The sequence below is a fragment of the Callorhinchus milii genome, unplaced genomic scaffold (assembly GCF_018977255.1).
Source record: "Callorhinchus milii isolate IMCB2004 unplaced genomic scaffold, IMCB_Cmil_1.0 Scaffold2, whole genome shotgun sequence".
NCBI classification, from domain to species: domain Eukaryota; kingdom Metazoa; phylum Chordata; class Chondrichthyes; order Chimaeriformes; family Callorhinchidae; genus Callorhinchus; species Callorhinchus milii.
Genome location: NW_024704743.1, coordinates 82492584 through 82564672, shown reverse-complemented (window position 1 = coordinate 82564672; position 72089 = coordinate 82492584). Strand labels below are relative to the sequence as shown.

At 41.2% G+C, this 72089-nt stretch overlaps 2 protein-coding genes across 2 annotated transcripts; one reads left to right on the top strand and one right to left on the bottom strand.

The window, feature by feature from the left end:
• Window positions 1–4265: 4265 nt before the first annotated feature.
• wdyhv1 (WDYHV motif containing 1) lies at window positions 4266–12760 on the bottom strand. Its single transcript, XM_042332597.1, has 6 exons — window positions 12518–12760; window positions 9782–9881; window positions 9117–9167; window positions 8457–8605; window positions 7810–7934; window positions 4266–4900 (listed from the first exon to the last, which is right to left on the bottom strand). The coding sequence occupies exons 1-6, from the start codon at window positions 12592–12594 to the stop codon at window positions 4791–4793; spliced, it is 612 nt and encodes a 203-aa protein (XP_042188531.1). The 5' UTR covers window positions 12595–12760; the 3' UTR covers window positions 4266–4790.
• Window positions 12761–15463: 2703 nt separating this feature from the next.
• On the top strand, window positions 15464–58788 carry LOC103183211 (ATPase family AAA domain containing 2). The gene is given in 29 exon segments (XM_042331810.1): window positions 15464–15627; window positions 19963–20105; window positions 22444–22490; window positions 22616–22768; window positions 22771–22792; window positions 22933–23065; window positions 23468–23558; window positions 25601–25726; window positions 26460–26574; window positions 27425–27556; window positions 33651–33759; window positions 35449–35564; window positions 36370–36544; window positions 39259–39347; window positions 39685–39844; window positions 40856–40946; window positions 42038–42352; window positions 43100–43226; window positions 43976–44162; window positions 45187–45372; window positions 46000–46135; window positions 47485–47681; window positions 48789–48948; window positions 50150–50272; window positions 50524–50658; window positions 51925–52305; window positions 53863–53993; window positions 55755–55883; window positions 56800–58788. Coding segments are annotated over 29 exon segments (4059 nt in total). The 5' UTR covers window positions 15464–15516; the 3' UTR covers window positions 56839–58788.
• The last annotated feature ends 13301 nt before the right edge of the window (window positions 58789–72089 follow it).

The following is a 72089-nucleotide window of genomic DNA, read 5'->3' as shown; positions in this document are numbered from 1 at the left end:
AAATTAGAGAAGCATATAGCAAGGGGAATACACTAATAGTGGGTGATTTCAATCTTCATATAGACTGGGAAAACCAAATTGGCAAAAGTAAATTAGAGGATGGGTTTATGGAATATATTAGAGATAGTTTTCTAGAACAATATGCTGAGGAACCAACCAGGGAATAGGCAATCGTAGATCTTGTTTTGTGTAATGAAATAGGGCTAATCAGCAATTTGGACGTTAAGGCTTCTCTAGGGCAGAGTGACAATAACATGATGGAACTTAACATTAAGTTAGAGAGTGATATAGTTGAATCTGAAGCAAGGGTCTTAAATTAAAATAAAGCCAACTTTGCAGGTATGAGAGAAGATTTGGCTAAAATAGACTGGGAAATTAGATTTAAAAATATGACGGTAAACCAGCAATGGCAAATGTTTAAAGATATAATACATAATTCCCAGTGATCACATATTCCCTTGAAAACTAAAAATACCACGGGAAAAGTGGTTCAACCTTGGCTAATTAGAGAAGTTAGGGAAAGTATAAAATTAAAAAAAGAGGCCTATAATACTGCCAAAAAGAGCAGTAAACAACAACAAAATTACATTTATAGAGCACCTTTCATGTCGGGAGGACGTCCTAAGGCACTGGACAGTCAGGGGTCAGAACCCGAGCATGGGGGAGGGGTGGTGTAGTGGTGAGGGAAGGCAGAGAGGTGGGAGGGCGATTGAAGGCAAAATCGAAGAGGAGGGTCTTGAGACCGGCCTTGAAGGAGGCAAGAGAGAAAGCGAGGCGAAGGGACTGTGGGATGGAGTTCCAGTGTGGGGCAGAAAGGCTGAAAGCCCGGTCACCGATGGTAAGGCAGGTCGGGCGGAGACATGGAGCGTGCCGGAGCCTGCTGAACAGAGGGAGCAGGCAGGTTAGTAGGGAGTCAGCAGGTCAGAGAGGTAGGAGGGGGCAACACCATGGAAGGCCTTGAAAGTGAGGACGAGGATCTTGAATTCGATCCTCCGAGGAATGGGGAGCCAGTGGAGTCAGGCGAGGGTGGGAGTGATAGGGTCACGGAGCCTGGTGCGCAAGACTACACAAGCTGCAGAGTTTTGGATGATGTGCAGCTTGCGAAGAGAAGAGTTGGGAAGGCCGATGAGGAGGGAGTTTCCATAATCGAGCCTTGATGTGATGAATGCATGGGTGAGGGTTTCGGCAGCCTGAGGGGTGAGCAGTGGCGGAGTCTGGCAATGTTGCGGAGGTGGTGGTAGGCAATGCCGTCATTGTGCAGATGTGGGGGAGAAAGGACAGTTCAGGGTCAAACAAGATACTGACTGGCTTAGTGAGGTTGAGTGTGCAGCCGTGGAGGCTGATGCTGCCAGCACCAGAGGTGCGGAGGCGCTGGTACGAGCCAATCAGGAGGGCCTCGTTCTTGCTGACGTTCAGTTCGGAGAAAGTTGTCCCTCGTCCAGGACTTGATGTCGGACAGGCAGTCGGTCAGGCCACCAGTAGTCCTGGAGTTCAGGGTGGAGGCAGAGAGGTAGAGTTGGGTGTCATCCGCACACATGTGGAAATTTACCCCATGTTTGTGGATGATGTCACCAAGGGGGAGCATGTAGAGGGTGAAGAGGAGGGAACCGAGGACAGAGCCCTGAGGAATGCCGCACGACATGGTGCGGGGGCTGAAGGAGAAGCCGTTTGCTGAGAAACCTGAGGATTGGGAGGGCTTTAGAGAACAGCAAAGGAAAACCAAAACTGATTCAGAGGGAGAAATGGAATATGAGGGTAAACTAGCTAGGAACATAAAGACGGATTGTAAGAGTTTTTACAAGTACATAAAGAGGAAGAGACTATCAAAAATGAATGTGGGTCCATTGCAGGCAGAGACAGGAGAATAATAGGGAATAAGGAAATAGCATTAAACACATATTTTGCTTCTGTCTTCACGTTAGAGGACACTGAAAACTTACCGAAAAGAGAGGGGAACCTGGAGGCTAATGTTAGTGAGGAACTTAAAGAAATGAACATCAGTAAAGCAATAGTACTAGAGAATTGATAGGATTAAAAACTGATAAATCCCCTGGACCTGATGGCCTGCATCCTAGGGCTTTAAAAGAGGTGGCTGCAGACAAAGTGGATGCTTTGTTTTTGATCTTCCAAAATTCCCTGGATTTGGAATGGTTCCCATTGATTGGAAGGTCGCAAACGTAACGCCTCTATTTAAGAAGGGTGGGAGACAAAAAATGGGGAATTATACACCAGTTAGTCTGACATCAGTGGTAAGGAAAATTCTAGAGTGTTTAATTAGGGACGTCGTCGTGGGGCACTTAGAAAATCATACCATGATTAGGCAGAGTCAACATGGCTTTATGAAAGGGAAATCATGTTTAACAAATCTTTTTTGAGGAAGTAACTAGCAGGTTAGATAGGGGGAAACCAATAAGATGTGGTGTATTTGGATTTCCAGAAGATATTCGATAAGGTGCCAAATAAAAGACTGTTGCATAAGATTAGAGCCCATGGAATTAAAGGTAATATATTAGCATGGATTGGAGAATGGATGATAGGAAGAAAACAGAGTAGGGATCAACGGGTCCTTCTCAGATTGTCAGGATGTGACTGGTGGAGTGCCACAAGGATCAGTGCTTGGGCCTCAATTATTTACAGTCTATATCAATGATTTAGATGAGGAAATAGATCTTAACATATCTAAATTTGCGGACGATACAAAGATAAGTGGGAGAGTAAGCTGTGAGGATAACACACGAAGAATGCAAAGGGAAATAGACAGGCTAGGTGAGTGGGCAAGAAGGTAGCAGATGGAGTATAACATGGGGAAGTGTGATGTTATTCACCTAGGTAGTAAAAATAGAAAAGCGGATTATTTTCTAGAGGGGGAGAGACCAGGTAGTGCTAGTGTTCAGAAGGATTTGGGTGTCCTTGTTCGCCAGTCATAGAAGGTTAGTATTGCAGGTACAGCAAACAACTAGGAAGGCTAATGCCATGTTGGCGTTCGTTGCAAAAGGATTAGTGTACAAGAGTAGAGAGGTCTTGCTGCAGTTGTATAAGGTCTTGGTGAGACCGCACCTAGAATAGTGTGTGCAGTTTTGGTTTCCTTATTTAAGAAAGGACATACTCAGCTTAGAGGGGGTGCAGCGTAGATTCACTAGGTTATTTCCTGTGATGAGGGGGTTGACCTATGAGGATAGGTTGAATAAACTGGCCTATATTCTCTAGAATATAAGCTTCTCAAGGACCTTGACAGGGTAGATGCCGTGAGACTGTTTCCCCTGGTTGAAGAATCTAAAACTAGGAGTCATAGTCTTAAGATTAAGAGTCAGCCTTTTCGAACTGAGTTGAGGAAACATTTCTTCTCTCAGAGGGTAGTGAATTTGTGGAATTCTCTACCCCAGAAGGCTGTGAATTCTCAGTCCTTGAACATATTCAAGACTGAGGTTGATAGATTTCTAAAGGATAGAGGGATTAAGGGATATGGGGATAGGGCGGGTAAATGGAATTAGGTTAGAAGATCAGCTATGATCTTATTAAATGTAGGGGCAGGCCGAATGACCTACTCCTGCTCCTACGTCTTATGGTCTCTATCCTTGCGCCTTGCCCCTTCCTTCCTCATTTTCAGGTCGCGCCTGATGAACTTCCTATTCGGCCTTCCTAATCACCTCCCCCTCCCCCCGGCTAGGAGTCGTGCTCCATCACTGTCAAGCTCTCTGGGATGCTACCCTGCATGAGGGGTGCTATATAAATGCAAGTTGTTGTTGTTGATTAATAGTGGGTTGTGGGATATTTAATGTACACCTGAAGAACAGGCAGTGAAACCTTGGTTTAATGTCTCATCCAAAAGATGACAACTCTGATATGGCAGAAATTTCCCAGAATTACACTGGAAAGCCAGCCTGCACGATGAGCTCATGAGCTGACCCGGGGTTTGAACCTGCAATCTTCTGACCAAGAGGTCAGAAAGCTACCTTAAACATCAAAGACACTCAAAAACTAAATTCTGATTGTGAAATTTAATTTTTTTTATATTTCTGACAAAAATATCACCACAATACTCACAATTGTTATAAAATTAAGAGGGGGAGGGGGGGAAGAAGACACATTTGAGGCAGGAGCAAAATATTACCACTGAGCCTACCCTCCAACTCCTTTCAACGTATGTATCTCATCATCTAAAAAAAATATTATTTTAATTTCCAGGAACTTGTCTAGTTCATTTTTGAATCATTTTACAGTTTCCTTTTTCTGCCGTCTGTGCTGTTAGCTCTACATGCCTATCACCTCTTATAAAAAACATATCCTCTCCACTTCCTAGTCACTTTTGTTGCACTTATTTTAAAACTGGCCTTCAAAATAAGATGGTAAGTAATCACTGCTTTGACACAGATATGTCTAACCCTTTTCAGACTGCAGGCCTGTTTTAGCGAGTTCCAAGTATAAACTCTTCCAGGAACAATTCATCAGAATGTGTTTGCTTAACCCTTGAAGTTTTCTGCGTTGACAATAGGAGATAGTGAAGCGCTGTGGAGTTATGAACTGAATATGCGCTGATGAGAGATCAGTTTGTTTGTTACGTGAGGTTCTCTGAGTAGATTTTCAGCATCTTCTTTAAATAGTCTCCATCTCCCCCTACTGCACTCTCACTGCAGTACATTCTGTTTTGCTGTCTTTTTGTCCTTTGTGCAATACTTAAAAATGCGTGTCACAATTTTATTTGTGCCAGCCTTCAACAGTTCTCTTTTATCGTGCAGGATTCAAGCTGGAAAATGTTCCCCAAGGGAAATTGTTTATTTTTCTTCTAAATATTATGACTTTGTTCTTCCAAATCGTTGTGCAAACTGGGGAAGAGTATAAACATCTCCCCAGCCGACGTTTGGATTCATACTGATGAAGTCGTCCAGGTTCATCTTTGCCTCTGGATTTCAATGAGAATCAAAGTAGTTGAAATACACAAAATCAAAATGACACCTAACAAAACGGGAAGCAATCCCTTTTATATAAAAAAACAAACCCAGAGCTTCCTGGCAACTAGGGCCTCTGGGATTACAGTAACAGGTTACTGTCTGCTTCATGTCAAATTCATGCAGAGGTAAAGAAATATTAAAAGCCTCAACTGTCTCTACCCCACAGCGTCATTGCCAGTGCAGTGCCCTTTGACCCTTATTGCCAAATTGATTGTTTATAATCCTCTAAGTTAAATCATCAGCCTGTAACCGTTTAGATATATATAAAATATATAAAATGCCAACTGCACAATTTTGTAACATAGATGCCCACCGGCCACCACACCTCACTCTGAATCCCGCGAGAGGAAGACAGTGCTGGTACTGGCATTGTAATTACACTTAGCTAGAAATTCTAGCTCACAAGATCGATTTCTTCTCCCCCGCCCCAATGGTCAGTTTTAGTGTAATTTTAATATTTCTTCAAATTTGCTCCCCTCCTCCTGAAGATGACGACTCACTATGAGGGTGTGGTTCCACAGGAGCTAAGTTCTTTATTGCTTCCCCCAAGTGGCCATTCTTCACATGTTAAACTTAGATTCAATTTGAGTTGAGTTTGAGATCAGCCATGAACGTGACCCTAACAACCCCATCCTCGCCCAACTCCACTGGCTTCCCATAGCACTGAGGATACAGTTCAAGATCCTGGTCCTCACCTTCTAAGCCCTCCATGGTCTTCCTCCTCCCTACCTTTGCGATCTCCTAACCACGTATCATCCTGCCCACTCCCTCTGCTCAGCGGGCTCCGGCATGCATCACTTCCCCTGCCTCGCCTGCCCCACCATTGGTGAACCATTGGTGATTCTGCCACTCTGCTCCCGCCCTCTGGAACTCAATCCCGTAGTCCCTCCGCCTCGCCCCCTCTCTTGCCTCTTTCAAGACCCATTTCAAGACCCTGCTCTTTCACCATGCTTTCAATCGCCCCTGCCCTCCATCCTTCCCATTCCCGACCCCCCAGCTGGGCTCCAACACTCTGAATGTCCAGCGCCTTGGGACGTCCTCTCAATGTGAAAGGTGCTATACAAATGTAATTTTGTTGTTGTTGATCCAATAATAATAATAATCCTTGCATTTGATGTAGCGTCTTATCACATCTTTGAGATGTCTCAAAGCGCTTCACAGAATATAGTGTAAAATGAATTGACTGTATATTTTGTGGGCGAAATGCGGCAGCCAATTGCGCACAGCAGTGTCCCACACATAGGCATGGATTGAGTGATTAATTTACTATTATGTTTTTTGAAGGAATTATTACCCCAGAAAAGCGATCCGCCAATCAACTAACAACCGGGTTCCTACTTACTGCTAGGTAAACAGAAGTGTGTGGAATAAGGAAACTTGCCCAACATTGCATCCTGCCAGAAATCGAACCCAGGTCCTCTCGCTTGCAAGGCGAATGCCCAAACCACTGAGCTAAATTCTATTTAATAAAATGACGGAACAGGCTTGAGGGGCTGAATGGTCTACTCCTGTTCCTATATAGATATAGGGGCAGCACATCTAAGCCTGATCATGCCTGGCCCAATATCCACATAATAAACTAATATTTCAGCAAGGTTTAGGATCTTGAACCTCAGAATCTCAGATGAATTATTACTGCTTTTTTGAAGAGTGCTTATTATTGGGGAAATTCTATTAGTCTAAGGTCTGTAAAGGTATGAACCTTATGAATAATTGGGGCTTTTTCTAATACAAATGGCACTGCCAAATTTAACATTGAGGAGAGAATGACCCATGTGAAATAAAATAGTAAGTGTGGAATCCTTTAGCTCAGTGGTTAGAGCACTCGGCTCGCAAGCGAGAGACTTGGGTTCAATTCCTGGCAGGGCAAAACCTTGTGCAAGTTTCCTTACTCCATATGACTGATATTAATCCCTCAAGAAAAAAAACAATAATAAATTGTTCACTTCAATCCACAACTGTTTGTGGGACACTGCTGTGCGCAATTGGCTGCCGCGTTTCGCCTACAAATATACAGTCTTTACAACATTACAGTATATTCTGTGAAGCGGTTTGAGATGTCTAGAAGACATGAAATGCGCTATAACAAATGCAAGGATTATTATTACAATATTATAAGTCAATCAGCATTTGAAAGGGGAAAATTGGTTAATATTTCAAGCAGGACTTGCTCTTTCTTCAGAAATAAAGCACTAGGCTCCTAGGCCCAGTAGAAGAGGGAAAACCAAGAAACAAAATACATTGGAAAGAAGCTTTAAAAAATTACTGCATACACCAAGAGACAGCTGATGGGCATGAACAGAGTGTGGCATGCTGTCGTGAGAACATCCACAAGAAGGTGTATAATTAAAGGGTATGGGCCATGAGTAGGAGAATAGATTTACATTAAATAGGTCATGTAGCAAAAAACACCAGCTCAGAATTCATGGGTATTGTAATATTCTATGAATTACAGCATAACTCATCTTAAAACATCGAGTAGCAAATAAAAATAAAAATTTACATTTAAAGCTGTTTTCAGGGAAAACATTTAAAACATTTACTGCGGATTCAATAGCCACTGTGGTGTATTGTTTATAGGCACCAATTTTTGCCTTGAGAGATTTACTGACTAAGCATACTTAATCCTTTTTAAGTACTATAAAATCCAGATTGTAAAATCCTACCAGTACATAAATTGCTTCCCATCAGTGCCTCATTCTGGACAAGCATCACAAATAAATTGCATAAAATGATACAACGGGGTTTAAAAAGTAGAATTGGGAAAAACTAGAAGTCACAGTCGTGGACAATGTTTTGCTTTTGAGCTGTTTTTTGTCTATGAAATCTGAAACAAAAGGTCAGACTGTATTGTGCTTACCTGTTGTCACAATGCAAGGGTATGGTGGCGGGGGCATGCGCCACTTTCCATCAGCATCTCTCATATGGGATCGATCTGAAGCAAATGTCTTCAAGTACAGATCTGCTCTCACCACTCTCATGTGCCTGTGTAACACAGCGTCAGGGCAATTTTCATGCTTTTAACTTCTTGCCTCTGATTACTGATCCATGTGAAACCTGAAATATTTCCGCTTCTGGACAGTGCAGCCCAACAAATGCTCCAGAGTTAATAAATGTCTTTGTTTCATTTTATTTTTAATACAATTCTCTTCCCTCCAATTCTCTTGAGGATGTTTGACTTATTTTTCCTTCCACCACAATATATAGCCCACCAATTCCTCACCCAAATGACCACAATTTATCTGTGAGCATGGCTGGGAGTACTGGCCACTGACACACACGGGACCCAATCAATGCCTCACAATGGGCCTAAAACACACAAAACCAACTATTCAATCAGACACTCTAATGCATTGACAGCTTTCTAATATTGTCTTACGCTCTTAAATTGTGTACTGCAGTGTTATTTTGATGCAATTCCCTCTACAATCGTTCAAAATGATTAAATTCATCTATCCCACCCCGACCACTAAGTTACCAAAGCACGGTAATTGTGGCTTTCCTCACCTCCTGAATGCCGGTGTAATCAGATCTTCAGACCTAAAAGCTTCCTTGATGTATGTATCAAACGGGCATGGATATAGTAGAGTAGTATCCAGGTCGTAGACATTACAGTGATTTCCATCAGAATCGTGGATAAGGAGAACATGGTAATCCTAGTTAAAAAGACAATCATTAATCATTAGATCTATTTCTAGAGTGTGTTTGATATAGTACAGTAGATAAAGATAAGGCCCTGCAATTTCTATTAGTTTTGATCTGTAAACTGTAAAGCTTAACTGTGGTTCACCGCAATCATGTAATTTTAAAAGCATGAATGTATTTTTATTCATATATACAGCACCAAAAGTTTTTACAAGTTCCATTTACATAAGTGTTTACTGTGCGATGGTGATACCTCTGTTTAAAGACTGAGGCCATTTATAGAGACTGAAAATAGTTAGGCTCTTGACAAAGAATTTCCGACACAAATCAACCATAAAGAGATCTAAATGGGTCTCTCTAGGGTTGCATCATCTCCAGAGAATCCACTAATCATCCAAAAATAAGGAAAATAAGTGGATCTCCACAGAGGAGCTTTGTAAATATTTTCAAACTAAATATTGACTCTATGAAGTTTGCCACTAAAGTTTAATAAGCAAACAAGAAAAGGAGATATTCACTTACCCAGATTACAGGCTGATCTCCATGGCCAGCCTGTTGGTTCCAGATTGGCACCTATGCAGAAAGATAGAGCTTGCATTTTTATGGTGCTCCACAAGTCAAAATGTCTTAAAGCACTTTTTTAAAAAAATCTCAAAGCAATTTACAGAATTATAATTGGCCTCAGATTCCTATGCTACGGAGGGGAACATTTCAAATCAAGCTTTCTGCTCTTGATTACTCTCCTTGCTGGAGGTTGATGTATTTATGGATGTTGGGTGAAGCCCGGTTTCTTGTCCAAGCTCAAATATGAGGCCTGAAATTCTGCAAAGGAAATGGTGTGAGCAGCGCTTATTTGTGCAACGGGCAGGCTAAATTGACCCTTGCTTTTGCCAGGTTAAGCAAGTTAATATCAATTTCCTTTCTTAGTCCTGTTGATCGTGTGTATGTGTGTGGCAGCCAGATAGGGAGCAATTAGTCTCAGCTCTGACATCTTCTGCAATGCGCACTAAACAGAGGGCAACAGTAAATGCAGAACAAGAATCAAACTTTTGATGTCCAAGACTTAATATCTCTAGATAAGAGAAATAAATTCTTAAATTAAATCTTAATGTACAAAATACTGTCTGGCAAAACTATGCTTTTGCTTATAACTCAGATATTATAGGAAAGTATATATAATCTCTTACCATCTTTTGATCATTTGATATAAAAACAGTAAAGAACTCCTTCAAAGAAAGCTGTTCGTGGTCGTTTATGTACTCACAAAGCTTCCAAACATTTTCTTCACTGAAAAACAGGTTTTATTAGGTCAGATTTGAGTCTTTGTAAAAGCATTTGACACCTTTTCAAGTCTAATGTCAAAATACAAAGTAGCCTTTTATTTTAAAACATCACAGCAACTATATAATTGTGTGCCGGTAATAGGATGCATTGCTCGGATCCTCAGTTACTCTGTGTAACAGTTACAGGTATTAATCATACACTCTTCGTCTTTGTGATATTGTGAAATTAATTTTAGTGCAAAGTCCCAGTCTATCTACATTTTGACTCTTACCCCCAATTGGTGGACTGGGGTGGTAACATATACACAGTGAAACTCACTGCCACATTGATTGCTCCAAGTGATTTGGATTGCAAACTATAGTTTACTTTGTTTGCAGTGAAATAAATTCAGATTGAGTTTATGATGCTATCATCGGTCGATTCAGGTGGAACTTTTAGTTGGGTCATTTGGTGCAAAGGGAAACCTATTTAATTGACACACAAGAAACCACTTGTCACAATAAAACAGTGAAAATGGTGAACATGTGGGGGTTGGTTTGGGCAGCACTGATTCCCTGAAATTAAACCACATTGAGTAAGGTTCTACCTCAATTTGTGTGATTTCTGTCTGGCTTGTCAAGACTTTTCAATGCCGAGGAATTGAATGCTTTCCTATCTGCAGATTAAGCCGCCATCTAAATAATGTGTCTACGTCTAGGCACTGGGTGGAGAGTCCATTCTCAAGTAACTGCTATCGTTGTAAACTTTTTTGAGGATATTATTACAAAATAATAATAATTCTTGCATTTGATATCGCACCTCATTGCGTCTTCGAGACGTCTCAAAGTGCTTCACGGAATATATTGCCAAGTGAATAGACTGCATATTTTGTGGGCAAAAGCAATTTTTAAAATTTAGACTATACCGTTAAAATGAAGCTCCCTTTTTAAAAATGATTTTCTTCCAAGTTTAGCTTTTGAGTATTTATGCTGATTATGTTTGTTTCTGGTTCTTCCTACATACAATCCTTATAACCATTGCTAATGTTTTGACCGAAGCCTCTGGAAGGCATTTATCCAAATAGTGTTAATTTCTGGTTTCTCTATATCATTCTTTTATCATTGACTGCAGTGTGTTCCAGGCTTAGAAAGCCATGATATTGCCTATTGTATTGAGGAGGTGGAATAGAGAGGAGAGAGACTATGTGGTTAAAGCAAAGGATAGGTGATGTGCTGGATGTATATTGTCTTAAGTGACACAACCCATCAGTGCCTCCAAAAATTGTTGGAACAGATGTGGAGGAGCTGGAGAACTTCTCTCATCTTCTAGACCTCTTGCTTGAGATATAGGAGAAGGGAATTGAGGGGTATAGAGAAGGGATTAGGAATGGGTAAGGACTTATGTGGAGTTCTGTAGCTCAGTGGTTAGAGCACTTGCCTCACAAGTGAAAGACCTGGGTTCGAATCCCGGCAGAGCGAAATGTTGGGCAAGTTTCCTTACTCCACACGCCTCTGTCTACCTAGCATTAGGTAGGAACCCGGTTGTTAGTTGATTTCGGGGGTAATATTTCCTTACAAAAAATAATAAATTGGTCACTTCAATCCACAACTATTTGTGGGACACTGCTGTGCGCATTTGCATTTCATCCATAAAATATGCAGTCAATTCACTTTACAGTATATTCTGTGAAACACTTTGAGACGTCTCGAAGATGTGATAAGGTGTTATATCAAATGCAAGGATTATTACATGGATTGTTAACATCAGCACAGACTAGATAGGCCAAATGGTCTGTTTTGGTGCAATACAATCGCAGTAATTCTATATTTGTAATAATTCCTAATAATATTAATTATCCTTACATTTGATATAGCACCTTATCATATCTTCGAGATGTCTCAAAACGCTTCACAGAATATACTGTGAAGTGAACTAACTGTCTATTAGAGTACTCGACTCGCGAGGGAGAGGACCCAGGTTTGATTTCCAGCCAGGGCGACACGTGAGGCAAGTTTGCTTCTGTTTATTACCCAGCAGTAAGTAGGAACCCAGTTGTTAGGTGATTAGCGGATCACTTTTCTGAGGGTAGCAATCGTTTTTTTAAAAATGTGCTCACTCACTCCACAGCATTTATTGTACACTGCTGTGCGCAATTGCCAGGAGCTCTAATAGAGTCAATTCACTTTACAGAATATTCTGTGAAGCGCTTTGAACACCTTCTTCTTCGACCATGCTTTCGGTCACCTCCTCCCTCCCGGCTCGGCGTCAAGACCCCATCACGGTTAAGTGCTGTGAGACGCTGCCCTGCGCGAAGGGCACTATATAAATGCAAGGTGGCGGTCGTTGGGAAGGACAAGTTTGCAGGTCTACGAGGAGAGCGCGGCGGCGGCGGCGCGGGGAAGTGGGACTGAATCGGAACAGCTCTTTTCAAAGAGCCGGCACGGACCCGATGGGCCGAATGGCCTCCTTCTGTGCTGCACGATTCCGCGATTCTCTGGTGGCGGTTTGGCAGTGCGCGGCCGGTGCCGGGTAATCGTTTTTTTTTGATCGATGGTGTGGCCGAACCCCATTAGAAAAAAAAAACCGCATTGACTTAGATGTTTGAGCCTTTCCCCCCCCAACAACAACAACAACAACAACATCAGCAGCCACTCCCTTACCAATAGCAGCGGGTGTAGGCGCAGTCCCCCCTCACCAGAGCTGACTGACGGCCCCCGGCGACGGTTGACGCGCTCATGGTAAACCAGAAAAGGAAGAAGAAAAAAAAAAGAAAATTCAAATTCCCTCTCGACGGGAAACTTGTTCACAGGAAGAAGAAAAGGGAAAAAAAAAATTTTCGAAAAGGAAAGCCAAGAAGCGGCGGCCGGGAGCTGCCCCGGTCCAGGCGGGACCGCGGTGGGAACCCGTCGAAAGGGAAAGGAGAGAGGGGGAGCAGCAGGACGGTTGCACCCGTGGGTGTGTGTGTGTGTGTGTGTCACCGCATGAATATTCCCCCCCCACCTCACCCACCTCACCCCACCCACCTCGCGGGAATCAGCGGCAGCGGGACCCGGTGACGTCACAATGGAGGGGGGGTGAGGGGCGGGGCAGAAGGTTGAGAGTGCAACAGCAACAACAGCAGTAGCGACAACAACAACGACAACAGCAGCAACAACAGCAGCGACAACGACAACAGCAGCAACAACAACAACAGCAGCAGCAGCAACAACAACAACAGCAGCAACAACAACAGCAGCAGCAGCAGCAACAACAACAACAGCAGCAACAACAACAGCAGCATCAACAACAACAACAACGACGACAACAACGACAACAGCAGCAACAACAACGACCACAACAACGACAACAGCAGCAGCAGCAACAACGACAAAAAGGGCAGCAGGTGCGGTTGGTGTCACTTTTCCAGCTGCCTGTTTTTCACTTTAAAACGGCTCGAGTTCACGGTCCTCCCTCTCATCCGGGGCCAATCCCCAGCTGACCGGCCAGCACCCGCCGCAGAGCGGGGAAAGCCCGAGCGACTTGTGCTTTTTTTTTAAAAAAAGGAAAATATAAAAAAAAAGCGTTTGGATGATAATAATAATCCTTGCACTTGACCTCGCGCTTGATCACGTCTTGAGGCGCCTCAAAGAATATACTGCAAAGCGAATTGACCGTTGACCTAAAGTAATATTTAAAAAAAATCTTGCACTTGTTAACTTCCACATGTATGCGGATGACACCCAACTCTACCTTTCCTCCTCTACCCTCAACTCCACGACCACCGATGTCCTGACAGCCTGTCTGTCTGACATCGAGTCCTGGACGAGAGACAACTTTCTTCAGCTCAACGTGCGAAAAACCGAGGTCCTCCTGATTGGCTCACGTCAGCGCCTCCGCACCTCAGGCGCCGACACCATCAGCATCCAAGGCTGCACTCTCCACCTCTCAAAGCCAGTCAGGAACCTCGGCGTTCTGTTCGACCCTGAGCTGTCCTTTCTTCCTCATATCCGCACAACTGGCACCGCCTTCCACCATCTCCGCTGCTGAAACCCTGGTCCACGCCTTTATCACCTCAAGGCTGGACTATGGGAACTCTCTCCTCGCCGGCCTTCCCGGCACCTCCCTCCACAAGCTGCAGGTCATTCAGAACTCTGCAGCTCGTGTACTGTCCCGCACCAGGCTTCGGGACCACATCACTCCCACCCTCGCTCGCCTCCACTGGCTCCCCATCCCCCAGAGGATCGAATTCAAGATCCTCATCCTCACCTACAAAGCCATTCATGGCCTCGCTCCCTCCTACCTCTCCGACCTACTATCCCTGCCCGTACCCTCCGTTCCTCTGGCTCCGGTCTGCTCCACATCCCCCGCCCCAACCGCCCTACCATCGGTGGCCGGGCCTTCAGCCTCTCAGCCCCGAGGCTCTGGAACTCTATCCCCCAGTGCCTTCGCCGCCTCCTCCCTTTCCTCCTTCAAGGCCGGTCTCAAGACCTTTCTCTTTGACCGTGCCTTCAGCTCCCCTCTCGACTCTCTACCTCCTCCTCGCTCCCTCCCTTCCCTCACCCTGACCATTTCCCCCCTGCTCGGGTCCTGACCCAACTGTCCATCGCCTTGGGATGTCCTCCCTACGTGAAAGGCGCTCCATAAATGCAATCTTGTTGCCCTCTCCTGCACCAGCCTCTGTGGTTTGGATACTATTAAGCATGGTATAATATAATTAGGGCGATAGGTTCTCTGTATATTTTTCTACTAACTAATTTAGCCGGGACACAGGGATACCTTGAGGGTGTGGGAAGGAAGGGGATGCGAGCCCTCTCGCTCTCCAGGGCCAGAAGTCGCTGGGAACCCTCAGCGGGTCAAGGAGCATCTATGGGAGAAAAGAAAGCGAGTCAACATTTCGTCGGGGTCGTGGACCCGAAACGTTGACTCGCTTTCCTGTCTCCGGTAGGTGCTGCCTGACCCGCTGAGGGTTCCCGGCGACTTCTGGTCATTGCTGTCAGATTTGCAGCATCTGCAGTGTGTTGTGTTTAACTCCCCGCGGCCCTGTCCTTCCCGCCAACCACAGCCCCGCCCACTGCCCGTGACCTCATCCAGAACCCCGGCGCCGCATCCTGATTGGCCGACTGCTGGCGACTCGGTTGGCGTTCTCCCGACAAACCCCCCACACCCCCCCCCTTCACAGTGTATACATTACACACACACACCCGCTTTAGGGGGTTGGAAACGTATCTTTTTAATGGATACATCTGCGAAAAAATAGTGCGGCTGAGAACAGGACAGAGGGGAGTGGGGGGGGGAGAGAAAGAGATCCGGCGAATTGTTGTTTTTCTCTGACCCGCGGAGGGAGACAGTGAGCGCTGAGCCGAGCGTGGGAAACCTCGTGGCGCCGGAGCGTTTTGCCGTTGGTCCATTTTGAACTGAAGATTCTAAACGGCGGCGGCCGCGCGCGGGCTCCCGGGAGACGGCGGCCGACGACAGCTAACGGCCGCCCCGACCCCCCCCCGACCCCCCCACTCCCGGGCGACACGACAGCGAGCGCAAGGCAAGGCCCCGGGCGGGACTGACCAGCCAGTACCTCACCGCGAGGGACCCGTCCTCGACCTGGTAGCACCCCCCCCCCCCCCCACCCCGGCGGCAAATGAGTGGCTGGAGCTGAACCGAAGCCGGGCCGAGACCTGGGGAGATGGTGATGCTGAGGAGCGGGTCTGTCCGCTTGGACTGCAGCTCGGAATTCATCTCCCTGCCCAAGAGCGGCGGCCCCACCCCGTGCGGCAAGAGAAGCCGACAGGAGAGAGTGAGTAACGGCGGCAGAGCCGGGCCCGAGGGCCGGGCCGCAGCTTTTTCTCCCAACAGCAATTATTTACACTTGTACAGCGCCCTTCGTTGTCGGGAGGACAGGAAGGGAAGGCTCGAGGAGGGGAGGCAGAGAGAGAGAGGGAGGGAGGGAGGGAGGGGTTGGGGGTGATGGGGGAGGGAAGGGGAGAAAGAGAGGTGTTGTGGGTTCACTTTCTGCTCCCAAGGCTAAGAGCACTGGGGTTTTTTTTTTGGGGGGGGGGGGGTGAGGAGTTGTGATGAGTCTCCTTCACTATTTCACCTTAATAAATAGTAAAAGTTCTTGAAACTTCGAGTGAGCTTTCGTTCACTTTCGTGTTTCAGAAATGAGATGAGTTCAGCTTTTCTGACATAAGAAATGCAGAAAATTCCCTCCCTAACACAGCGCCTAATAATAATCCCTCCAAAACCAAAACCAATAATAAATTGGTCATTTTTAATCTACGACTGTTTGTGGGACATTGCTGTGCGCAATTGGCTGCCGCGTTCGCCCACAAATATACAGTCAATTCACTTTACAGTTTGTTCTGTGAAGCGCTTTGGGATGTCCTCCCGACGTGAAAAGCACTATATCAAATGCGAGGATTGTTATAACAGTCTACAGCTATGCTCCCAACTTTCACTGCAAAAGGAGATGCCCCAATGACTGAGAGCAGGAGGGGGTGGGGAAGGACTGGTATCATTGGTATCACGTGAGAGTGCTGTGAATGGTTGGGTGGCTCTGAATCTCCACCCATTACGTTAAATTGAGTTACATGAAGTTTTTTCCTGGTTGAGAAGAAGAAGGAGGGTGGTGGTGGTGGTTCTCAACAATCCCAGGGAAGCGTTGGTTAGCTGAGACTTTTTTTATTAAAAAAAATATGACTTATTTCCAGTGCGCAAATATTTTTTTTTAAAAAAATCCCAGACCTTTCATTCCCTTTAATCATATGGAGCTGTGATGGGAGTAGCTGTGATCCTCATGACTGATGAATGCGATGCTGTTATAATGTGGTAGTTGGGATCCAGAAAATGAAACCTCATAAATGGAGTGTTGTTGTATTGTGGGAACTTGTAATTAATTCTGGGGTTGACATTGTGAATCCCCACTGCACCAAGTCAGCAACCCGGACACACAGATGATGGCTCTTCCTCGCAATCACTTTCAGGATTGCTGCAAGCACCACTGGCCCAGTGTAAGAAGCAGGACAGCCGTTGACTGTTCTGCCTTGTGATTACTTTTGGGATTACTGTGGAGTTTCCCTGCGCCTGGGAAGTTCTGAGCAGAAAACTGGACACACTCACTCACTTCTGGTATAACACGGGTCCACCTTGTTTGGACATCGTATTTAAACCCGCAATATACTGAATTTAAGATAGTCCTAAATAGTAATCTTGCAAATGAATTGTCATACTTTTTCTGGAACATTGTTAGTGCATAGGGCTGCTGTGTTTGCCTAGAAGTACACACACTACAAATTATAGTAATTATTGAGAAATATAATATCAGTTCACATGTCTTTATCAAAAGTGAAATATGGTTATATGTAAATAATCTTTGCATTTGCTATAGTGCCTTATCAGGTCAAACCTCGCATAGTGCTTCAAAGTAAATAATCTAATAATCCTTGCATTTAGTATAGTGCCTTATCACGTCGGAAGCTCTTTACAGGAGTTACTGCGAAATGGAGTCGCTGTGCATATTTTGGCAAACGCGACAGCACATAGCAATGTCCCACAAACAGCCATAAAGTGAATAGCCAATTTTATTTTGGGGATTGTTGGCCGGAATACTGGGGAAAACTCTCTGAATAGTGTCATGGGATTGCATTTATATAGTGAACTTCATGCCGGACGGAGTCTCAGTGGTGGAGCCTGATGCCGAGCCAGGGGGTGGGAGAAGGTCACCATAGGCACAGTCGAAGAGGAAGGTCTTGAAGTGCGAACTGAAAAGTGGGCGGAGTAGTGGCTGAAAGCGCAGATGCTGATGGTGGGGTAGAGGGTCCGGAGGACAAGGAGGAAGCCAGAGGCAGCCGGTAGTGGTGTAGGGAGAAAGCAGGTTGGAGAGATAAGGGGATGCCAGGGCTCAAAGGTATTTAAATACAAGACTGAGGATCTTGAAGTCTATCCGCTCTGTGACAGGGAGCCAGTGGAGTTTGACAAGGACTGGGATAATGTCACAGACTCCCAATCCACCACTCGGCGCCTCCGCCCAACTGGCACCAGCCTCCTACTTGTCCCTCGCGCCCTCCGTTCCACCGTAGAAGGTTGCGCTTTCAGCCACTGCGCCCTGAAACTTTGGGGCATTCTCCCTCAATCCCTCCGCTTTGCCCCTCTATCCCCTTTTTCAAGTCCCTCCTTAAAACCTTCCTTTTTGACCGTGTTCACAGTCACCTCCACCCCCAGCTCGGAATCAGGCTCCGCCATTGTTAAGCACTGTGAGATGCTACCCTGCATGGAGAGCGCTATTTAAGTGTAAGTTGTTGTTGTGGAGGTACAGAGTTTAGTCCACCTGAAAAGGCAGACGGGATCTCGATTTAATGTTTAATCTGAAGGACAGAACCTTTGACAATGCAACAAATCCCCTGCACTGCATTGGAGTGTCATCTTAAACTCTTGAGTTCAAGTCCTGATATGGGACTTGAACCCACAATCTCAAACTCAGAAGTGAGAGTGTTACCACTGACCCAAGCTGACACAAAGTTTTATCTTGAGAGGCCCAGCTTGATGTTTGGTTAACATTAAACATGTCAGAACTGGATTACCATTTTGTTCTAGATTAGATATTCAAGCCTGCCAACATTCTCTAAACAAGCAACAGGTGAGTCCACTTTTGATGTGGATTTGCATCCAGAAGTTAAAAGGATAATGTTTCCTGGATCTGTTAGTGGTGATAATTGAACTGCCACAATCGGCAGTCGACCACGCCATCCTCCATCAGCTCTCCTCCCTCATCTACCTCAGTGAGACTGCTCTCGCAATGCAACTGCCTCCATTTCATCTCAGCAAATGGTTTCTCCTCCCGCCCCCACCTGATTACCTGCGGGGTACGCCAGGGCTCCATCTTTGGCCCCCTTTTTTTCTTTATCTATATGCTCCCTCTGGGCGATGTCATCTGCAGACACAGGGTAAACTTCCACATGTATGTGGATGATACACAAATCTACTTTGCAGTACCAACTCCAGGTCCACCGATGTTCTATCAGCGTGTCTGGCAGAAACCAGGGCCTGGATGAGCGCAAACTTCCTGCAGCTGAATATGGATAAGATGGAAGATGTACTCCTTGGCTCCCGTCAACATCTTCACTCCTGCGGATCTGAAATCCTCAACTTCCCTGGGCTCTCCCTCAGACTCACAGAACCAGTGCGCAACCTAGGAGTTCGGTTTGACCCTCAACTGTCCTTCCTCCCCCACATCTGGTCCCTGACCAGGTCCGCTTTCTTCCACCTGCGCCACATTGCCCGCCTCCGACCGTACCTTACCCCAAATTCAGCCAAAACCCTTATGCGTGCGTTTGTCACCTCCCGCTGGATTACTCCCAACACATTTCTCGCCGGTCTCCCCAGCTCTACCATTCACAAGAACCAGTTAATTTCAAAACTCTGCTGCCCGCATACTGATGCGGACTTAACTCCATACCCACATCTCACCAGTTCTGGCCAGACTCCACTGGCTCCCCATCACCAAACAGATCGACTTCAAGATCCTCACACTCGTGTTCAAATCCATTCACTTCTTGGCACCTCCCTACCTCTCCGATCTCCTAGCTCCCCAATCCCCGACCCCTCCACTTGACTGACATCAGTTTCTTGCTCGTCCCTCGCACCCTCCGCTCCACCATTGGAGGTCACGCTTTCAACCACTACACCCCAAAGCTCTGGAACACTCTCCCTCAATCCCTCTACCTTGCCCCCTCTCTCCCCTCTTTAAAGTCCCGCCTAAAAACTTTCCTGTTTAACTGTGCTTATAGCCACCCACCCCGGGTCGGAGTCAGTTTCCGCCTCTGTTAAGTGCTGTGAGTCGCCACCCTGCGTGGAGGTTGCTAAATAAGTGCAACCATCCCTTTACCTTAATGAAGTGCCTTGCCTACACTGAGCCCTTCTCAGTACTGTATGGCATAGATCTTTTCCCACCAATATTAGTGGGCCATATGGGACACAAACATCCAACTCTCCACTGTATAGTTAATTTCCAACCACCCCAGTTTTGTAGGGAAAATAATTGACTGCTTTACAACTGATGACTTCAGAGAATCCTTGAGTTTGTCACATTTGGATAAGTGCTATGGAAATAAATAATTTTAATGTTTTATTACAGAGTATACAAAGTATCGGTGGTAATATGAGTAGGAGGAGGAAGAGTATGGAGAGACAAGTTGACACCTCTTTGGATTCAAGCTACAATGAAAAGAGCATAGAAGAGACAACAGAAGATGGGATGGAAGGAAGACATTTTACCAGGTAGACAAACTACGTCAACTATTGCAAGCTATTGAGGATTAGTTGTATAAGTCTTCTTTACAACTGCAGTGTTGATGTATGTGTTTGCTGGGATCTACATCTAAGTTTTGAACCGGTATGTTCTTATAACTTGTATTGCAAGTTGCATTACAGTATAATTTGTTATCCTCAGAAGCTGGTATCACACTTATTGTAAATTCTGAATGGGGGGTTATCATACATTTTTTCCTCTTTAGATTGTAACAAGAATATATCTTCCTGCCCATTTGAAACTTATCTTGATCTAGTTCTGTTGGCTTGTTTTGTTCTTTTAAATTTTTCCTTTTCTTTATTACAGTTTCTTTACAAATCTATTTTCATGTTCCCTCTTTTTCTCATTGTGTGTAAGACAAGGTCTTAGTTTCCATATATATATATATACACACACACACACACACACAATAACTTGCATTTATATAGCACCCTTAACCTAGGGTAAAGTTTCAAGTGTGTTACAATAATGGAGGTTGGACACTGAGCAAAGGAGAGGGGGAGGTGGCCATAAGCGCACTCGGGGCAAAAGCAGAAAGAGATGATGGGAGGAAGTTCCAGAGGCTATGTGTGGTCATTATATACCCAACCCTGCCTCCATTGTCAACTCCTTTTCCCAAATCATCTGGATGAGCCTTTAACTTTCTGCAGCTGAATGTCAGGCAGACTGAACTATCTAGTTTGATTTCCACCAGAACGTTTAAGCATTCCACTTCCATTTGCTTCTTATTTCTGGGTAAGGTGGTCCTAGCTGAACAGGCAGCAGAAAGCTTGCCCTACAACAACAACAAGATTCCATTTATTGAGCGCCTTTCACGTCGGGAGGACGTCCCAAGGCACCGTACAGTTGGGTCAGGACCCGAGCATTGGGGGGAAATGGTAAGGGTGAGGGGAGGGAAGGGAGGGAGCGAGGAGGGGGGAAATGGTCAGGATGAGGGGAGGGATGGGAGGGAGCGAGGAGGGGGTAGAGAGTCGAGAGGGGAGCTGAAGGCACGGTCAAAGAGAAATGTCTTGAGACCGGCCTTGAAGGAGGAAAGGGAGGAGGCGGCGAAGGCACTGGGGGATAGAGTTCCAGAGCCTCGGGGCTGAGAGGCTGAAGGCCCGACCACCGATGGTAGGGCGGTTGGGGCGGGGGATGTGGAGCAGACTGGAGCCAGAGGAACGGAGGGTACGGGCAGGTAGGTAGGGGGATAGTAGGTCGTAGAGGTAGGAGGGAGCAAGGCCGTGAATGGCCTTGTAGGTGAGGATCTTGAATTCGATCCTCTGGGGGATGGGGAGCCAGTGGAGGCGAGCGAGGGTGGGAGTGATGTGATCCCGAAGCCTGGTGCGGGACAGTACACGAGCTGCAGAGTTCTGAATGACCTGCAGCTTGTGGAGGGAGGTGGCGGGAAGGCCGGCGAGGAGAGAGTTCCCATAGTCCAGCCTTGAGGTGACAAAGGCGTGGACCAGGGTTTCAGCAGCGTGAGGGGTGAGGTAGTGCCGTAGTCTGGCGACATTCCGGAGATGGTGGAAGGCGGTGCCAGTTGTGGTGCGGATATGAGGGAGAAAGGACAGCTCAGGGTCGAACAGAACACCGAGGTTCCTGACCGGCTTTGAGGGGTTGGAGAGTGCAGCCTTGGATGAAAGACTCTCAGTGGCAAACTATGCAATTTTTAGCTGGATAAACTCCCAGCAGTATCCCTAAACCCGGGTTCTGGAATCCCCAGGTCTCAGCTCTTGCTAACGTGCATATAATTGAGATGTCCTCCCAACATGAAAAGCATTATTTAAATTTAGATTCATCGAATGTACAGCTCAGAAAGGAGCTTTTTGTTCCATCCAGTCTGGGGGCGTTGTTTATAATCTAGATGTGTGCCCATCGTGCATCTATCCTGAGTCTCATATTCGGGCCTTTTCCCCTCATCCCTCAATTTTATTCTCATTCAACCATGTGTCCAGTCTCTTTTATGGAATGTTCACATGGTTGTTGCTCCAACAGTTGATGATGGCAGAGAATTCTACACACTGACCACTGTCTGTGAAAACGTTTAATAGTGGAGTGTGTCTCTTCAGTGTCACTGTATTTTAAATAAATGTTGAAAACTGATCTTGTAAAAATACAACAAATTTATGTTTTTAAGAGTGAATTGGCTAAATAAGTCAAAAGGGGAAAAGGCAGGGGATTGAAAGAGCTTTGCGTTTATTCCCAGAGAGCCAGCACAACACAGTGGACTGAATCAGCTCCTGTGTTGTACATTTGCATGGTTCTATTGTGGGCTCATTAGTGGCTATTTTAAAAAAAATTAAACGCGTTTTTGTCTTTATGCAGGCAATCACTCCGACTAAAAACCAGCAACAAGCCTAATGATAAACCAGGTAAAGTTACTACTTGCGTAATTTTTTATATTCCAAATTCGTAATTCAGTGACCTTTCAAGTGATATCAAATCTGACTATAGTGCTTATGTACATTATTTTATGCAATTACATTATCTTCTTCAGAGAACACGAATATGAATTCAATTACCAGATCTCTTAGGAGTAGTAGATCTGAAATCGAAGTAGATGAAACAGTGCATGGAGAAGGAGCTGATACGGAAGTCAGGCGTAGTTGCAGACTCCGAAGAAACCGTTATAACACACTAAACCAATCTGTGCTTTTGACAAACTAATTACAAAGTAAGAGATCAGAACTCCTTTTCTACACTTTATATTTCAACACTTAAAATATATTGTCTGAATTTGATTTGCTGCTGAAATATTGCTTACATTACCTTTTCCCCTAACCCCGCATTTCATTTGAAAATATTTTTTTGCAGCACTGCAGAAGCGGTTTTGCAGAAAATGGATCATATGAAGAAACTACGACGCCAGAGAATGAGAGAGTTAGAGAATTTAAGAATTTTAAATGATACTGAAGAGGAAGAAGAAGAGGAAGAAGAAGAGGAAGAAGTAAGTCTACCACTTACTTTTATCTAGTTACTTTAGTTTTTGTCAACTCCAGATGAATGTCTGGTTGGATGACCAAATTAATAAAATAATAATATTGGTTATTTGGTGGGGAAATTCAGTAATAAATGCGTTCTTATAACTTGGCCCTGAACTGGTTTGATTTTTAGCACCTGTTGACTCGGTGAAAATTGTGTGAGTTGATTTCACCCTTTATCCTGTTTGGAAGGTGGCATTTTGGGAATGTGCTGTTCCAGTGTGCTATATCAGACAAAGATTATGATGTGGGTTTGTGTGGTGGTTAATTCGAAGTTTTCAGGAAGAGTTTGATCACTTCCATGTGGGAAAGGCAGGAGAATAATATTTTTTTCATAAAATTCAATGTACAATTTTTTTTAATTAAAGGGAAATCTAGATATGTATTCTTGTGTGAAAAAGAGGGCAGTAGAGACGATCGATGAAGAAACCACTGAAGATCATGAAGATGGGAGTGCTGGTAGGTATCAGAATTTACTTTTTAACACATAGAAATCCTGATGTATCTACCCCTCTTTTTCCTACCCTTTTATTCCTTCTCCTGTATGACCAACCCTTATTACAATATCCTAAGGATAAATCTGCAGTCAGATTTGTGCCCTTTCATGAATTATAATGTATGTTCACATCAGACAAAGGATGCACTTTATCTAATACTTATGAAAAACCTTAAATTACATCCATCAATACAGTTTTATCAGCTCTGGTTCTTTGAAAGAACCAATCAGAAATGATCTACTTCCATAAACCCATATTGCCTCTCCTTGATCTGTGCATATTTGTCCTGATGAGGTCTTGATGGTGAATGTCCTGATACACAGATACTTCATTCCCAAAGGTGGATTTTGCCCATCATGGATATTAAACTCTAAACCTGCCTGGGTCCCTTCTACCCTTTCGATGTAAAGAAGTTGTTGCACAAACTGGTTGCTGCGTTTGGCTACAAATACAAAGCTACTATGCTTCACTGCACTTTTGAGAAAGTCTTTGAGGCATATCCACTAAGTGGTCAGGTGCCATATCAAATCCAAATATTATAATAATTAACATGCCCTTTAAACCCTATTCTTCCCTAAACCTCTGGTTCTTTATTCTCCTCCCATGTGAAGACTGAAGCAAAGGATGCTTTCAACAAATTTGTCATGTCCTTAACTTCCACTATTGTCACATCTTTAACTTCAGTGAACTCTCCTCCTCCTTTATCATTCTCTTCTTTTGATGCATTTATAAAATGCTTTGTTGCCATCTGCAATTTTTTTGATATTTCCTCTTAGCCTTTTGTGTTATTTTCTTTTGCTCTCTATATTCCACCGTCTCCGGTTTTGCCACTGTTGCCTTGTCATTTCATCGACCTTTTTCTTTTGTTTGATACTGGTAATAAATTTATTTGACCATGGTTGCTTGATGCCAGGAGTACACCATTTGCATTTTAGCAGTATATACAGGTTTTGGTATGTTTTAATTACTTCATTGAACAGTTTCCATAGTTTTATCAGTTGATTCACTACCAATTCCTATCACCTTCTGTGGCTAATTCCTTCCTTAACCTTTCAAAATTGGCTTTATTAAAATTCCAAACTTTTGTTTGTGATCATTTTTTCAGTCCTTGAAACCTAATATTTAGTTCTTTCAGAAAATGATCACTATTTGCAAGATGTTTCCTTACCACCTATCTTTTCTATTTGCTATTCCTCTTCCAATCTTATCCAAATGGAAATCTCATTATTACCAAATATTATTACTTTATCTTTTTTTAAAAAAAACCCGAACCAATGTTTTACATACCTTCCTATTTTGAATTTCTAATCAAAATGATTCTACCTACTGATTACATTGAAATGTATCCCTTTTAACTGCCATTCTGGTAACAATTTGGGGAATTTATCGAATCTAATAACATCTGTCAACAGTGTTAGAAGGTTCCTTGTGCTCTGAGACTAAAGAGAAAAAATAAAACATCCAAGCAATTATAAACAATGTATTTTGTATATTCGCTTGGTTAAAACACTTGGATTTATGTGAATTGTCCTGAAATTGTAATTGGGCCAACTTTATTCACCTATATTATTGCCGATTTGGTTTCTCTCAGTCTGGTTTGGATACTCTTAAGCATGGTGATGGGTTTTTACACGTTACCCAGTTGATCAAAACAAATATTATTGCTGTTCTGTGAACATAATGAATATGGCCTTCCAACTCACTTCAACTCTTTTTTAGGCATACAGAATTTAAAATTGCAATAAGTTAGTGAGAGCAGAGAGAAAATTGAAAACAATCCTGTAATCACACTTGTACAGAAACTAAACATAAATATATTTTTAATTTTAAATGGGAGATGCTTTGCCATTCTTTCTGGAAACTCCCATCTAAGAGAGATGAGATTAGACCTCTCCCAGTTGACTTGTAGCCTGATAGAGTAGTGTTGGGGTCAACCAAGCAGCTCAGTTATTGTTGAATGAGCTTTCATTTACTACATAGACATTATTTCCTGTTCCTTTATAGAGTCATCTGAGGAAGAAGCTGAAGATAGAGAGGAGGAGGAGGATGAAGATGGTGAGGAAGATACTCAAAAACGTTACTACTTGCGTCAGAGGAAAGCTGTTGTGCAATATCAGGCACCATGCGAAGGTACAAATACAGTACAGCTTACACTTTTATAGCACGTTTGACATCAGGAGTATGTCCCAAAGCGCTTGAATGCATTTGATGTGATGTGGTATAGCACAGTTATGTTTCTACCTTTTTAATTTCCCTCTCCTTCCCTTTCTCCTCTGAATTCTGCTTACTCTACTCAGGCTTTGCTCATCTTGAGTGTAAGTGACTCAAGGTCTTAAATGAATCTTCCTCTGATTTTCCTGCTCTCTCCTCTCTCCCCCCCCCCCCCCCCCATAGAGCTTGAAGATGGATCGAGAGGGGAACTGAACTAAACTGCATAATAAAAACACTTGTTTTTAAAAACATTTTGAGGAATTTAGAAATATTTTTCTCTTAAAACTGCATCACAGTGTGTAAACAAAGAGGTCTAAAGTAAATTAATCCTTAGTGATCTGCCAGTGTAAATTCATTGAGGGGAGAATTTGAATTCACTGGTTACTTTGGTTCAAAAGCTGAATTGATTTGTGACATTTAATATCTCATACTAACCCAATGAAAATATTTCTAACTCTTTATGTTTTCAGTACAGATAATCTTTTATGTACTAACTTCAGTAAACACTAAGTCTTGTAAGGTGTTTGCCACTCAGAGATATGCATGATTTTCTGAATTGATATCTCTTAAGTTTGGGGAAAAATGTTATGTGCACAAGGCTCTATTCTGTTTCTTGAAGTGACTTATAAAATTGTTTTATGTTTTATGCCAGAACCTCAAAGAAAACGAAGAATGTTTTACAGTGTTCCTGCTTCTCCAGTAAGACGGAGATTTCATTATGGCACCTCTGGTCCTCGCAGTCCTTACTGCAAGAGAAAAATTAATAGGTTTGGAATACTAGATTGTGGAATCTGATAGTTAACAGACTAGTCAATTGTTAAATTGTGACTATGTATAATAAATAGCCTTTGATAGAAACAGGGCTATCATACACTATTATAAGATGGGAAAAGGCTAATTTTATAATTATCCCATGTCAGCTTGACACAGTTGTAGCAGAGCTGCCTGGGGCAGAAGGTTGTTTTTCAAGCCCTATGTTTGACTTCATAATTTAGGCTGACTCTCTATTGTAATACTAAAAGAGATCTTCATTGTCAGCGATGCTGTCCTTCAATTGAGACATTGAACTCCTGTCCGACTGTTCAGATGGATGTTGAAGATCCCTTGATGCTTGTTTCAAAATGAGTTTTTCCAAGCTGATAAACATCTCGATAAAATTGATCATTTGCTTTATGGATGTTTTTAGGACATTGCTATGTGCAAATCAGTTACCATATTCACCTATAAATGTTCTAGTAATTCCCAGTGAAGTACTGTGAAACCTTTTTTGGTCAGCCAGGTGTCTTGACACAAGCGGAAATCCTTCACCATTCTTGAGTGTATCCAAACCAAATTCAGATTTCCAGGCAAGAAAAGACCGCCACAGATGACTGGCTCAATTCCATTGCCAGGCTTGTACCTTGGAGCCAGTTCAACTCCAAGGAGACCCCGCTTACCTCCTGTTTTAACATTATATGCACTATAATCTGTTTGGAAATTTTGATGCTCAGACTTGGCCACAATATTTTTTAAAAAGTTGAAATTTTAGTTTGATCAATAGAAGATGAAAGATATTGAAGTATAAAGAGTGTGGTGTAAAAAATCTCATCTAATTGATCATTTATTTTCTTGTTACAGACGGAGACATGCCATACATAGCAGTGATTCCACTTCTTCCTCCTCCTCCTCCTCCTCTGCCTCGTCATCTTCTGATGATGAGGAACGCTTTGAGAGACGAAGGAATAAAAGTAGGAACCGATCATTATTGAGGTAAATGTTGTTTATGATATAGGTGAAGCACTGTAAACTGACATAGCATGAATGTGTTTTTAAAGTTTTAAAGTGCCATGATGGAAAATGTACTAGTATTTTGAAAGTTGTTTTGTAGTTGTCTGGAAACAAATTGAATTTTTATCTCCTGGCACGTAGAGCAGGCCCCACAAGTTGGCCATCCCTGACAGAGTACCAAGCTTTACAGGGATGGTGGCAAACACCCTGGTTGGGTGAGGAGGAAAGAATGTAGCAAAAGAGTGGAACTGGAGAAGTTTGAAGAGCGTATGGAGGTGTGAGGTTGTGAATGAATTTGTGGGTGAGGATCTTAGTCTCTCTGCTGGGAGATGTGGAGCGATGATGAGGATGATGGGCGTGTGAAGCCTCATGCAGGTAAGAATATGGGTGGTGAGTTTTGAGTAGGAAGCCCACAAGGATGCCATTTGGAAAGTAGAGTGTGATTGTGACTTTAAGTGAGAGTTTTTGCAGCTTTGAATGTGAGATAAGGACGGAAGCAGGTGATGTAGCAGAAATTAATGTTGGTGCATTCTTCCAGCAACGGTTGCTACATAGTGATCAATAAGTTACCTTGTGCCTTTCATATGAGGAGTCTCAAAGCATTTCACATAAGTGACTGGGAGATTGACCATTGGTGGAAGTCCTGCATTTTCCCTTTTCTCCCTCGATATAGTACAGTATTGGGATTTTTACACCAAATATAGCAACCCCACTACTGGCCTGGTAGATTGTCTGATTATGCACAGATGACACAAACCTGCATGGTATGTATAGCTTCATACTGCATCAGATGCGTTCAAGTGATTGCAAAATCTTTTATTTTACCAGAGCCTTGGGACATCCTCCCGACATGAAAAAAAAACACTATATAAGTGTAATTTGTTGTTGGTAACGTATGCGTTTCCATCAAAAGTTGTAATTGCTCTTTTAGTCGTTCTGTCAGGAAAGGAGTTGAACTTATTTGTGATGTCAATGCCATTGTGACATCAGACCCGCAGAAGTACGGTTTTTATTTCTGCTGATGTTTATTCGCGAGTGTTATTAATACGTAAGTGAAACTCTGTGCCGTTTGTATGAGCGTTTTGCGGTGGAACTTTTTTAGGGTCATCATTTAAATCGAGTTGGAACTGAGGGGAAGATGTTGGACTTTGTGATGTCATTTGGTTCTTTTATAAAGACTGTGGCATCACAACTGTAGGGCTTTGGGCTGTTTGAATGTAAATCATTCCCTGTGCTATCGGGAAGCTGAATATCTCTTCAACTCGAGGAGCGAGCAGTGATGGTGGAAGAATTGATTTAGAAGCTGGCGGGCTGAAGTAGTTCAATATACAGTGACTGATTTTTATTGTCTGTTAAGAAAATCTATGATGAGTAAAATCTTGTAGGTTTCTTTGTAATGAGTACATAGAGTTGGAAAAAGGCAATCACTTCAAGAGTCCTGGTAAGGTGTTTGTTTTTGTGTGTGTGTTAATAGGGTATCTATCACGAGACATGATCAGAGAGAAAACAGTTTTGAATAACAGAAAAATGATGGGGAGGGAGTAAACAAAGTTCAAACGAAACTGATTGATATAGTTGTCTTGTTTGGGAATGTCAGCGCTTGATGATGTGGAGTTAACACTTAAAAGGCCATATATTTCCTTGGGTGGAAAGTGTTTCAATAACTGGGGGGATATTTATTCCTTCAAAAAAAANTTGGTCACTCAATCCATGACTGTTTGTGGGACATTGCTTGTGTGCAATTGGCTGCTGCATTTCGCCCACAAAATATGTAGTCAATTCACTTTACAATATATTCTGTCCGAGACGTCTTGAACACGTGATAATGCACTATATCAAATGCAAGAATTATTATTTATTATATGTATGGTACTTAACTGTAGGAGTGAATCCATTCATCAACAGGAAAAATCAATGTGGCTGATATCCTTTAGAACTTCTTGAATTTGGAATATTGGCCGTGGCAGTCTATCTTGCATTGCGAAATAAGAATCATCGTCTTGGGGTGGAGCCTTCAGGGTTTTTTTTCCCTATCATGATGACCATTGCCTCCATAAAATACAAAATAGCGTTAGTACATTTATTGTATGAATAATCATTAAAGTCAATTCACTTTATAGTGTATCGTGCAAAGCGTTTTGAGACATCTCAAAGACGGGTTAAGGTGCTATATCAAAAATGCAAGGATTATTGTGATCAGGAAATCCATTGCATGAGTTGTCTGAGTAGAATAGAATAACATGAGGTTCTTTGCTGGTGGTAATAATTAAAATAATAATCCTTGTATTTGATATACCACCTTTCATATCAGGAGGACAACTCAAATTGCTTCACAGGATTTACTGTAAAGTGTAATGACTGTAGAGACTGTTGATCATAAGCTACATACCTAGGTCATAGCTAAAATGAACACTTGTTTAAGAAAAGCCTGCAATAACGCATACAGATGAAAATTTACTTACGTAAATGATCTTCATTTCATTTCTGTGATCCAATCAACTCTGGTACTCCTGAAGGAATGCTTTGCTACTGTTGGTAGGGAACTCCTGAAGAACACCTCATCTGAAGGCCAGAGCTGAGTCAGGCACATCTTTAAACACACACATCTTTTACCACAACCTGAGATTCTATAGACAGAACCCAATTATTGGACACTCTCTTCATCTTGCAGTTTTTGCAGTTATACAATTAGTAATCATCTGCATCCAAAGGGAATGAGTTTTATTTATATAAGTGTCTGAAAGGTATATTTGAAGTAGGAATTCCTGAATTGTTTTGGGGATTAGCATTTCTATTTTCTTGTGGAGATCTGGCTTGTGACACTCAAGTTACAGGGGTAAGCAATCATCTTGCTTTGGAGTCATGGAGGAGTTTCCAATCCATTGGAAAGGGAGTTGGAGTGAGTGATTTTATTCTTAGTTTCCAACAGATCCCCAAACTAAGGCTGCAAAAACAACTAAGTCAAGCAGAACATTTGAGTTGAAAGGATGCAATTTAGGCAACATTCCTGGTGCACTAGCCATTGGACCGCAAAAGGCACGTGCTTTTTAGCATTGTTTAAAAATGTTTGAGATTCCCTTCAGGCGAGTTATTTGCTGAATGTGATTGCAACAATTGCACAACATGTATTCAGACAATTGATAGAACTTTTTGCCCAGTGACAGGAAAGCAGTACTTTCAGCCTTGAGACATTTGATTTGCCTGTTTTTAGACTTAGGAATTGTTTCCAACTGTTAACTCCTGCAGAATAATAATAATAAATATAATCCTTGCATTTGATATAGCGCATTATCACAGCTTCGAGATGTCTCAAAGCGCTTCACAGAATATACTGTAAAGTAAATCGACTATATGTTTTGTAGGTGAAACGTGGCAGCCAATTGCGCACAGCAGTGTCTCACAAATGGTCATGGATTGAAGTGACCAATTTTTTTAAAGGAATTATTACCCCCAGAAAGCGATTCGCCAATCAACTAACAACCGGATTCCTACTTACTGCTAAGTAAACAGAGGCATGTAGAGTAAGGAAACATGCCAAACCTTTCGCCCTACCGGGAATCGAACCCAGGTCTCTCACTTATGAGGCGAGTGTTAACCACTGAGCTACAGGATTCCATGGAATACCTCATCTGAAGGCCATAGCTAGCCAAACACATCTTTAAGTGCACACACCTTTTACCTGGGATTCTGGCATGAAAGGTGCTATATATATGCAAGTTGTTGTTTCCTTCTAGGATACCATTTTGTTTCACTTCAAAATCTTTTTGGGGAAAGCAGCTAAATTTTGGCTGAACATTATTACTGTGGTATCTCCTTTCATAACAGCAACAGTGGTCTGCAAGGCATTTTGCAATGTATTTTTTTTAGCTGGAATGCCTCTAATCGTGGTCTTTCAAGCTGACTCCGCTGGCAAGGATATTACTGCTTGCTGGTAATGATGATAGTCCAAACCTAAGTGGGGTAGACAATATGACCCATTATTCTCTTACCACACCTCAATTGGTCAGCATGAGGTCAGTAGGTAGGTAACCCAGAAACAAAAAAAAATCAGCTTCCTTTCTGTTTAAGTATGATGGAGTCAAGTCTGCTTATTATTGCAAAGTAGTTGTTTTTGTACACCTTTTATTCCTCTTTGTGGTCTGCAGAATATTTGTTCATTGGAGGCAAAAGTAAACTTGGAAAGTCGTGTCTGAATCCTTAGTTGTACAGTGACTGTTACTAATATTGAGGTCCTCCTGCTGAACTGCATCAGTGCATATTTGTCCATTGTCTCAGCAATTTTGTTTGTTCTCTCATACCATCAACTCCTGTTTTTGAGGCTGCAGCCATGGTTCTTTTGTGTCTTTGGGTGTAATTGTGATTTTGCTGCACCAAATCTGCTTGTCTCATAGAAGAATCCCTTTCATTTTTTAAGAGAAGTTGGAAAGCAATTCTAATGTGTTCCCTGCAGACCAGGAGCTCTTCAATTTGTTGCCATGGAGCTCCTTTTGGCTTCTGGTTCATGTTCATGACACAAACTTTGCAGCTTTACACAATTTTGCATAAATTGTCCTATTGGCAGTTATGGTTTCAATCGTACAATAATAATCCTTGCATTTGATATAGCGCCTTTTGTGGTTGAGATGACTCAAAGCACTTCACAGAATATACTGTTAAGTGGATTGACTGTATTTTGTGGGTGAAATTTAATTAAATTTAGCAACATTTGGTGATGGTTTCAATGTACGAAAATAATAAATAAAAATGCTCAAAAAACACTTCTTAAAAGTTGTACCAAATTATTTTGAAGTATTGGCAGTTATTGTGGTGCAGATTTTTAATAAAGCCATTCTGCACAAAGGTTATCTAAATGATGGTAAATATGTTCCTTATCATAACCTGGAAGATAGAACCCTTTTGGATTTGATTAAGGATCACAACCGTAACTTGAGTATCTTGGGCTAATTCAAAATAGCTGTTTTGATTGTGGATTTGCAGGATAGCTAAATCTTTTATGGAGTTAATTTTTTAACTTAAAAAAAAAGTAATTGTCTATTATTAGGGTCATCTTTGTTCTCCAAATGGAATTGTACGTCGCCTGCTGAAACCATATTCCACTGCCTCTCTTGAAGAGGTGTTTTTAATACTTTGATTTTTAAGATGTCTCCAGTGCCTTGGGACGTCCTCCTGAAGCGAAAAGCCCTATATAAATGTAATTTGTTGTTGTAATATTCACCTCCAGGAAGTGATTGATTTTAACATAGCACATGGAGGCCCTGGGCATGATAAATAAGAGATGTTGGCACCCCTCCCTCGTATCGTTTGCTTTCAGTATGGAAAATTATTTTATGTTCACAACCGCAATATAAGACAAACAAGCCATTGTTACTTTCTGCTTGTGGCTTACCATAATGGTGCTCAAGTTTGCTATGCAGCTCTAAATATTTCTCTTCTCAATGATACTTATTCACCTACTCTGATGTATATATGTTACAGTAAAGTTGGGAAACCAGGGATTTTACTAAATCCCTGAAATTTTCAGTAAAATTGCGAAACCATGAAATCACTGAAATTATGGATCAGGTATTTTGTGAAAAAGCGATAATTTCATTATATTGATAACCTTGCCTTGACACTTGTTAGCATTGTGAAGCTGTCATTGCACAGTCTGTTTGTGGTGGACAAGGCTTTACAAAGTGTAAAAGTGCTCAGAAGAAATGAACATTGTTGCAAGCCATATGCAGTGTAAAAGCGCTCAGAAGAAATGAACATTTGACTCATCAGTGAATGAAATGTTGCATGAAGTTTATGGTGAATAAAATATGAATTTTCATAATGTTATTTATTTGTTGATAATGCTAACAAGTGTCAAGGCAAGGTTATCAATGTGATGAATGATCACTTTTTCATGAAATTCCTGACTCCTAATTTCATTGATTTCATGGTTTCACAATTAACTGAAAACTTCAGGAATTTCATGCAATCGCTGGTTTCACAACTTTATTGTAACATTGTAACATACATTTACAGAAGTAAATTAATTTGTTTAGCAATTCCACTATTGTGTTTATTTTCTCATTACATTTTGTATTTCTAGATGTCTTCCACTGAATTTGAGGAAAGATGACTTGAAAGGAATTCACAAGGATCGTATGAAAATAGGTGCTAGCCTGGCAGATGTAGATCCAATGCAGATTGACACTTCTGTAAGTTGATGAAATTGGAGCTGAATTAGTTTCTGTTTTCTTCCAGTCTATTTACCTCTTCTTCCTCTGTTCATAAAGCTAGAACAAAATTTCAGGTCACTAAAATGCATCAAACTCCTTTTGTAGCAAACGGTTGGAATAAATGTATGGTGTGAACAGTGGTATGATATTAAAGCTTTGTTATACTATTGCTTCATAGCTTGTTTCTTTCAACCAGTTGCATGAAGTATTGGTTATTATGTTTAGTTCCTGTAATTATGTGGAGTCCTATAGCTCAGTGGTTAGAGAACTCGCTTTGCAAGCGAGAGACCTGGGTTCAATTCCCGGAGGGTGAAACCTTGGGCAAGTTTCCTTACTCCACATAATAATTCCTCAAGAAAAAAACACAATGATAAATTGGTAATTTTCAATCCACAACTGTGGGACACTGCTGTGCGCAATTGGCTGCTGCGTTTCGCCCACAATTATATACAATCAAATCAATTTTACAGTCTATTCTGTGAAGCACTTTGAGGCGTCTAGAAGACGTGAAAAGCGCTATATCAAATGCAAGGATTACTATTACCAGATTTTCACTTGATATGCTTGCTTACTAATATTTTTTGCATTGATATAGCATTTATAACATTGATAACATCTTAAAGTGCTTCTTGAAGTTTCTGTAGAGTGTAGCTAATGTGATGGGAAATTTGCACCCAGCGATGTTCCACAAACAGCCATGAAGTAAATGACCAATTTTATATCTCATATGCCAGGCAGCACCTGAGTCAAGGTTGTGAGTTTAAACCCAGCATTGGTTCTTTGAGCTATTGGTGTAGATCTGCACTCCAATACAATGCTGGTCTTTGAAACCAGGGCCGTTTGTGGGACATTGCTGTACAAAAATTGGCTGCCACATTTGCATACAAATAGTTATTACATTTGACAATAAATCCAGTGAAGCTTGTTGAGACATTTTGGTGACATTGTGGAGTCCTGTAGCTCAGTGGTTAGAGCACTCGCTTTGCAAGCGAGAGACCTGAGTTCAATCCCCGGCAGGTCAGGGCGAAACCTTGGGCAAGTTTCCTTACTCCACACAGAGCCTAATAATAATCCCTCCAAAAACAATAATAAATTGGTCATTTTCAATCCATGACTGTTTGTGGGACACTGCTGTGCGCAATTGGCTGCCGCGTTTCGCCCACAAATATACAGTCAATTCACTTTACAGTATATTCTGTGAAGCGCTTTGGGACGTCGTCCCGACGTGAAAAGCGCTATATCAAATGCAAGGATTATTATTATTATTATTAAGGCATTGTCATAAAGAAACTTTTGCTTGTCTTCAGTAGATCAGTGCTAAAATCGCATTGTTACATCAGAACATTCAATGTGAATACTTTAAAAAGTCATAACACCACCGATTTATTGAGTTTATGCTAGTTTCCAATCCAAGTCATATGCACCATAACCATTGTTTTCCGTCTAACCTGTATTTGACAACAATTGGTCAACAATTTGACTAGTTTTAATAAAAAATAATGTCTTTTCTCCTGCGTGTTAACATGGCAACAGTTTTTTGTTAGGCTGTATAACACAAGCAACTACAGTTGGGTGAGATGGGGGGTGGAATTCTGTATTTTAAAAGTATTCATGAATAAAGTTTCAAAATAGCATTTTTATAGACACAAGTCTGCTTTTGTATTTTAGGTCCGTTTTGATAGAGTGGGTGGACTTTCAAGTCACATCGCTGCATTGAAGGAGATGGTTGTTTTTCCATTACTTTACCCTGAGGTGTTTGAAAGGTTTAAAATTCAACCTCCAAGGTATGGAACAAATTTCCACAATTCTGTTTGGATCTTCATGCTTTGAGATGTTTAAAAGTCTGCAGTTAGTTAATTAAGGAGAATGCATTATGGCCATTTGGCAATGTTAATTATTGATATACAAAGATACTGTATCTGATTTTTTTAAATTTTGTACAGGGATAGCTTGTTTAAAACATGCCCTTGAGCTGTAGAAGAAAAAATCTTTGTAAAACTATATTCAACAACAACAAAACTTGCATTTATATATGCCCCTCATGCATGGTAGCGTCCAGAGCACTATTCTACCCAGTATCCTGTGTTTCTTTATTACAATATGGTCTGGATGTTATTACATTTATTCAGTGAATATCTGAACCATAAAGACCGTGATGGTCCTAGATTAGCCTCCTCATTCTGTGCTTATTTCATCTAGCAGCAACAAATGCAGAGCAAGGGGAAATGAACGTGTTCACTCATTATGTGCAGGTACCAGGACAAAATCCGGCACTGTTGTGATACCTCCTGCAATGGGTTATCTAAACTCACACAAATAATGATTATAGACGAGGTAATAGAGGGCACCAAGTAGTTGCAACTTTTCCTCCAGTAGAAGGAAGAATGGTGTGCCTTCCGAAGGGAAGTAATTGGTAGTTGTGGGCAACTATTTTGGTCGTAATTTTAAAAACCTATTGTTCCTCTTTCAGCTGTAACTCGAGCAAGTTTTAGATGTGTAGTTTGTCGTTTGCTGCCAGTAATCCTGATAGGAAGGGAGGTGCATGAGTGAGATTTTATTTATAATTGCTGTTCATCTTTCAATTTTTAGGGGTTGCTTATTCTATGGTCCTCCTGGTACTGGAAAGACTCTTGTTGCCAGAGCACTAGCCAATGAGTGCAGCCAAGGAGATCGGAGAGTTTCTTTTTTCATGCGAAAAGGTGCAGATTGCCTTAGTAAATGGGTAGGAGAGTCTGAAAGACAATTAAGGCTGCTTTTTGATCAGGTAACTTAAAAATTGTGATTATGCCCATTTTCTCAATAGAGTTAATATGTATTCAAAAATTACGTTACATGAAGTAATTTTCTATCAAATCATGAATTGTGTGGCCTGAACCTTAAATTCTTGAAAGAGAACAATATTGTAGCCTCCCACAGAGATGGAGCTCTCAGACAGGCTTGTAGATGTTGATCTATTTATTTTTCTGTGTTAGAACCGTGAATTCTCAAAATCCTTGAATTTGAATGTGCAAACAATTGGTAACTGTTCAAAACTTTGTTTGGTAATTTGCCAAATATTTGTCATTTGTTAAAATGGGAAAAGGTCCAATGGGCTTTATATAGATACCTGCTTTTTTATATTATATACTGCCATCTCCCTCACTTTAGACAGTCGCAATTTGCTTCTTGAACCAATTTATACTCTGTGCCTGCAAATAGTCGTTACAGCAATTGTTTGTGAAGCTTTTTTACATAATTGAATATTATAATAATTATCATTAATAATAATATTCCTTGTATTGGATATAGCACCTTTCACCTCAGGAGAACATCTGAAAGCATTTCACAAGATTGACTGTGAAGTGCAGTGACAGTGTATGTAGGAGAATCCAGCAGGATTCCTCCTGCTGCTAAATAGTGGCTCAGAACAACAACAACAAGATTTCATTTATAGAGCACCTTTCACGTAGGGAGGACGTCCCAAGGCGCTGGACAGTTGGGGGAAATGGTCAGGGTGAGGGGAGGGAGGGGAGGGGGTGAGGAGGGGGTAGAGAGTCGAGAGGGGAGCTGAAGGCACGGTCAAAGAGAAAGGTCTTGAGACCGGCCTTGAAGGAGGAAAGGGAGGAGACGGCGAAGGCACTGGGGGATAGAGTTCCAGAGCCTGGGGGCTGAGTGGCTGAAGGCCCGGCCACCAATGGTAAGGCGGTTGAGGCGGGGGATGTGGAGCAGACCGGAGCCAGAGGAACGGAGGGTACGGGCAGGTAAGTAGGGGGATAGTAGGTCGGAGAGGTAGGAGGGAGCAAGGCCGTGAATGGCCTTGTAGGTGAGGATGAGGATCTTGAATTTGATCCTCTGGGGGATGGGGAGCCAGTGGAGGCGAGCGAGGGTGGGAGTGATGTGGTCCCGAAGCCTGGTGCGGGACAGTACACGAGCTGCAGAGTTCTGAATGACCTGCAGCTTGTGGAGGGAGGTGCCGGGAAGGCCGGCGAGGAGAGAGTTCCCATAGTCCAGCCTTGAGGTGACAAAGGCGTGAACCAGGGTTTCAGCAGCGTGAGGGGTGAGGTAGTGCCGTAGTTTGGCGATATTTTGGAGGTGATGGAAGGCGGTGCCAGTTGTGGCGCGGATATGAGGAAGAAAGGACAGCTCAGGGTCGAACAGAACCCGAGGTTCCTGACCGGCTTTGAGAGGTGGAGAGTGCAGCCTTGGATGCTGATGCTGTCAGTGCCTGAGGTGCGGAGGCGCTGACGTGAGCCAATCAGGAGGGCCTCAACTTTGCGCACGTTGAGCTGAAGAAAGTTGTCTCTCGTCCAGGACTCGATGTCAGACAGACAGGGTGTCAGGACATCAGTGGTCGTGGAGTTGGGGGTAGAGGAGGAAAGGTAGAGTTGGGTGTCATCCGCATACATGTGGAAGTTAACCCCATGTCTGCGGATGATGTCACCAACGGGGAGCATATAGAGGGTGAAGAGGAGGGGACCGAGGACAGAGCCCTGAGGAACACCACACGAGACGATGCGGGGGCTGGAGGAAAAGCCGTTTGGAAACAAAATGAAGACGGTGGGAGAGGTACAACCTAAACCACTCAAGGACAGGGCCTTGAGGGTTGAGGTGGGAGGACAAGCGGTGGAGGAGGATAGCGTGGTCGACCGTATTGAATGCTGCCGATAGGACGAGGAGACAGAGGGAGTCCGGTCGCAGATGGTCAACTTGTCATTGGTGACCTTGACCAGGGCGGGTTCTGTGCTATGGGTAACACGGAAACCTGACTGAAGGGGTATGAATAATGCATGGGTGGAGAGGAAAGAGTGCAGCTGGGAGGTGACAACTCTTTCAGGAAGGGGAGGTTGGAGATGGGCCGGTAGCTTGATAGCTGCGACGCATCAAAGGGGTTTTTTTTCTAGGTGGGAGCGATGATGGCAGTTTTTAGGGGAATGGGAATAGAGCCAGAGGAGAGGAACAGGTTGACGATGTCTGATATGTGGGCCAAGGAGGTGGAGCTGAGAGATAAGGAGTGGAATGGGGATAGAAGAGGAGATAATCTAATACATTTGGTATTTTAACTTAGTAAAGTGACAATATAGGCAATTTGGTCTATTATTAATCTGTGCTGGTTTTGGTTGTTCATTTCCTGAGTCAGGGAGGTGCGCAGTTCTCCAAGGCACTCTGGTTTTATTCCAGCATTATCTCTGTGCACACTACAAACAGGGACCCCAAGCCTTGACTCTTGCCACCCTTTTGAAATTGGGTAAACGGAGTGCAACCTCCAGGGAAATGTGCTTTCCATTCCTGATGCACAGGAATTTCTATGTGTTGTGGCATACTGTGTCTAGTTTGGGTGCTCCTAAATGTGGTGATGTTTTTTGTTTCATCTGTAGTTGATAGTTTTTCCACAATACGTGTTGTTTCTTGCATAAAACTGATCGTAAAAGCAGCTGAAATGTTACACAGAACGTGACATTCTTTTGCCCTCTGAACTTAAAATCTGTCTTTTTTTTTAAGGCCTACCTAATGCGTCCTTCAATTATTTTCTTTGATGAAGTAGATGGTTTGGCTCCTGTCCGTTCCAGTCGGCAAGATCAGATACATAGGTATGTAATGTTTAAAACTTCAGTGGCTTATGGCGTGCTGTTGGGTAGTGATTTAGCAAGCAAATCTTGTTTGGAAAATGCATGTCTTCTGTCTGCAAAATGCGGTTAAGATGCAGGAGAACGGACAAATTTGTCCCGTGTCAAGGAATTCTACTATTAACGATAAGTGCATCTTTAATTTACTTCATAGCTAAATTGTGACAAGTATTCTCTTCACAATAAAGGACTGCTGTACTTTGTTGTAGTAAGCTTAAGAATCTAGGAATGCATGTGTTTATTTAAAAAAATTCAAATTATGGAACAGCAAAATGAAGGTTTAATCCTAAAATCTTTTCAGTTCTATAGTGTCTACTTTACTAGCCCTGATGGATGGATTGGATAGCAGAGGTGAGATCGTGGTGATAGGGGCAACGAACAGACTGGATTCCATAGATCCTGCTTTAAGGCGGCCTGGGCGTTTTGACAGGGAATTTCTTTTTGGCCTGCCAGACAAAGATGTAAGTATATCTGCCTTATTTAATTAAGTTAGCATAGCTAAAGGGATCTATATTGTAGTAATTTGATGATCATAGGAATAAATTTCATGTTTTTAAATTGCATAATGTCCTAAGACAGAAATTGACCATTTAATTAGGCGTATTTTTGCAAAAGAGCATTTTTATGTTTCGTTTTCACTGCCAAGTTATTTTTTTCATCTGAGCTGCATTTCAGACACTGCAGTAGGTCCATTGCCAAGATTGTCACTTTCTATTCCTGGAACATTATCCATTTGTAACCTTAACTCCCCCGCTGTTAACATTCCTATCCATCCTTCTGTTGGCCTTAGCCTATCCAAATCTTTCCTCGTTAGCCTCCCTAATTCCTCTCCAGAAGCTTAACCTGATCCAGAATGCTGCATCTCAAGTTTCTTGCAAACTTGACCAAAGAAGACTTTAAAGATCTTTATCCTAATCTTCAGTGGGTCTCTTCCCACTTTATACATTAACCGTTTCCAGCCGGTACCCTCCACTCTTCTGGCTAATCTGCTTCTCTCCTTTCCCTTTGCTCATCTTCTCTCCCTTTGCTTCACCAACTGTGGTCGAGGCTTCAACTATCATGGCTGTCTCACACTCATGCAACGTCCCGTTGCTTTGCTACCACTTTTCACAATTGTTATGAAATATATTGCTTTGACCGTGTCTTTGGTCAACATGTTTATGTCAATTCTCTTTATTTCCTTCATTGGTACCTTGCCACTGTGTTTGGCAACTCATGCGAGACATTCATTTACATAAAAGATATAAACACAAATGTTTTTAGAAAACAATCTTCTCTTTAGAGTCGTACTGTACAATGCACCACCTGTGCCTTAGCAAATACTTCTCTGACCGATCTTGATATTTAGCTGTCCTAATTGCTGTCTGAAAGCAGTCTGAGTCGCTTCCGAGACTGATCTCTCCACACTTAAATTAAAAAACAACTTAATTTTAGAAAAAATCGTAATCTTTTCTGAACTTGGTTGTTATTAGGCTCGCAAAGACATCCTGAAAATTCACACAAGGGATTGGAACCCCAAACCATCAGATACATTTCTTGATGAACTGGGAGAAAAGTGTGTGGGTAAGTAATAAATTGGACACATCTCCCGAGCCACATCTGTTTTCGAACTTGTTTTAAAACCAGTATTGAAACTACAAATAGGTAGGTTTTTTTTTAGTAATTCTATGACCTTGCAAAAAGAAATAGCTGGAATATCCTTTAACTAAGAGGGACTATTATCCCACGATTCCTGCAAATATATAATATTGTGCAAATACTCGTGGTCTTCAAATTAGAATAGTTCTGGAAACCATTTTATTTTGAAATATTGAAACTGATCATGAGCATTTAATGGAGAGTAAAACGTTTTTACCTCTTCATTTACCAATCTTACATCTAGAATTGCTTGAAGGCATTAAAGTAAGTCTTGGGCCAAGAGAAAACTTCACTTTTTGAGAACTGAATAAATGGGATGAAATGCTATACTATACTCGCTTGGTATACTTCAAATACTTGTGACTTTGAGTTAAGTTAATCCAGACACCCAAATTCGATTGCAGTCAGGCAGCGGAGTTGCTGAAGCAAAAGGCAGCCAAACATCATAGATATGCAGCCCAGGCCATTTTACTTCACAGAGATTCCTTGCCTTCTGCATGGCAAACAGAAATGTTTCCTAAAATTACTGCAGGTTTTGTGAATTCCTCAACCTGGTCTTCAAACAAGAATATGTTTCCTAGAATTACATTTGTTTGAAGACCAGGTTGAGGAATACCTGATACCTGTAGTGGTGTCTTTTTAAACAGTGTCTAGCTAGATAAATTGTAAGACCAAGAAACCTTTGCCAAAAGCAGGGCTACACTGGAGATGAAGTACCCTTCAGGAATATGACAATGGTACACTCTTGCCTATTTATTCTGACCTGACATTTAATTGATTCCAAGAGCATCGTTGGGTTTTGCCTTCCCCTAAAGATCAGGAGAGTCGATTTTCTTGGGGGTAGTTTAAAAAATAAAATTAGAGGCTGAGTAAGTGAGGAGGAACTAACCCTGTTGATTAATTGATTCATATATATGTAAGATTTGTTTTAAAATGCGCTACATTTGATTTTACATTGCTGATGAATATTTAAGAATGTAAATGTGTAGCCACTAGCATCTTTGTTTCACCCGCAGGTTATTGTGGTGCTGACATTAAATCTGTCTGTACTGAAGCAGCCCTGTGTGCCTTGCGTCGCCGTTATCCCCAGATCTACACCACTAATGAGAAATTGCAACTTGATATATCCTCTATTAACATCAGTGCTAAAGACTTTGTAATGGCCATGCAGAAGATTGTGCCAGCTTCTCAGCGGGCGGTATCCTCGCCTGGACAAGCGCTATCGTTTGTTGTCAGACCACTTTTTGACAAGACCTTTTATAAAATACTTGAAGCCTTGAAGAAAGTTTTCCCACATGCAGAGCAAGGTTTAAAAAAGAGCTGTGAGATTGGTAAGGATTACTACTTATTTCAAATCTGAGAGAACAATGGGTTACTGGGTTAATGTTCAATAATGTATGTGGGGATGCATGTTGTTGTATTTTTGTGCTTGCCTAAGGTTGTGTGTCATCACCTGGGCCAATAGAAAGGTGCAGCCGCATTTCCCCTCGGAATCCGCTACAAACATCCTCCTACCAGTTTCAACACCAGTAATCTTCATGACCTTTCTGTAGGTAATTCTGGGTTGTAGATCTATGACAACTAGACTATGCAACTCCTTTTGTGCCTTGTCTCAAATTGTACCAAAAGTGTGTCAAAATTATCCTAAAAGATAGTATATTTAACCCACTGCTTAAAGGATACTCATGAGACATAGGGCACACCATTTGTTAACAGTAAATTCTGATGGCAGCACTGCAATTTGTGACTTCAAAGCCCAATTTCAAAAATCAAAAAATATCTCTTTGTAAAACAGCCAAATTTACTGAAACCTGAGAGAGAAACCAGTCTCATTATAGGCAAGTGGGAAGTGTTCAGTCCTAAAGCTGTCATTAAAGACTTTTTTTAAAAAGAAGAGGGCACATTTTTAACTACAATTTCTACATCACCACCGGCAATAATTCAAGCAGTGAAATGTCTTCAGGAATATCACAATTTCCAATTCTTTTTTGGAAAGGGTAGATCTTTCAAAACTTATAGCTTTGTGGAATAGTATCAAATCTATAACAAAAAATCCTTTTGAAAACTATACCTAACAGGTAAAGCAAGTCTTGTAATAGAAGATATGTACAGTGATGATGAAGAACCATCAGTATTTGAAAATGGGCCTCTTAAGAAATCAGCTAGTAAGCAGGGAGGCAAAGGATCTTTCCTCTGTTTTAGTAGGTAAGTAAACTTCGCTGATTTGGGGTGTGGGATATATTTTTAAACTTGCTACTACGAGCTCAGCTGTGTGGATGCAAATTGAATGCACAGATAACTGCGGTTTCAACCTCTCCTTGAGAAGTTTCTGTATCCTTGTATTTATTTACTGTCAATTTTGTTATAATAAATAATAATCCTTGCATTTGATATAACACTTTCCACAACTTCTAGACGTCTCAAAGTGCTTCACAGAATATGCTGTAAAGTGGAATGACTGTATATTTGTGGGTTAAACGCGTCAGCCAATTGTACACAGCAGTGTCCCACAAACAGTCGTGGATTGAAAATGACCAATTTATTATTGTCAGTCGGGTGTCTTGACATGTGTGGAAAACCATCATGCTTAAGAGTTTCTGAATCAAACAGAGTTCATGCCTCTTGAAAGTGCTGCTAACTAATCCAGGCTGACACTTAGTGCTTTCCATCACTTTGGATGTATGGAATTGCTTCCCATCAGTAACCCCACTGGCACTCTAGTGAGGAAGGAGAACCAACTTAAGCTTCCTTTCTGAGGCTAAAAGTGCTTCCCCAGATGTATTTTCCCTTTAATACTTGAATTTGATGTACTTTTTAAATTGCAAGTATGAGCAAAAAAGTTTGCTATTTTTCTGCAACATTTGAGACATCTTTGTTTTGCTACTAACTTATTGATGTAAATGTTTCATGTCTGAGTATTAATATTTTATTTGAGCAAAAAACGTTTTGTTTAGGCGTGCCTATCATGAGCCAACATCCTATCGACCACGGTTATTACTGTCTGGAAAACCAGGTTCAGGTCAGAGTTCACACCTTGCTCCAGCACTGCTTCACACCTTGGAAAAATTTACCGTTCACACATTTGATCTTCCAGTCCTGTATGGTGTTAGTGCTACATCACCTGAAGAAACCTGTGCACAGGTAAGATGTCTTACAGTTTGTGTAGGATACCGTGGGTCCATAATTACATCCTATGTTGTAAATAGACTTGAGCTATACCAGGAGTGTATTATGGAGCCAACTTTATATTCTGAATGATTCAAACTTGGGCAGACGTTTTACTACAATTTTATTTGAATTTATTTGATGTTTTCCAGTGTATTGCAAGATCTAAAATCTATCTAGTGGATAACCAATATCACTCCACTTGAAATGAGCCCAATAACGGTAATAATTGGGGTTGGGCCCCATTGTGGACATGAAAATAGGAATATATTCCAGATTGCACATATCAGGTTATCACAGAATAATGTAGTGATGATAATGCTTTCATTTGATATAGAACCATATCAAGTTGTTGTCAACGACTCAGCACTAAACAGGATTTACTGGACTGGATTTTGTAAGCAAACTTATTTGTAAACAGTCTCTTTTTGCAAAGATGTGTCCTACAAACGGCCATGAAGTGAATGGACAGTTTTATCCTGAAGGATTCTGAGCCAAGGGAAAAACTCCATTCTCTGTTGAATAGTGCCATGTCATCTTTCAGTTCCACCCAAACAGGCAGAAAGGATCTTGATTTCATCTCATCCAAAGGACAGCACCTCAGACATTTCATTGCAGTGTTTGGAGGAGCACTGCATTATCAGCCTAGATTTTATGAGCTCAGAGTCTTAATGTGGGACTTGAACCCACAACCTTTTGACTCTGAGGCAAGATGACACTGAAGTGAGGACTGTCTGAGAATAACATTTGGGCTCATAGTTTAGTATCGAGGATAACCCATGATATAAAGGATTGGTTTCACTGGAAGAGTCCCAGTGCAGACTATATACTTGTTGGACAACACGTTGCAGAAGTTGCTCCTCATTGAGTCTTTAGAGTATCTAAATTAGAATATTATTTATATTGGATGACTGGTTCTTACCTTGCAAAATCATTGCTTATGTAAAGATAGTGTCAGTATTTTTACCTGGTTAGTTTTGTGATTCTTTACTCTTGTCAGCTTTTCCGAGAAGCAAGAAGGACAGCCCCGAGTATACTCTACATCCCTCACGTTCATCATTGGTGGGATTCGATTGGAGACACCCTGAGAGCTACGTTCATTACATTACTTCAGGACATTCCCTCATTTACCCCAATCTTGCTGCTGGCGACATGCGACATCCCACACATTGAACTGCCAGATGAGGTGAATATTCCTTTTGCTGCAATCCTTGACATTTTGTTACAAAGTATTTAAACTAGTCCAAACCACTTTGCAGGTTTTGATTGTCATCTATAAAGGATAGCATGACCAAAACAAGTTTGTTTTAAAATAATACAATTGCCCCAGTTGATCAATAGCTCAAACAGATAATTATGTTCTCCCAGCACACTATTTTTGTGGTTACAGTGCCTTCTTTCATATGATGCCAAGTAGTCAAGTGCTTTCATCACAATGTTTATATTGTCCCTTTTCCCATCTACATTTATAAGAAAATTGGTAGATAAGCTTCCTAAAACACAAATTGTCTAAAGATACCAGAACAGCAACTTGCACTTATAGAGCGCCCTCCACCCAGGGTAGCATCTCAGACTGCTTAACACTTAGGTTGGGAGGTGTCAGAGAGTGAAGGGATTTGAACACCAAGCCAAGAACCTGACCAACGTAATCATTCAAATTACAAAATGTTAAATTGTGCGTACCACTTCTATTTCAACCTTTCTGTGGTTTAGACTGTCAAAACCCTATGACTATTACATGCTTGAAATTAATTCCAACCCATCTGCTGTTTTTGCATCTGACCTATGTGCCTCTTTTTAATTATTTTAAAAGGTGAAAGAGATGTTTCTTTGTCATTACGGAGAAGTTTTCAATGTCCAGCTTCCCGGCAGTGAAGAAAGAAAGAAATTCTTTGAAGATCTTATATTAAGACAGGCTGCCAAGCCCCCATCATCAAAAAGAAAAGCCAGTAAGTTAAGAGTTTGTGCTGCAGAAGCACAAAAATTGCAGCACGTCACTGCACTGATATGTATGTGTGGTATTTGAGCAGATTATCAAATTATTTATCAAGTATTGAATTTCAAAGATTTTGTAGGTCTCAAAATTTGCTTAGGAATTTGAACTTTGTGATTTTGCTCTTTGATCTAATAAACTAATCTCCTGGGTAACATCAATATAATTCTATATCTTTCACTGCGACTAACTACAAAGGTCTCTGAATGTTCTTCAGTGACCCTTCCTGGAACTGCACAGCAGGAGAGGACATGATCCACCAAGAAAGAGTTCAGATGAAAAACGCCCTTTAACCAAATTGATTTCAGCCTTCCGGAATACCAGCCCTACTGTTTGTTTATACCATCAAGCTGTTTCATAAATGTACTTTGTCCTAATCGTTATTCCGTCTGGTAATTTATTCCAGCTGCTAATCACCATCTATGTAAAGAAGTACTTCTTAGGGTTTCTCCTAACATTATCACCGCAATTTGAACTTGTGTACTCCCAACTTTGCTTTCTCATTCCTTTCTTGTGTGCCTTTAAATTTTGTTTTTTTTTAGGCTGGAGCCCTAGCTCAATTAGTTGACTTAGGTCATCCCCATTGCTCTCCTTGGTGTTGCCTCCAGGGTCTTCTGATGTCACGTTGACCAGAGTTATATACAGTATTCCAGGTGCAGCCCTCTATTTGAGCACGAGATCTGAACTCAACTGATTTGATCGTTATAGCCCAGCTCCTATTCCCTGTTTACTGCTGTCTCAAATATGAGCTAAATGTCAACAAGGTCTCTTCTCCCATGAAATGCCAGCTGTCCAAATCATGACACACATGTGCCTCTTATTTTAACATATGTAAAGACCCTTAGATTTATCTGTGAAGAGGTTAATTTGTCAGTGTACCTATGTACATAATATACTGTTGAGCTCTTTGTAAGATTGTAAAATCCTGACACTTTACTCTGATTTCCCTTTCTTGGTCTGTCTTCAAATTTCCCTTGCATCAAGTTTGCAAATAAAGGTAATTTCTCCTATGAATCCAATAGCTTGCTAATAGCTGAGTTTGCACATGAAGAATGACCACTTGGGAAAAAAGTTGGCAACTAAGAATTGAATCACTCTATTTCGGAGGGGGAGGGAGAAATAATCCATACGTATCAATAGTGATATTGACCATTAAGAAGATCAAGTTATAGCCTATTATATAATCTTAAGTGGAAAGTCTCAATGAAATGTTGTTTATTTGCATGCATCTGAAAAGAACAGTATTTTTTTCTTTTCTTAGTAGCTTATATGAAAATAACTGTACTTTAAAGGAGGGGTTTTTAGTGTTTCAGGCATTGGAAGTCCTTCCAGTAGCACCACCTCCCGAACCACGACGTCTCTCCGAGGAGGAGCTAAAGCGGCTTGAAGGGGAAGAAGAAGGCACTCTTCGAGAGTTAAGGCTTTTCTTGCGTGATGTGACTCTCCGACTGGCAAATGATAAACGCTTCAGAGCCTTCATGAAGCCTGTAGATCTTGAGGAGGTATAAATTGTTTACGTGCCATCCCGCGAATGATTGATTGAAACGCAATTTAAAATGTATGTTTCTTTTGTAATTAAAATCTTTTATAATTGCCAATTTGATTAAATGTCAAATTGAAGGTTCCGTATAACCTTAATTTTTTGCTGCTGGTAGAATGGTAAATACTGTTTGTGGTTGTCCTGCCAACAGCATGAAAAAATTCAAAAAGCCACTGAAATTGAGTATAATCCCTTTACTTCAGGTAATCAAGTGCCATTCTAAACCAATAAAATGCCTGGCCACTGTCAGGATTCACTTCCCAGTTTTGGAAGTTGAGGTAGAAACATAGAAATCTACAGCATAGAAGGGGGCCATTCAGCTCATCGAGTCTGCACCAGCTCACGGGGCAACAAAATTGCTTCAATCCCAACGCCCTATTTTATCCCCAACCCCCTTCAAGCCCCTCTATTTCATGTGCCTGTCTGCTTCTCTCTTGAAGACTACGATGGAATCTACTCAGGGGGACAATCCACACACCAACTTTTTTTAAGTTTAAAAAAATTTCCTCCTCAGTTCTCTTTTCGCTCTTGTGGCTAAGTGCCCTAGTTATTGACTCCCTAGCTAGTGGAATGAATCTCTCTAGCCTGTCAAAACCCCTCATGATTTTGTACACCAGGCTTCCTTGAATCCTGAAAACATTCTCTAAAGGAGTATAGTAGTGAAGTTTGTGTTTCTGTACATTGAAAATATGGAGGCTTCATTCAGTTTCAGTTACTGTCCTAGCTTTAACCATGTAGGATTTACATTTGATGGGACATGTTACCAAACGGACAATGTTTTCATGGCTATCTTGTTCATCCATTACATTTAAATTTCCCATGTTGCTATAGATAGATGCAGCGGAAATAAGGGTGTTAATTAAGGGAATGGGTTAAACGGTCTGCCGTAATCTAAACTGGTGTAACAAGCCTGATGATCTGAACAGCCTTTCCTCTTCCTATCATCCAAATTATATGACATCTTGCTTGGAGAATATAATAATTTAGAATTCAAGAGAATCTGGAGGAGAAGTTGAACATTTTGTACAGCAATGTGATGTAATGTATTGAACATAACTGTACAATTTAGGTTCCAGATTACTGCACTGTCATCGGACAACCAATGGACCTTTCTACTGTGATGTCAAACATTGACCTTCACAAATATATGACAGTGAAAGAATATCTTCAAGACGTAGAATTAATCTGCAATAATGCTTTGGAGTACAATCCTGATCGAGATCCTGGAGGTGAGTATATGGGGGTGTGGGGGAGGGAGTGAAGAAAGAAACCAAGTTTTTGTCTGGTATCCAATCTGTTAGAGTTCCAATGTCCAAAATAAGATTTTAAGTGCATCTTGACAGAACTTTAAGAATTCAAATGCATGCTGTAGAATGAAGGGTTAAATTTCTATATCTGAGGAAATCGCTGTGCTGGAGTTTGATGCATGACCTTGAATTTTCTTTCCATTGAAAGGTAGCCAATAAAACTTCTGTTTATCAAAGTCAAATTACAGGATATAAAAGGTGACTAATCTTGTGTATAGAATTCTAAAATTAATGTAATTTTAGGCAGAGAGATTAATCTATAAAGCCAACAGTTGAACGTCAGCAAGACCCAGGCTCACCTGATTAGCTGACGCCAGCGCTTCCGTACCTCAGATACTGGTAGCATCAGCATCTACGGATGCGCACTCCACCTCACCAAGCCAGTCAGGAACCTAGACGTCTGTTCGACCCTCAACTGTCCTTCCTCCCCCACATCCATGCCATGCCCCGCTTTGCCTTTCCCCACCTCCACAACATTGCCCCACTCCGCCACTGCCTCATCCCTCAAGTTGCCAAAACTGTCATACATGCCTTCATTACAACCAGCCTCGACTATTCCAACACCCTGCTTGTCAGCCTCCCCGACTTCCCTCGACAAGCTGCAGATCATCCAGAACTCTGCAGCTTATGTCCTCTCCTGCACCAGGCTTCGTGACCCCATCACAGCCACCCTCACCTGGCTCCACTAGCTTCCCATCCCTGAGAAGATCGAGTTCAAAATTATTTTCCTTTCAAGGTCCTCCATGACCTTGCCCCCTCCTAACTCCGACCTCCTAACCCCTTATCAACCTTTCTGCTCCTTCTGGTCAGCAGGCAGAACTTTAAAGAATTCAAATGCCTGCTCCATGTCCCCCACCTGGCCCGCCCCACCATCAGCAGTTGGGCCTTTAGCCTCTCTGCCCTCACCCTCTGGAACTTCATTCCCTTTGCCTCGCTCCCTCCCTTGCCTCCTTCAAGGCACGCCTCAAGACCCTCCTCTTTGACTACCCTCCTCCCCTCTCTGCCCTGCGCCACCCCCACCGGCTCAGGTCCCCTCATCCCTGGCTGCTCAGCACCTTGGGACGTCCGCCCGACATGAAAGGCGCTTTACAAATGTAATTTTGTACTCTAATTGATTTCTCAGACCGTCTGATCAGACACAGAGCTTGTGCTCTAAAAGACGCTGCCAATGCTATTGTAAAATCAGAACTTGATGAAGAATTTGAAAAAGTGTGCGAAGAAATTGTGGAATCTCGAAAGAACAGAGGTATTTTTTTTTTCTTTGTTCACTTTCTGTGGTCCATACCTTCTTTCACTTAATGAAGAGATGTTTAATGTGGAAGAGCTTGTCTGTCGCAGGTGTCAGGCAAACACCTGGATTACTTTCCAACTTTTAAACTCTCTTAAATGGGGTTTGGCATTAAAGAATGTTTAAGAGAGAGCTTAAGAGAATGGAATCATTATTATGTGATGAACTTATTTTATCCAAATGCTTTCATTCTGCTTTCACTATTATAGGTTGCTATTCTTCAAAATTTGCACCCACATTTTATCACGTTTTACCAAAGAATTCTGCAGCAGAGGTTTCTCAATGCGAAAGAATGGAAGCAATATCAGCACCAATTGATGCAAGCACACCTTCAGTTTCTTTAGGTGAGTGGTCAAAAATATTCATTTCCTACTGTTAAAATCTTCAAGGTTTATTTTCTGTGTCTCATTTTTAATTTACCACCTTTCTCAGTTTGCTACCATACTTTATTCAGTCAGACAAGAGGTTATGTCTATCTGTGATTTTTGCCTCCTGGTGGAGAATTAGAAAATCTCCTATTCTGTGGAATAACATGATGAAATGTGAAATATTCAAAAGATTTTGCAGGACAGCAAAAAATAACTTACTAGTGTGAATGTTTAGAATTTCAAGGCAGGTAATACTGACCAAAACATCTGCACGATTTTTAGAATAAAATCAATAATTTAAATGATGGTGAATTGAAATCACATTTATTCAGTCTGAACAAACAAAATAACTGATGCAAGTATTTGCAAGTCAAGTCCAGACTGTTCTGAAGGCATTTACAGTTTCAAGGATTTTTTAAAAAATCCAATATTTTCAATTAAAAAAAATTTTTTTTTAGATATTTTGACTGATCTTCGAAGTTGAATCTCAAAAATAAGTTAACATGGGAGCTAAATTACTGTAATACAGCTAAAATAGTCTCATTGGACCATTCGCCTGTCTCTTCATTCCAGATTTCAATCTGGACATTGTCAATCCAGTTCCGGGACGGAGGTGAATGGACTTGCTGCACTTGTCCCATATATGACTGCTGTTAGTAATCATATCTGTTTGACTATATTAACCCAAAATGTAATTAAGACCTTATTGTAATGTCTTAATTGGTTAACTAAATATCCTGGGAACTAAATATCAATGGTTCAATAAGTAAAACCACTGATTTGTATGAAACTGAGCCTTAGAGACTCAAAAGTCCTGGGTTTTATTTCCGTTCTATTTGGTTCACTATTTTTAGCTGTAGTGGTCGTAGGGTGATGACAACAAATATCCATGAACCAGGGTTTCTGTTTTTGATCCTTATTCAGTGATGCCTTGCTGGACAGTGGTCATCTGGTGAGTTTCAGGAATGTTTGGCTTTGATGCCCAGATTAAATAGCCTATTGCTTCTTATTATCTGGCCTCAGGAAGAATGACCATTTGGACAATTTACTGGTACCCTGGGTCCTTCAGGAGAGGAAAAGGGATATAGAGAGAGAACTGAAACTGTCCTTGTTCAAGTAACATGTTGGATTTGGTGTAGATGAGAATGTTTTATTTATAGACTTTTCCCAGAATCTACATCACTGAGTAGGTTGTTTTGAAATGCCATAATGCTTTTATTTTTCTTGTTTGTTATGTCCTAGGCTATTCAAAGAAAAAGTATCGGAGAACCAGGCGATGGGATCGTGGCATCATATTCAAGCGCAAAAAACCTCCACAGAGGGTCATATACGAGGAAGATGATAGCGAAGAGGCCAGTAACGGGGTAGAAAAGTGCAATGATTCAAGTCTCGATCAGACTGAATTAGACTACAATGGTGATTCTTCCATAGAAACTGAGCAAGAACAGCTTCTCAATAGCGAACCAAATGATGTAAAGCACAGGCTGGCTGAGGAAGTGGAGCCTGTGCAAACTGATGTGATAATGGAAGCACAGACTGATAATGCACTGATGGATGCAGGTGAAATTGTGGGCAAGAAGACCATTTCTCCTGATCAAGCAAAAAAAGAAGAAAGTGAACTGGGTAATGGAGATTCTACTAAAAAACAGGGAATTAAAACAAATAAACACCAGGAAAGAAAGGGAGATACAGAACATCATTCTACAAGTGTGTATATAGAAGGGCATGGCTATCATGCCTATGTAAATGTTTTTGTAAGGTATTTTGAGAGTTAAGTGAAACAGTTGTGTACTTATTATAGTAAAATCCATGTCTGTTGCAAAATGTTACAAAAATATTGGCTGGGGTCAGTTCTTGCCTTGGCTGGAGATCTTGGATAGTGTCAAATGACTTCCAAAGGGAAGAGGAGGAAATTCTGTGTTATATTGTTAGTCGGAATGATAAATTTTACACTTAATTAATTAATGGTTGTAAATGAAAGATGCATATTCAAAGTATTGGATATGTATATCAAATGAGTGGACCAACCCAATGATAAATTCATGCGTTGGATGAAGTTTGTTAATGTTTTGAAACTGGAGAGATTTGTCGCAGACAAATTATTTGCTAAAATAATCTGATTTACCTGCTCTTTGATGTTTATGGGAGTGTTCAAAGTTTGTTTATTTGCAGCTACCTATGTATTTGAATATGGGCAGTTAAACCTGATGATGTACTTAAATACAAACATAAATGTATAAACCGTGTTTCGTCCACAAAATATACAGTCACTACAATTTACAGTATATCCTGTGTAGCGCTTTGAGACGTCTCGAAGACGTGATAAAGCGCTATATAAAATGCATGAATTATTATATTACCAAAATGGCTTTATGTATGCTTAGATAAGGTATCACCAATTCCCACTATATATTCCCCATAGTGAAGAATGTTGTATAAATGTACATTGTTGCAGTTGCGTCATGGGGATGTCCCCAAATCAAATCCATGAAAAGCCTGTTGCATTTTTCCCTTCCCTTCAAGGAAGCCAGTTCTACATGAGTTAGTCATGTAGAGAAGTAATATTAAATGATAAAGAAGAGTGAGCAGGAAACTAGTATTAGATAGGCTCATGTGGAGAGAAACACGGGTACAGAATTGATGAGATGAATGACCTAGTACTATGCTATAACGTTTTGACTACATTTTATTAGTTTAAGCTGCACCTATTCTGTTTATGATTAACTCTTATCCCAGTAAATGCAGGGTACAGTAAACCCCGGCTTACTGGATTCCGGGTATCTGGAATTCCAGCCTAGCCGGACTAGGCCCGAAACTGAAAAGCTAAAGATTTCTGCGGACCACAAATTTCCATAGTGGGTAGACTCCCATCGGCCCAACACTCCGAGCACTGAGCAGCTGCGCCAAGTTGCTGGCCTTCACAGTGGCCAGGGAAATCAACTTCAAATCAGTTAGCAAACAAGCTACCTTCTCCTGGGATTCAGATGATTACAGTGCCAGTACTGGCACTTACTGATGATATTTGATTCCCCCCCCCCCCAATTAATCCAGCCAACCAGGATTTAAGTGTATATATATTTCCACAATGAATGCTATGGTAATCACTGAGAGTCTTCAATTAGGTGATAGAAAAGCTGGACTGCACATTGTGAAGACCTTTTCTTGTATTTCCCTCCGTAGACAAACTTTCAATTTTGCGGATGACCCGCAACAGACGTGACCAAGTGGAACAACACATTCATGTTGAGAAAGCAATGGAGATCTTATCTGAACCTACCCCACCTTTAATTATAGACCATGAGAGGCTAAAGGTATGTCATATTATGGAGGAGGATATTCTATCATTCTGTTTTGAAATTGCTTTCTTATTTTTTTAAAGAAAAATGCTTTTGTTCCTATGTTTATCTAAACTTAGAGCCTTTATGCAAAATATCTTTTTTCTCTTTCCATCAAAACACCACTAATTTTCACTCTTTTTTAAATATGTACATAACTCTTAATAAATCCCTGACTCACTAAAAGGTTGTGGGGGTGTGGCTTTACAATTCTGCAACATTGCAGAATTGAATTTCTGTAAACTAGAGCCCTTCCTAGTAAACAGCTTACATTTGAACAGCTTCTGAATTTTAAATGTAATGAAGTTGATGCTGAGGAAATGTCATTTATTAATCACGTGTCTGCTACATCAGCTGCATTGTATATATTCCATGATTTCCAGATACACCTTTTTATATATATCCATTTGCTACAAGATATCCAGTTTAATTTCAGTTTTAAGGCATTGGCAAGTCTATCTTGTACAGTTTTTGCCAAGACTATTGAAATGCACGGTTGCAATACAAATGCAGGTGGCACAAATTGATTTGGCTCCCACTCAAAAAAAAAAGTCCCTCAAATGTTCTTAAGCAAGCCCATTGAACCATCCAAGGGTTTTTATAATGTTGGGAAATAAAATTAATTGTTGAACTATGTTCATGTGCTTAATTTTCAATGGATAGATTTCTCCTCGGCCTCTATGAGAGTTGGGAGCTCCAAAGAACTATACTGATGGAAGCAAATCTAGGCCATCCTGCCCCAACCACCAAACTTATAAACAACAACAACTTGCATTTATACAGCGCCCCTCACAGGGTCGCGTCCCAGAGCACTTGACAGTGGCGAGCATGATGCGATCACCATTACTATTTTATAATCATCGTTTTATACAGTAAGGAGATCAAAAAAATTCTAGCCAACAACAAAATTACATTTATAGAGCGCCTTTCACGTCGGGAGGACGTCCCGAAGCGCTGAACAGTCAGGTGTTGGAGCCCGAGTATGGGGGAGGGGTGGTTTGGGGTGAGGGATGGCAGAGACGTGGAAGGGAGACCAAAGGCACAGTCGAAGAGGAGGGTCTTGAGACCGGCCTTGAGGGAGGCCAGGGAGCAAGCGAGGTGAAGGGACTGCGGGATGGAGGTCCATAGTGTGGGGGCAGAGAGGCTGAAAGCCTGGCCACCGATGGTAGGGCGAGTTGGGCGGGAGACATGGAGTAGGCCGGAGCCTGATGAACGGAGGGAGCGAGCAGGTTGGTAGGGAGGAACTGGGTGCAATCTAGGACAGCCATCAACATACAGAACATACGTGCATGAGCTTGGCCAGTTTCCTGCGCTATAAACAGCCAACATCCTTGATCAAAAACAAAAACAGAGAGTTGGGAAAACTCAGCAGGTCAGGAAGCCTTGTGTTCTGACGAAACGTCGTGGACCTGAAACGTTGACTCACTTTCCTTTCTCCATAGATGCTGCCTGACCTTCTTAGTTTTCCCAGCGCTCTCTTTTTGTTTCAGATTTCCAGCATCTACAGTATTTTGTGTTTTGTTCAACATCCTTGATCATTAGGTTGCACCTGACATCACTTTCTAGGTGCTGTTGAACTTGTGCTATTCACAGGAAGCTTCCTACAGTATACATGGTTGTTTTTCCATAGTTTTATTTCTTGAACTCCTTGAATCAGATCAGTTTTGCTGTGGTATTTTATGAATGTGGATTTTTTCCCGGAGACTAATTGTGTTCTTGAATATGGTTCACCCACAGAGTATTTTGAAATTGGTTATTGAGAAAAGTAAGCAATTCAATATAATTCAACTTGAAAAGCTGTATGCAATTCTCAGTCAGTGCATCTATTGTCATCGCAAGGCATTTGACAAGACCATGTTAGTACAGGTACGTAACCTTTTAAATTTGAATAATTTTTTGTGCTTTCATTATTGATATAAGGCTTTAAATGTGTTGATCTAGAATTGGCCAAGTAGTAATTGAAATTGGGCAAGATGGTTAAATTGACTAATAATGGTATTCCAGAAAATTGCACAAGTAATTGATTTGGATGGTTCAATGTTCCTTTTTACAGAGTGTCTGTACAGTATTTTTTTCTCTCTCTGCCCCTAAAGGGAGTCATTGGCTTCCATCCAGTAGCATGATTAAGATCAAAGCTGGAGTTTGCGGATAATTGTAGGCACAACTCTGGTTCAATAATTCTCTAAAATCCATTGGCATTGCCACGCTCTTCCTATCCAAGAAACAGATTTGATTCTAGGGACATCTCATGCCCTGTCAATGAACAAGTCAGTCAGCAAATTCCCTGTGGCTTGCAGCAAGCAAGATCTAAATGACGCTTTCTGGTGGTGCTGTGTATCAGTTATACATCACTGGTGCACCTCTGGATTTGAGATCTGAGTGGCAAGTTTCTGCAAGCCTTAATGTAATCTTTATTGAAGTAGTCTGTTATCAAATGTACTTTTTTTAAACTTTGGTCAAATAAAATTAATCATTCACTTTGTGGCTGTTTATGAGATGTTGCTGTGTGTAAATTGGCTGCCATGTTTGCCCACAAAGGACACATAGTCTCACCACTTTACAGTTTGTTCTATGAAATGCTTTGAGCACTTAATGATCAGGCACAATATCAAGTGCAAAGATTATTATTACTCCATGTTTTTAATTTCCCCTCTCTTTACGAAGTAGTGGAATAAACTCGAATAAAATGAATTAGCAAATGTTTGGATATCCTGTAACAAATACATTTTATCTTATACGTTTAAATATGACTGATATTCTTTTTCTCATCTTCATCTCATAGGAAATGGCGAGAGAAGTGGACAAGTTCAATCCATCTTGAAGCTTTAGGTTGACGTGTATACTTGCAAATAGTTTTTTCTCAGGCTTCACGTTAGTTTTTTTCCAAGCACTTTGTTTGGGAGTGTTTTGGGTTTCTAAAGTTTGCTTGTTGAAACAAATGTAAAATTAGCTTGTCCAGTATTGCAGAATTTTTTGTTGATCAATACCAATATTTTTTGATCAAATATTGTAAATATTACAGAAGATGAAAACTTTTGTAACGTTAGTTTGATAACTGCAATATTTTTGTAATTGTAGAAAGATTAAAATAAGTTTTTAGAGGTAAACCATACATCCTCATCATTCTGAAGTAATAGATATAAAAGTTCCTTTAATTAATATAAGAAAGAGACATGTCGATTGGCAGTTTTCTTTATTGTTGCTTTATGAATGTAAATGCATACCTGCCTGATCAGACATTTGTCCGGTGTTAAGTGCAGGGAGGCTTTAATTTGTGGCCAAAATTTGAACAAATGGTTTTGTCTACTGAAGTTATTTATCTGTCAGTGGTCGCACCTAACAAGGTTTTGTCTTAAAACACATTTTTACAATCCAAATGTAAGTTTCCAACATGTTACTGCGCCAGCCTTTTCATATAACTTTGTGGCAGATCAAAGTCTGTAACTGCTTTTTTAAAAAAAAATGTTTGACAAAATAACTTGTTAAAAGTAAAGAACCTTATTGAAAGTATTCAGCAGACCTTTTTAATTAAAGTTTGCTTAAAGTCTGATAAAGGCTTGGTTTTATTATGAAACATTGAATACTACTAAAACTTGCTTTGCCATCAAAAGACAGGAAAAAAGTAATTATTTAACTGTGGACTACAGCATTCTGCATCATTTCCACTGCTGTCTAAGAATAAATACGTTCTCAGCAATTGTTTAAAAAATAGTTTGTGTGCTGAGTTATGTTACTTGTACATTGTTACCAGCACACATTTGTGGGGGGGTTGTATGCAAAGTATTTCTATTAATCTGTTAGGATTCTTTGCTACAGGTTGCATCCAATATGTAAATGTCTGCCATCTCCAGAATGTGTGAACAAGGACTTGTAGCTAGTCTGAAACCAAATAGTTTCTTAGAATTATTTGGAAGGTTTAAAACAAACCTTTCTGTAACATGAAGAAATTGGAGACTGTTGGGGAAAGAATTATATCCAGTGCATTATTTTTTAAAAAAAAAGAGAATGCACCATAGTAAGTTACTTAAGTTCTCCTTTGCAGGTGTATTGAGTATAGCAAGCACACTGCAGTGTTTGATGCATGTAAAGCATCCTATCATTCCTCTAAAAGATGTTGGCAAGAGGATGGAATTGTCTGTTTCAGCTTTCTCCAAAGATAGCAATGCTGCTCTTATAGCTAACAAGTTATGTTTTGTTTTTTGCCTGCCTGAATCCATGTTTACTCTTCCTTATTGTCTCTTCCCCCCCAATGCTGCAAGTTGGAACTCAGTTGTGTTTGTTCTCATAGCCATTTAAGAATCGCATGTGGGTAGTCAGTTGAAGCTGGAATATGGCTCTGATACTCACATTCCACCTACAGAAGTACCCCCAAATATTAATACACTACAATTTCAAACAAATGTGTTGCTGTTTCAATCAATGTTTTACCGCCATAAATATGCCAACCTGATTGAAGCATAATCTAATTAATTGGTTGAAGTATCATTCTGGAATCAGAGTAACCATTTAGAACTATAAGCATCTCTTCAGGACAAAGTGCTCCGTAAAACCTCCCTGTCAAATTGAATATGATCCTGTTGAGGCAGTGCAAGTCACTTGATCAAATGCAGAGTAGGGACCAGTAACTGCTACCAATTACATTTTTTTTGAAGAGTATTGCATAGAAAGCCTTTTGTAGAAGCTATTAAGTGTCTACATTGCATTAACATGCTTTTTTTCTATTTTGTACTGTTAAATAGTTGTAACTATATTTGCATTCAATTAAATTGTTATAAATACAAACAATTTGTGTATATTTTGAATTGTTTTTTTAAATTCTGTATCAAATCCAAAAAGTCCCCGAACCACTTGGCTCAAGATGTTTAATTTATAAATGGAAAAATGGACCCATGTGTCTAGCTGATTTGATATATATTATGTGCCATGAATTGAATTCTAACAAGTGCTACATGGCCACATCAAGGTTGGCTAAGTTTCAATCTGACGTTGAGGAAACCCATTGGGCCCTTCAATTCAGTGGAAAGGAGCCCAAATATTTATAGCCTCTCAGCAGACTTTGGTTGAATTCATTGAGCGACTTTATGTATCTATCCACTTTGCAATCATGCTATCCTGGATTACTTTGAGTTAATCATTTTTGAACTTTGCAAGATTTTTCCGCTAATGGAATTTTAGAAACTTGGTTAGGAATGTGGATCACTTGTCAGGTGCTGGCCAGGATACATCCTTTATAGACTAGGATGCAAAAGAAAAACCTCAGTGGATATTGAGGTGCTGCTAGGAAAAACTGCTCAGAAAATCAGTTGTGGGAACACACTAGGTGGTACAATTGACCCTCGTGCCTGTGGGCTAGGGATGGAAATAAAACTAAATCATCCGGCATTTCCATTCTGGATCTACATCTGACTCCAAGACATAACAAGATTGATCTTATTTTAGTTATAATAACCACCAAGTTTAAATAAATTTGCATTTGATATAGATTCACACTTAAAATAATTCACACTTGAATGGACAACGTATTGAAACCATAAAGTAATCATTTTGTTGTCTGGAAGATGAAATTTAGTCAAAAATTGGAAACTAAAGTAGAAGCTTCTTATATGAAGCAAACTATAAATGTTCAGTCTCGTGTGTCAACCTATCTACCTGTAAAAGTGAATTATGCATAAACTTACTGGAAAATATCAGTTATTTATGAAAATCCTATCATGAGCCTAATGAATTCCAGTACTTCGTTCATTTCAGGCAAAATAAGACCAGACTTCATTTTAAGTATGTTTTAAATCTATACCCTTGAAATTACTGCCACTGATTTTCTGCCTCCTGGACCTCTCCGCTGCGTTTGACACAGTCGACCATGCCATCCTCCTCCACCGCCTCTTCTACCTCATCCACCTTAGTGGGACCGCACTCGCATTGGAATCCTAATTAACCAACCGCCAGCACTTCATCTAGGTGAATGGTTTTTCCTCTCACCCGCCCGGTCACCTGCGGGGTATCCCAGGGATCCATCCTTGACCCCTTTTCATCATTGACACTCCCTCGGCGATGTCATCCGCAGACATGGGGTGAACTTCTACATGTATGCAGATGACACCCAAATCTACTCAAGTTGCGACTTCCAGTCTGCTGATGTCCTGTCAGCTTGTTTGATGGATATCAAGGCTTGGATAAGCGCAAATTTCCTGTGGCTGAATGCTGGCAGGACGGAAGCCATACTCTGGCTCCCATCAATGTCTTCTCTCCTGCAGTTCTGAACTCCAACCTCCCCAGACTGTGCCTCAGACTCTCCGAACGAACCCATGCAAACTTAGACATCAGGTTTGATTCTCAGCTTTCCTTTCTACCACACATTTCATTCCCTGACCGACCGCTTTTTCCCACCTATGTCACATTGTCCACCTCCATTCGTACCTCACAACCGATGCACCTGAAAACCATATCCATGTCTTCGTCATTTCCCAGCTGGACTATTCCAATGACCTCATCCCTGGTCTCCCCAGCTCCATCATCCATAAAATCCAATTAATTAAAAACACCACCGCCTGGACACTCACCACACGAAACTCCATGCCCCCATCACAGCAGTTCTCGCTCCGGGACACTACCTCACGTGAAGGGCGCTATAGAAATGCAAGTTGTTTTTGAATAAATTTCCTGTGTAAATATAAGCTGTCTTCTCATGTCTCATGAGATTTATTCTGACAGTTTTAAGTGCCTTAAAATGATCTGGAATGTTGGCTTGTCAATTCTCTGCGTTAAGGTACCATTTAACTGATGACTATTGTGGAATGATTTATACAGAATGGAATTTGCTGCCACATTTAGTAGTTGAGGCGAATAGCATAGATGCATTTAAGGGAAAGCTAGATAAGCACATTAGAGAGAAAGTGTAGAAGCTTATGTTGATAGGCTTAGTTGAGGAAGACGAGGAGGCTCATGTTGAGCATAAACGCCGGCATAGACCATTTGGGGCCGAATGGCCCGTTTCTGTGCTGTATATTCTATGTAATGACCTTTATTGGTGATAATCTACCTTGGATTAGTTAAAAGTCTGCCTCTTTTTCAAGTTTTAAGACTGATTCCTTTCAAGAAAGAAAGGCCAACCATGAGTGTTAAAATGTATTTTATGCAGTCTGCCACCGGATGCCTTGCAATAGTTCAGCAGGAACCATCATCTATCTACTCACTCCCATCACTATCTGCTGCATTTTGTGACTGGGACATTAGCTCTCGCTTTACATGGCTCCATATGCATCAGGGTTTAGTATATCTTTGACAAACACTGCCCCCCTCCCATATATATATATACATGCACACAATCTCTTAAGAAGTTTTGAAACACTTGGCAGGCTGGGCAAAGTGTTCCAAGAACTTTCCTCCAGTTTATGCCCACTCATTCACCAAGACAGCGATTATGTTGCACACAGCAGAGTGGATAATGGTGGGGGGGTTGGTGGAATATGTATCTACTCTATCAATTTGGAAGATTGCGGAGAGTTGGTTTGTGCATGTACAAGTTGTGTGACAACCATCAAAATCTGGTAACCAGGCTCTTATCCCAACAAAAACAACTTGGCACCGCTTACCCAGGGTAGAGTCTCAGGTCACCCAGTGAAGCCTGATGCTGAGCTACGGGGTGGGGAAGTAACCATAAGCGTGATTGAAGAGAAAAGCATGACTTGAAGATGGGGAAGGGAGAGTGTTCAAGTTTCGGGGCGTAGTGCTTATAGTGTGGCCGCCGATGGTGGTACTGATGGCACGAGGTAACATGCAGGAGGCTGGAGCTAGTTGAGCGGACGCGACAGGCAGTGGATTGGGAAGTAAACAGGTCGGGGAGGTAGGGAGGTGCCAGGACCTGAAGGGATTTGATGATGAGTGTGAGTATCTTGAAATCAATACATTTGGTGATAGGGAGCCAGTGGAGCCTGGAAAGGATTGGTGTAATAGGGATATGGAGTTCTGTGCAGGTGAATATGTGGGTGGCTGAGTTCTAGATTAACTGGATTTTTAAATAGAGGAGCTGGGGAGATGGGCGAGAAGGGCATTGGAGTAGGTGAGGCAGCAAACCCATGACATCTCTCCCTATCAAAGGTGCAATATAAATATAATTTGTTGTTTGTTGAAGGGATTTTGCTTTTAATGCCCCATGTGGTAAAGCCCCTTGGAAAATTCTTAGTGCTTTCCTGGTAACATTGTGTTAAATTGGTTTTCCACCTTATAAATATACACAGATAACACCCAAATCTATCTTTCCCCTTAATTGCAGATCCTCTGATGTCCTACACGAACCTCAACTTGCTTTGGTATCCGGCTCCATCTCTGTAAAGCACTTTGAGGCATTATTCTTTGTGAAGGGCATTTTGTAAATACAAGTTAACTATTTGCAGGCAAACCAGCACTTTAGGATCTAGTGGAAACGTGTTTTCATTCCACACAATGAAATGAACGAATCATCAGATAAAAGAACCAAAAATGTGATACTTCAAATAGACTGCAGCAGATTAAGCTGGATGAATGAGGCTGATTTGTGTTTTATGATTTGGGGAGTGGAGAAAGGATGTTTGGGAAGTTGGAGAAGATCATCACCTAAAAGAAATACCTTGTATGAAGGTTAATTAACATACACCACAACTTTGTGACCTACAGAGTGGAAGAGACCTTCTGGAGCAACATGAGGAGAAAGGAAATTCTGTCACTTGTGTGGACTCGATGTCATTTTTACCATATTGTACATCAGCTGAGTGATCTTGAGTTTTTATTTAAATCCACTGTGTTGGTCAGAGCTTGGCTGCAATATTCCTCCCTTAACACTGCTGACATTGTATTTTACATCAGCATCGCCAAAAAAAAGGGAATAATAATAATCCTTGCATTTGATATAGTGTTTTTTACGTCTTCTAGACGTCTCAAAGTGCTTCACAGAATATGCTGTAAAGTGAATTGACCGTATATTGTGGGCATAACGCGGAAGCCAATTGCGCACAGCATTTAAAAAAAAGGGACTATCTGATGGATCCAGTAATTGGACTTACTGTCAATACTATCAACCTAAATGGTGAGCCTGTGAATACAGCAAGGTTGTGTGTACCAGACCCATTTCATTTCCTGCAATCTTTTAATGCATTGTTAACTACGGACTGTTCTTTTTTAAAAAAATTAGAAAAAGTGAACTGAAGAATGAGATATCGAGGTTAAGGTGAAATGGAAGGTGTGGCAGCTTCCCAAATATTGCAGCAATCATTTGGTGCTGTTTGCTGTAACACTAGGGTGTTGTGTGTTCAGTCAGAAAAAAACACGATTTCATTTGGCTCTATTAATGTGTATTGTCGTACTGGTTTTTCAATACTGTAATTGAACAACCCATGAGAAAAGAATTAATGATGTTTTCTCATTGCACATATAAATGATTTGTTATTATTATTACTTGGCAGAAGTTGCTAATCCCTGTTCATTTGATTGCCTCTCTGCAGAAAAGTCTAATTCTTAAAACTTTGGCAGAAAGTGATCTGACATCTTTACCAAGAGTGTGGTCTGAGTTGGCTGCAGACAAGCTCGTCCGGCAGTCTAGTGACTTATGTTGCACTTCAGTGAGTCACTGGCATTGAGCCTTTCTCTGCCTAGTTCATGAGAGGAGGCCCTGTTAAGGTTGTGGGTAATAAAATGTTTGCACATGTTTTAATGTTTCAAAAAATAAGCTATTGAAAGGCTTCCTGAAGCATGATGAAAATAATATATTTATTGACTGAGGAACATTGTGAAATGTATTTCAAGCTAAGTTTCTGGGAGTAATATTGCTCATGACAAAGCAAGCAGTGGTTATTATCCATTCCCTTCTATTGTTAAAATGGAGAAAACAGTCAATTTTTAAAGTGACTCTTTTGCTACATATACTGTATGGCATCCTTTTCCTAACGATAAATGGAGTCCTTTAGTGTATTGGTTAGAGTTCTCACCTCACAAAAGAGATGATCTGGGTTTGATTCCCAGGCAGGGTGAAACGTTAGGCAAGTTTCCTTACTCCACATGCCTCTGTTTACCTAGTGGTAAGTAGGAACCTGGTTGTTAATCGATGGGTGCATCACTTTGCCGGAGGTAATAATCCCTTCAAAATATTTTTAACAAAGAATTATAATGATAATTTGGTTACTCAAGCCAAGAGCGTTTGTGGGACACTGCTGTGTGCAATTGACTGCTGCGTTTTGCCCACAAAATACACAGTCAATCCACTTTATAATATATTCTGTGAAGTGCTTGGAGACGTCTCAACAACATAAGGTGCTATATCAAATGCAAGGATTATTGTAATTATTATATTGTACCTATTTAGCAAAGAACAACTAACCCAACTATTGGTTATGGGAGTAGCAGCTAAATTAAAAATTTAGTCCTGCTCAGAATTATATTTCAAGTGCTGAAACAAAACATCTGGCTTAAATGGTTTGGGGCCATATGCACAGATGTGTGTGTGGACAGTCTTCACCTAACTGGTTTGTTGAAACAGTTCAAATATTTCAAGTTGGTTTCAAGAACATTTAGTACTCAGCTAGAAGTAATGATCCCATTAATCACCACAAAAAGCACATTACTTCATTTGAAAACATATTTAACTGCTGGAATTTATGGATCCAAGATGCAAATCAAAACTACTGATCTGTATTGATTTTTCAGAACGTTGTAAGTTTACAGACCTCAGATCGTTCAGAGGTACTTTTCTGAGTATAATACAATATTAAACACAATTAACAGTATAGTTAACTTTCAGAGATCTTTTAAAAAGATGATTCTGGTAGTCAAAATGTGTTTTGTTGTATGTATAACTTCAGCAATGGGTTTATTTTTACATTTGTTCCAATTGATATATTGAATTTATATATTCAATATATTACAAGTTAAAAAGATTGGGGGAGAAAAATTGTCCTTCATTCAGATATTAAAATATTTAAGGAAGTACCTACACAAAGCTAGCATCTTGGTGCTAATAGGTGTCAGTCTGGCGAAGTTGGAGCATTCTTGCCTCTAAGTCGGAAGGTTATCCCACGTCAGGACTTTGAACACTGACACTCCAATGCAATGCTGGGGATGTGTTGTATTGTTGGAGGTTCCGTCATTTGGATGAGTTGTTAAACCAAGACCCCATCTGCCTGTTCAGGTGGAGAACATTAAAGATCCCCGGCACTATTTAAAAAGGGAAGGGAGTTTCTCCCGATATGTTGGCCAGCAATCCCTAAAAAGAAATTGGTCATTCAATTCATAATAATAATCCTTGCAATTGATATAGCGCCTAATCACAACTTTGAAGCGCTTCAGTTAATTGACTGTATATTTTGTGAGCGAAACGAGGCAGGCAATTGCACACAGCTGGGTCCCACAAAAAGGCGTGGATTGAGTGACCAAATTATTATTTTTTTGGGAAGGGATTATTACCTTCGGAAAAGCGATCCGACAATCGTCTAACAACCGGGTTCCTACTTACTGTTAGGTAAAGAGAGCCGTGTGAAGTAAGGAAACTTGCCCAACGTTTCACCCTGCCCCGGAATCAAACCCAGGTCCTTTCGCTTGCGAAGCCGAGTCCTCTAACCATTAAGCTACAAGGCTTCACAGTGGTTGTTTGTGGAACATTGTTGTGTGCTAATTGGCTGTCAAATTTGCCTACACAATCGCTACGTTTCATAATAAAATGCTGTGAAGCTCTTTGACATGTCTCAACAACATAAGGTGCTATAACAAATGCAAGGATTATTATTATAACACACAAAGCAATCAAAAAATATTTCATCTACACCCATAGACAATCTGACACTGTGGCCACCCAGTGAAAGGTTACCATTCTTAATATTAATAGATGAAATGTGGATTCTGGAAATTCTGACTTAAGACTCTAAATCTCATCAGAACCCAAGTTACTATGCGGTTCAAAATAAAAATATGAGGATTATGGCAAAGAAGTGACTATTTGAAGGTTACAACAAAGCAGTAAAAATGATTCTGGTAGTCAAAATGTGTTTTGTTGTATGTGTAACTTCAGCAATGAGTATATTTTTACATTTGTTCCAATCATTTTGATTTATTTCTTGTTAGCTGGTTGAGTACGATGTAGTTGGGCAGAAAAAAAGATCATGTTATAACACCTTTCCTAGCAGTCACCTAAGTTTTCCCATGGGTGATTTTCACAATGTATACTGAAAAACATACCCTGTTTCCTAATATGTAGCCAAGAAAGCATGCATTGCAAACCCATGGAAAGAAGTAGCTAATAAAACATTCACCTGAACATTAAGGGTTGCCTTGTTGAGGAAATAATAATAATCTCACCCCACCAAGACCATCTTTCACATAATATAACATTTGATTTATCATGTCATTGAGACATCTCAAAGCGCTTCACAGAATATACTGTAAAGTGAATTGACCGTATGTTTGTTGGTGAAATGCGGCAGCCAATTGTGCACAGCAGTGTCCCACAAACAGTAGTGGATTGAAAATGACAAATTTAGTATTGTTTTGGAGAGATTATTATTAGGCGTGTGTGGTGTGTGAGTAAGAAAACTTGCCTAAGGTTTTACCCACCCAGGAATCGAACCTGGGTCCTTTTGCTTGGGAGGCAAGTGGCTAACCACTACGCTACAGGCCTCCACTACAGGTGGGTTACATATCTGTGCTGTTAGCTCAGTGCAAAAGTACAATGTCTTTTGGGGTGAACCGGAAAGGTAGGGTTTTGCAGTGGGATTTAAAGATGAACAGGTGTTGACTGGAATGGGTCAACTGTGTATAATTGTATTTAATTTAAATCAAATTTAACTCTGAAAATTTTGATTTTGTGTTTGGGACCCCAAAACAATGAAGCTCACACAGACAGGTAAAATAAATTTTTACGACTTTTATGTAGCAATGTGCTATATATAGCAGAAAAGTATAGTTACCAATCCGGTGAACAGAGTATACAGTTGCAGGAGTTTTTTGCTTTCTTTTCTTTCTGGGTCTGTTCCAATGTTAGGCTGGTTATTCCTCGATATTTATACAGAGGGACAGTTTTCATGACCTTCAAGATCATTTGGTTTGGCTCACATATACAGTTTCCTTGTTTTTAACTCATCACTTCCCCCCTTCCCACCCCGAATACTATCTTTCACATACTGTAACTGTTTCCCACATAACTATACCAGACTGAGCAAGGACATAAGATAAAGGAAAAGACAGACGCCATTCATTTCTATTAAGGTTGCAAAAGTGCTCAACAGAATTAATTTAAAAGATGTAACAGTACAAATATTAAGTAACTTCCATTATAAGTGAAATGCATACTAAAACAGCATAATGGTCTAAAAGTGATTACAGATATGTTTCCTTTAAGCAAAATAGAACAGTGTATTCCCATGATGCGTCGTTCTTATGTCAAGAATATGCATCCGTAATTCTTCAGAGGGGGTGAAACAAAGGGATTCCAATACAATACGGTCAGTGCAGATTCTTGTGGTGAGGGAAGTCATTGGATAGCTATAAGGAGCAGCCTGTGTTTTTGTCCTCCCTGGCCCAAGGACACAAAGGAGCTCTCTTGTTGCTTTTACTGAGATCAAGTAATTTAGCACAGACAAGATATCAAACATCTGGTTAGGGGAGGAGGCGAGAGAGAGATCTTTTTCCATTACTGAATGTTTAATTGAAACTCAATGAATGAAAGAAAATCTTGCACGGGACAAGACTTTCATAAACAAATGGATCACAGAGCTGCTGAATGCAATGGATTTAAAATGAATGTATTAACTGAAAAACTGTGTTTTTCCTGCAGAGGGAATTTCTTGTCAACCAAGAGCTCAAAGTGTTTTGCACGAAAACTGGGAAAATAGTTCTAGCCATAATCTATTGCTGATATGGCACCTTTAAAGAAAGGAATTCAATTTTTTCTAACTTTCAAATAGCACACGGATTAGCACTTTCAATCATAGTAATGTTATAGCGAGAAGTTCACTGCATCAGCAGATACTGAACTGAGAAATTTGTTTTGCAGCAAAAGAAATAAAGTTTCAGAGAGACATTGACAGAAAAAAAATAAAAGGATGTAACAAAAGGACTAAAGAGCTGAGCCCGTCCGGAAACTTGGAGTCTTGTTTGACCCTCAACTGTTCTTTTCTACCGCCATCCATGCCATGTTCTTCTCTGCCTTCCTTGGCAACATCACCCGGCTCCACCACTGGCCTCAGGTGGCTGACTACATGTCCCCTCCCTCTCCTCAGCAGGCTCTGGCCTGCTCCAGGTCTCCCACTTGACGCGTCCCAACATCAGCGTTCAGGCCTTCAGCCTCTCTGCCCCCACCCTTTGGAGCTTCATCCCACATTCCCTTCACCTTTCTCCTTCCTTGCTTGCTTCAAGGCACATCTCAAAACCTCTTCAATCGTACCTTTGGCCACCCTCCTACCCCAACACTCCCTGCCCTCCACCTCTCCTGATCAATCCCCTGCTCGGGTCCAAATCCCTGACTGTCCAGTGCCTTGGGATGTCCTCCTGATGTGAAAGGTGCTATACAAATGTAATTTGTTGTTGTTAATGTGGAAGGTATCAAATATCTTTTATTTTGTCCACAAATTCAAACAAGGTACTGTAAATGTCCCAGCAGCCTGGCACAGTGTTAGCTCTTTTGCCTCTGAGTCAGGAGGTTGTGGGTTCAAGCCCCATGTCAGGACTTGGAATCACATAGTCTGACACTGTAATGGGTGGGGGGGGAAGAGGGTTCATTGTCGGAGGTGTTAAACTGAGGTCCCATCTGCCTGTTCAGGTGATGTTAAAGAACCAATGACACTATTCAAAAAGAGATGCGAGTCGCTGGTGTAATGGCAAACCAAAAAATTGGCCATTCACTCCATGGCTGTTTGTGTGACATAGCTGTGTACAACTTGGCTGCTGTGTTTCACCCACCTTACTTTACGGTAAAATTCTGTGAAGAGCTCTCAACACGATAAAGAGCCAGATCAAATGCACTGATTTTTAGTTGGGGGGTAGGGGAGGGGGCAGGGAAAGGAAATAATTATTTGGTTAAAATATTTGGAACAATCTCCTGACGTGAAAGCCGCTATACAAATGTAATTTTGTGTTGTATTGTAAAATAGGAAATGGCTTCTTCGAGACGGTGTTTTGCTTCAATGGCGAAGAATTTCATTTGAAATGGAAGAGATATTGAAGCCAAGAATGTCAACAGAAGGAGCCATCAAAAGAGATTGTTAAGCCAAGCAAGATGAATGGTATTGAAAGAGACCAGATGGTAATTAATGTATCCAAATTTAAAGATCATATTCCAGATATTCAGGGTTTTGGGTGGAGAAATTGAGTTATTGGTAGATTTCATTCCTATAACTTCAGTTTCAGCTGTCTAGAATCATATTCCATGGAATCTGGAACCCCCAATTACAACAGTGAATTTGCTGGGACATACCAAAATACACTGTTATATGTCGCCCTCCACCAGATTAATTGCACTGTTACCAACAACCCACTAAACAGCCAGCTTGAGCAAGGAAAACATCATCACAAACACTGACAATTGATCAAACAGCAGCATTGGCAACAGGGTTGAGAAGCAACAGCTGATGGCTGCAGAAATAATTGTGTTAGTCTAAATGTTCACTCGATTCTGCATTCATACATACTTTATTTAAATTGAGCACTAGTGCAGTAAAGGATAACACATTTTTCCTCCCATCGTATATTCCAGTTCACTGAAAGGAAAAATCATGAGACCAACAATTTGCATTTATATTGCATCTCGGAGCACTGTACAGTGCAGGATTAGATGCCAAGCAAGGGAGAAGGTGACCATAGATAAAGTTGAAGAGGCGTCTTTGAAGACAAAGAGGGGGCAACACAGAGGGATAGAAGCAGGGAATTACCAAGATCAGGGGCATAGTAGTTGAAGGCTTAGCCACTGATGGTGGCCCAGAGGTCGGGGAATGAGCAGTAGGCTTGTGTTAGCTGAGCAAAAGGGACAGGTAGAGGAGTGGGGTGTGAGCAGGTTAAGGAGATAGGAAGGTGCCACGGTGTGAAGGGATTTGTATTTGGGTGAGGAGCCTGAAGGTGATCCATTCGGAATCAGGGAGCCAGTGGAGCCTGGTAAGGATTGGAGTGATGCACGTGCATCAACACTCTGCAGAGGTTCTAACTGTTAAATTGTACCCTCCCGTCTCTCTGCAGGAACAGTTTTCCTGTGGAATGACAGTTCTTTTCAGTTATATAATAGATGCCAAAGTGAAGGCTTCCTATCAATAGAGGTAGCCTCAACAGTAGCAGAAAGTAATTCTGTTTGGATAATGTTATCAGTTTGGCACCTTTCCACTGAAGTGCGAAGCTCACAGCAAAGTTTCTAAGATTGAATAGATTCTATTTTAAAATTCAAAATCTTGAATGTACATCTTCTATTTTACTGGTGAATTTATGTGGCTATCTTCTAATATGACCTGTTCAGTGACTGAAATGACAGTACAAGTCACATACTCAAAACTCTTCTCATGACATTTAATGGAACAGTCAGAAAGTAGAAAAAACAACAAAGCAAATGAAGGTTTGTGATCATTTATAATAATAATCCTTGCATTTGATATAGCACCTTATGACATCTTCGAGACAATCTCAAAGCACTTCAGATTATAAAAGTGAATTCATTGTATATTTCGTGTGATGAAACGCAGCAGCCAATTGCACACAGCGATGTCCCACAATCATGGATTGAGTGTCCAAATTTATTGTGTTTTTTTGAAGAAATTATTACCCTCGGAAAAACGATCCGCCAACTGACTAACAATTGGGTTCCAATTTACTGCTAGGTAAACAGAGGCATGTAAAGTAAGGAAACTTGCCCAACATTTCACTCTTCCCGGGAATCGAACCCAGGTCATCTCACTTGTGAAGCAAGTGCTTTAACCAATAAGCTACAGGACTCCACAGCAAGTGATGCTGTCAGCAGAATGCCCGAAGGCTCATTGTCACAGCTTAGCTTCTCTTGGAATAAAAATGAAGATGGTGGAAGAATTTCAAAGTGAGCTTGGGGCGTCTAAACAACAACATAGGAACAGGAGGTCATTCAGCTCCTCAAGCCTGTTCTGTCATTCTATTAGATAACGGTTGATCCAATAATACATCAACAACAAATTACATTTACACAGTGACTTTCATGTTGGGAGGATCTCACAAGGCGCTGGACAGTCAGGGATTTGGAACCGAACAGGGGGTTGAGATCAGGAGGGGTGGAGGAAAGGGGTAGGAAGGTAATCGAAGGTGCAGTCGAAAAGAATAGAAAGATAGAATTCCCACCCTCCTTGTGAAGCACAATGTCAATCAAAACTCAAAAACCCTTTGAGAATTAAGAGAAGCACACCAACAACACAATAATAATAAACCTTGCATTTGTTTGTAGCGCCTTATATCTTCAAGACTTCTAAAGCGCTTCACAGAATATGCTGTAAAGTGAATTGACTGTATATTTTGTGGGCAAAACAAGAGGCAATCTTCTAAAATGATGCAAGCTCGGTTGTACCACAGAAGAGGTCTCACCTGTTGGGAGGACACGAGATTTGAAAAATACATACATACCCCTAGGAGGCATTATACAAATTCATTACTCAACAAATTTTAACTTGACGGATGTCAGGCTGGCTCAGTTGGTGGCACTTTACTTCCTATAATTCTAAGTCAGCTTGTGGGATCAAGCCCCACTTCAAAAGTGAACTCACAGTCAAGATTGTCACTCTAAGCCAGGTATCAACTTGTTTCAGTGGGTAGCACTCTCGCTTCCAAGTTAGAAGGGTGCAGGTTCAAGCCACCCCTGTTGTAACTTTGAACTCAAGGTTGATCACAATGCAATGCTGGGTGTCTCCTGTGTTGTCCTTCAGATGAGACAAATTGAGGTCTCACCTGTCTCTTCCAATGCTCATTTAAGATCCCATGGCACTGTTTGAAAAGAGAAAAGAGTTTCTCCCTGTGCCCCAACCGACAGATAAAATTGGTTATTCAAGTCATAGCTGTATGTAGGACATTGCTTTGTGTAAACGGGCTGCTGTTTTCCTGCAAAAACGCAATCACAAT

Coding starts and splice junctions, on each gene's coding strand:
- wdyhv1 (XM_042332597.1), bottom strand. CDS start 12,594: ATGAGCGCGTCAACCGTCGCCGGGGGCCGTCAGTCAGCTCTGGTGAGG. Junction 9,168..9,781: donor TATCAAATGATCAAAAGATG/GTAAGAGATTAT, acceptor CTTTCTGCATAG/GTGCCAATCTGGAACCAACA. Junction 4,901..7,809: donor CCCTTGCATTGTGACAACAG/GTAAGCACAATA, acceptor ATTGAAATCCAG/AGGCAAAGATGAACCTGGAC.